This window comes from Palaemon carinicauda, chromosome 11 (genome assembly GCF_036898095.1).
Source record: "Palaemon carinicauda isolate YSFRI2023 chromosome 11, ASM3689809v2, whole genome shotgun sequence".
NCBI lineage: Eukaryota > Metazoa > Arthropoda > Malacostraca > Decapoda > Palaemonidae > Palaemon > Palaemon carinicauda.
Genome location: NC_090735.1, coordinates 9,805,789 through 9,877,877, shown reverse-complemented (window position 1 = coordinate 9,877,877; position 72,089 = coordinate 9,805,789). Strand labels below are relative to the sequence as shown.

At 38.6% G+C, this 72,089-nt stretch overlaps 2 protein-coding genes across 3 annotated transcripts; one reads left to right on the top strand and one right to left on the bottom strand.

Moving 5' to 3' along the window:
- The first annotated feature begins 25,523 nt into the window (after window positions 1-25,523).
- RpL30 (ribosomal protein L30) lies at window positions 25,524-39,529 on the top strand. Of its 2 annotated transcripts, none has more exons than XM_068382943.1 (5): window positions 25,524-25,630; window positions 28,916-28,968; window positions 29,367-29,512; window positions 39,094-39,265; window positions 39,476-39,529. In XM_068382943.1, exons 2-4 carry the CDS (start codon window positions 28,948-28,950, stop codon window positions 39,260-39,262), a joined length of 336 nt encoding a protein of 111 aa, XP_068239044.1. In that variant the 5' UTR covers window positions 25,524-25,630; window positions 28,916-28,947; the 3' UTR covers window positions 39,263-39,265; window positions 39,476-39,529. The 2 variants fall into 2 exon arrangements, with proteins under 2 accessions (XP_068239044.1, XP_068239045.1); XM_068382944.1 differs by having other exon boundaries at window positions 25,574-25,641.
- Window positions 39,530-47,403: 7,874 nt separating this feature from the next.
- On the bottom strand, window positions 47,404-54,755 carry LOC137649961 (uncharacterized). The gene is made up of 5 exons (XM_068382942.1): window positions 54,650-54,755; window positions 54,156-54,200; window positions 51,119-51,295; window positions 49,411-49,498; window positions 47,404-48,773 (listed from the first exon to the last, which is right to left on the bottom strand). The coding sequence occupies exons 2-5, from the start codon at window positions 54,179-54,181 to the stop codon at window positions 47,628-47,630; spliced, it is 1,437 nt and encodes a 478-aa protein (XP_068239043.1). The 5' UTR covers window positions 54,182-54,200; window positions 54,650-54,755; the 3' UTR covers window positions 47,404-47,627.
- Window positions 54,756-72,089: the final 17,334 nt, after the last annotated feature.

Genomic DNA, 72,089 nt, shown 5'->3' with positions numbered 1-72,089 from the left:
CTTTTCGGATTAAAGTCTTGGCTTAATTGCCTGGTCTAGAGAAGCTTGGCTTAATTGTCTGGCTTCATGCTTTTTGGATTAAAGGTTTGGCATAATTGCCTGGTCTAGAGAAGCTTGGCTTAATTGTCTGGCTTAATGCTTTTCGGATTAAAGTCTTGGCTTAATTGCCTGGCCTAAAGAAGCTTGGCTTAATTGTCTGGCTTCTTGCTGCTTGGATTAAAGGCTTGGCTTAATTGTCTGGCCTACAGAAGCTTGGCTTAATTGTCTGGCCTAGAGAAGCTTGGCTTAATTGTCGGGCTTCTTGCTGCTTGGATTAAAGGCTTGGCTTAATTGCCTGGCCTAAAGAAGCTTGGCTTAATTGTCTGGCTTCATGCTTTTCGGATTAAAGGCTTGGCTTAATTGCCTGGCCTAAAGAAGCTTGGCTTAATTGTCTGGCTTCTTGCTGCTTGGATTAAAGGCTTGGCTTAATTGCCTGGCCTAGAGAAGCTTGGCTTAATTGCCTGGCCTAGAGAAGCTTGGCTTAATTGTCTGGCTTCTTGCTGCTTGGATTAAAGGCTTGGCTTAATTGTCTGGCCTAAAGAAACCTGGCTTAATTGTCTGGCTTCTTGCTGCTTGGATTGAATGAGGTAGTGGTGAGGAGGGTCGTGGGAACCTTGCTGGCTTCTATCTTCCTCAAAAGTGGAAGTTGGCAGAAGTCACCTGATGAGCCCTTTGGTAAGGGTGAAACCCTTATATGGTGTGTTTTAATTCAAAATATTGTATATGAACATATATATATATATATATATATATATATATATATATATATATATATATATATATATTAAGTCAAAATCCCGCTTCGAGATTTGAACTCTGAGAAGAGCAACACAAGCCTTCGCTTATTGGAGTCGTGAATCGAGTTCTCGAAGAAATGTAAACAAGCAGATCATAGGAAAAGAACTATAGAAGATACGATTTATGAATGCACCACTCCATGAAGTAAAACAAAGTAATAAATTCATAAATAAGTCATTATCATGATTAATATTACTCAACCAAAAGCATTTATCATAAATGAATTTCTATAGGATATACACTCCAAGGAGTAGAATTCGGTATTGAATACCATTAGGGGTGTTTATTATCATTATTTCTATTATCTAAGCTACAACCCTTAGAATATTTTGTATATTTGTAATAAAATCATTAGAACAATCTTATCTTTTCTCTTTCAACAGGAAAAGCGAACTGTCACAGCTTCAGACTCCTGACATTGGGTGGTGAGTACAGGACAAGTAATATTTTGGTGTTTTGTAATAACTCTTACCTGAAGACCTTTTATTGAACACTTTCTTTTTATTCTTCTTAGCGTAGGTAGTAGTAGAATATGAGTCGTTGTATTTAAAGTGCCGAAAATAAGAGAGAGAGAGAGAGAGAGAGAGAGAGAGAGAGAGAGAGAGAGAGAGAGAGAGAGAGAGAGAGAGAGAGAGAGAGAGAAGTACCATTTGCAAGAAGCAGATAAGGTTTGAAGTAAAGACAAAATGGTTTAATTGGTTAAAAGGCATATGCCACATTAAACAAACTTAAGGAAGCAACCTTATTGCTCCTTATTATAAGGACCATTATACCTTGGAGATTGAAACGTACTACACTCGTCTTTTCATATTTATTTTGGTATCATAAATATCACATCAAGCAATCTACTGAGGCTTTGATTCTCTCTCTCTCTCTCTCTCTCTCTCTCTCTCTCTCTCTCTCTCTCTCTCTCTCTCTCTTCCCCCAAGATATACAGTATTCTTGTTGACATATGCTGTTATGAATATGTATCACTAACGCGAGTGATTTCCTTATTTCCTTTCCTCACTGGGCTATTTTTTCCTGTTGGAGCCCTTGGTCTTATAGCATCTTGCTTTTTCAACTAGGGTTGTAGCTTAGCTAGTAATAATAATAATAATAATAATAATGATAATAATAATAATAATAATAATAATAATAATAATAATAATAATAATAATAATAATGTCCTAATTTATAAGTTACTCATAAACACTACGTATCAGGACTACAGTATCCTTGGACAGTTTATGACCAATCTGTACATAATACAATTCCCAAAATGCTAATATCCGAACATCTGAAACCTAGTCTACTGACCTAAACCTCATGATCAAATCTGTGGAAATTAGTTGGCCTTTCAGGGAGATACTTAAGGCAGGCACTGGGGCTTAGGAGGCCGTTCAATAGCTCTGTGAAACTGGAGGAAACTCTGCAGTTGTTGTATGAAATGAAGTCAAATGATTGGACAGCAAGGTGTAAGAAATGAAATGGAGACTGAAGTATAAATCAAGGTTAAAATCTAGGTACAGAAAGGGGTCGAAAGGACATTGCAAACACATTTAGGTAATGCCTACATTGCTTCTGCTTTAGGTTTATTGATGGCATTATTCCTCCATGTGAAGGTTGCATTAAAATGGCTTTAATTAGAGTACTTTATAAATGCTGATTCGGCTTTCACCCTTCATAGCTTATGGAGATGAGCAAGAGAATACAAGTTTGATGAGGAAGTAAAATCTCGAGTCCCTTCATAATAACAGCCAGGACATTCACGCTCACAGCCTGTTCACATCCTTCTGTAGGGACTTAAAAATGTGAACTGGGAAGACCCTAAGGTACTAGTATAACAGATGTAGAAAAGGCGACTATAGCGTTCAGTATCTTATCCAGTTCAGGAGTTTTGGGAATTTATCGGAGGGAAACTTTAAACAGAATACCTGTTCGACTGCATTATTATTTATTATTATTGTTATTGTTCCAAGTTAAGCTACCCCCTAGTTGGAAAAGCAGGATGCTAAAAGCCCAAGGCTTCCAAAAGGGAAAAAATAGACTAGTGAGGAAAGGAAATAAGGAAACAGATAGAATAGCGTGCCTTAGTGTAATCTTAAACAAAATAAGGGGTATTAGTTCAGTTTCAAACTAAGAAAACAGAGCTAGTTTACATGCAATCTCTCTCACTTTGGTATAAGCATATCTCATAAAACAATTACTTGCTAGCAGAGTTGGGAGATTTTGTCTATGAAATTTATGATAAAATTGTTATTGGTACTTTCCATAAGTGTCTTCAAACCTAATGCATCTTATAGAATCAATCATAAATCAACTTCAACAATTTCTGAAAAGTCAGTACAATCAAAAGTTCTCTAATTCAGTTGTCCAAATTCTGATGGCGAGGCTATGAAGCCTACTTGAGCCCTGTGTAGCCAGATAGTAACAGAGACATAAAGTAAGTCACCATCAATAAACAGTGAGGTCCTCCCGTATGACATAGCAAATCGTACTTCCATTTCTGTGACCAGCCTCTTATGATATATTGGGCAGATGGGCAATTGAAACTGAGATATGGCAGAAGAAATGTATAACTCAGGTATGGAGAAAGGGACAAGGGCAGCTTATCAGGTTATATTGATATGTGATCTAATCAAGAAACCAAAGCAATGAGGATAACATTTATTATTAAGTTTAGGTTAAAAAAAAAAAAAAAAAAAAACACTTTATTTCCAGAATACTAAACATGTTGCATGCTGTCTCATTTTTACATCAATTATCCCTTTATATGTCTTGGGTAGAGCCATAGCCTCTGTACCATGGCATTCCACTGTATTGGGTTAGAGTTCTCTTGCTTGAGGGTACACTCGGGTGCACTATTCTATATAATTTCACTTCATCTTGTTTTGTTAAAGTTTTTACAGTTTATTTAGGAAATATTTATTCTTATGTTGTGATTGTTCTTAAAATATTCAATTTTTTCTTGTTTCCTTTCCTCACTGGGTTATTTTCCCTGTTGGGACCCCTGGGCTTATAGCCTCCTGCTTTTTCAACTAGAGTTGTAGCTAAACAAGTAATGATAATAATAATAATAATAATAATAATAATAATAATGTCTCATAAGAGATAGGACAGACACACGTTGCACCACAAAATTAAACCTGGCTCTATACTCTCTTATGTTTTAGAATCCTGTTACTGCTGTGATTAATATGAAAAGAAGATAACAATTCATATAATAGTTAATTTTTCTACTGATCATTCAGACACCTTTGGGAGAATTGGGCAAACAAATTGATTTTAAAATTTAGGTGTCATAAAGGTATCAGTAAAATAGTGTCCTAGTTCAACCAAGTAACTATATTCTGGCTACTTATGTTCTATCTCATGATCTAATCACCCTTTCTCTCTTTCCTGAAACCAGCCATTGTTCTCTAGTCTTGGGTAGTGTCGTAGTCTCTGCACCATGGTCTTCCACTGTCTTGGATTAGAGTTTTCTTGCTTGAGGGTAACCTACACTTGGACACACCATTCTGTCTTATTTCTCTCTCTCTCTCTCTTATTTTACTTTTTGACGCTTTTATTGTTTATATAGGAAAGGTCTATTTCAATGTTGTTAATGTGTTTAAAATGTCTTATTTAAATTGTTCATTTCTTCTCTTGTATTTTATTTCCATGTTTCATTTCCTTACTGGGCTACTTTCCCTTGCTGGAGCCCTTGGGCTCAAACCATCCTGTTTTTTCCAACTAAGGTTTTAGCTTAGCTAATAATAATAATAATAATAATAATAATAACATTGAATCTGCATATTTGCCTGAAGTCTTCAAATCAATATTGCCTGAGATTAACAGGTTACTTAGGCTATAAATCTAGTACTTTTTCATTCACGATGATTTTCTGACAGAATCCATATTGTGTAAAAGAACCAGACATAAATACAGGTATTCCAAAATCATATTAATTTTCTTCTGCCTTCTTCAAGTTAAGTCAAAATCCCGCTCCAGATTTGAACTCTGAGAAGAGCAACACAAGCCTTCGCTTGGAGTCGTGAATCGAGTTCTCGAAGAAATGTAAACAAGCAGATCATAGGAAAAGAACTATAGAAGATACGATTTATGAATGCACCACTCCATGAAGTAAAACAAAGTAATAAATGCATAAATAAGTCATTATCATGATTAATATTATTGATATTAGTAGTATTATTATGATAATTAGAGCATCATAATAAAAACTAAACGAAACAATCTACGAGTATTATAACGTTTTCAAAGCTTACAAGTTTCAGCTCTCTGACCAAGTTTTGGTGTTGAATGACATGCATCTCTTTCTTCAATTCTTCAATTTCGTGTCACACTTCGGTTTCCAAAGATATATATATATATATATATATATATATATATATATATATATATATATATATATATATATATATATATATATATTATTTTTATTATTATTATTACTATTATTATTACTGTATTATTATTATTACTGTATTATTATTATTATTATTATTATTATTATTATTATTATTAAATTTTAGGGTATTATTAAATATTTAGACTAAATTTTAGGACATATACACACAAATATATCTATACATATATATACATATATATATGTATATATATATATATATATGTATATATATATATACATATATATATATATATATATATATATATATATATATATATATATATATATATATATAGAGAGAGAGAGAGAGAGAGAGAGAGAGAGAGAGAGAGAGAGAGAGAGAGAGAGAGAGAGAGAGAGAGAGAGAGAGAGAATGCTATAAGATACATTTTATTATTTCACATAAACTGAGACAAAATAAAATGACCAAATTCTTTTGGATAAACCTAGCCTTACTACACATCAAAATGGACAAAATTGAAATAAGCATTTCCTTCAGCTATACTCATGCTTTACATCCAAACAGACAAAATAAAAACGTTACTTTCCTTCAGATGTATCCATACACAATATATCAATGGAAAATAAATGGTTTCTTAATAGGTTTTTACAACATAAATTGTATTTTTTTTACAGAATTTAATAGCATAGTATTAATACTCTTCATCATCTAGTACTTTTTTAAACAAAAGTTTGCTATTTCTAATGTCACTTAAATTTTAAGTTCAAATTCTCCACAATCTCCCTCGTCTTTTATACATTCAGTTGTTATGATAGCTCAATTTATTATTGAAGTATTCACCCAGTTTTATGTTTTCGAACAAATCTACTTCAGTGAAAGGCCAGGTCTCGTTCATCAAATAAGCTAATGGTAATCGGTAAAGAAAGATTGCCTACGGCAATGCCCTAAGTAACCCTCCCTCATATCTCGCTCTCTTTCCACAGTAATATTGTCCCTTGGGATTTTTACTTTTTTTTTCTTTTGTTTTATCAGTAAAAGACAAATAATTAATAAATTTATATATAGTGCCAGAGACATAGTGAAATTATCGTACAAAACCGTACCATAACAGACTTGCTATCGTACATCGTACAAAAGGGTCAAATTATCGTACGTGTGCGATATATATCGTACATATGGCAACACTGTACCAAACACACACTTGTTTCTATTCCGTGACTCTTCTATTATCTTGCCATCATCGGACATGTTTACTTCAAGATTCTTGTACGAATCAGATACCATGTAAACAGTTTTGGTATTGTCTGTTATTCTAAAAATCTATTATATTTATAGTTTTAAAATTGTACAAGTGTTGATATAATTTGCTTACCATTTGTAAATAAAAGTTTAAAAACTGGAGACTAATGTTGTATCTCTAATTTATTAAATGTAAGAAGGTGAATCCTTATTCTTATAATGTAGACCTATAGTATATCATTTATACATGTATATTTCCCTCTTTAGAATTATGACTACGTAGATCATTTTTACATGTATATTTCCCTCTTTAGAATTATGACTACTGTAGAAACAAAATTCTTGCTAAGTATGTAAATGTGTCAGGGCAAAGTCTAATCATGCTGTTGTGAAGAAGATATTAGGTATAAAAATAAGATTTCTTTAATTTCATGGTCTTGATTTATGATGTGATATATGATATATGAGAATAAAAGATATATATATATATATATTCTTTCTTTTCATCTTAGGAGTGACAATAAAGATTTCAAGAACAAGTTTCCTTTTTTAGCAAAATGGTCTCTTCCTTCCTCACACTTATATATATATATATATATATATATATATATATATATATATATATATATATATATATATATATATATATATATATATATATATATATATATACATATAAATATATATATATATATATATATATATATATATATATATATATATATATATATATATATCTATCTATCTATCTATCTATATATATATATATATATATATATATATATATATATATATATATATATATAAAACATGGAAAATAAAATCCAGTTAACCATCTTGTTTTTAATAAAACATTAGTAGTTCGCTATAGAACTTATAGCCAAATTAGAATAAATTTGATAGCACAGTACACATACTGGATAGAGTTCCCTTGCTTGAGGGTACACTCGGGTACACTCTTCTATCTTATTTTTTGGGCTCAAGCCATGTCGTCCTGATGGAAGTTCCTATAGGGTAGCTTCCTAGGGTATATTACAACTACGGCGATATTCCCAGAGAATTTACCTTAAAGTACCAGAATTCTAACTCCTGGAGCGAGTATCCCTCGTGAAAGGGATATCGCGACATATCAGAGGACGTATTCTAGACACGTCACATGGCAATCTACATCCTGGACAGAGATTTCGTCTCGTAGGAGGTGATTGGCGAGATACGAATTCGGGAAAGAAAAAGGGGAGCCGCTCCCAAGGCTTCCCTATCCCCCGATTCGTATGCGTGCCTGGCGCCAATCCTGGCGCCATCTGCATTCCTTTTTGCGTAGCTTAACAACTCGGTGTTTTTTCCTGTTTTTCTCGCAAATCTTGGATTTATTCGACTTTTCATGGCTTCTCCGTCTTCGTCGGCCTCTGATAAGTTGAGTATAGTGTCTTTTATGTATAAATGTAGGCTCTTGGTAAAATTTTGAGTGATTAATAGGATTAATCTTTGATACAAGAGCTGTAGCCTACCAGAGGCGTCTTGGACGCTGTCGCTCGCTAGGTATAAATTAGTTAGTCAGAGTGACATTCCTGGTTGTTTTGCTTTAATAAATTTTAGCTATTTAGCATTACATAGGATTTCCTTTCGTGCTTAGTATTATTTGGCGAAGTATTCGCCATTCTGGCCTACGCTAGGCCATGTAGCCTAGTCGTTTGGTCCTAGTACTTCATGCATGATTATGGTTTTTCCGAGTGTAATTAAAATTTTATTGAAGCTTTAGGCTATATTTTATACATTTTAGACTGTGTGGAATATTTCCAAGATAGTATACGAGTGAGTTTCGGTGAATTAGGTAATCGATTCTCTTGGTGCCTAGGCTAGTTGCTTATGGAGACTTAGTATACTTTATCATACTCCCCGGTTGCTTTCTTTTCTTCGGAGAAGGTATGCAATCCCTTTCCCTCTGTTTAAGCCTTGGGCTTATCCCTAAGTGGTTTTTTCCGAATTTATTTTCGATAAAACTATACTAGGGTGTTACTGTACCTTCCTGTTCCTGTAGTTATGGTTCAAGAGGGACAGAACAACAGAGTTTTTAGTCTGAGTCTGTGTTGTCTGGCTTGGGGCTGAGTCCCCCTCGCTGACCTAACACATACAAAGGGAGCTTAGCTCCCTTAGGTCACTACCGAAGGTTTCTGTGGATATGATTCCTTCTTTTGTGATCTACCAGACTAGTCCTGTTGCTGTTCTCGGGGGAGGATAAGTTCTTCCCTTGGGAGTAGCAACGCCTTCCTTGCTTTGGTGCTCTGGAAGCTGGCAAGTATTGCTGGCCTTTCCCCTTAGATCTCCCTTAGGCTAAGATAAGTTTCTTGGCTGCGGGTGATCTGTCACTAAAGCAAGGTTGGCAGGACCCTCTTGTCCCTTCCCCCTCTTTCTTCGTAATGGCCGTGCCATTACTGTACTGTACGTCGTTCTACATCTGGACCTAGTATAGGTTAGGATGTGGAATTGACTCAGCCCCTTGCCGGCCGGCAGAGCTGGCCGGCAGGGGTCTTACTGTACTGTACGTCGTTCTACTTCTGGACCTAGTATAGGTTAGGATGTGGAATTGACTCAGCCCCTTGCCGGCCGGCAGAGCTGCTGGCCGGCAAGGGTCTTATGTTTTCGAGTGCTGCCCGGACCTCTCTTGGTCCCTCATCCATGCCTGCCTGTAGAGCCAGATGGCATTGGTCAGGAAGCCTGAATTAGTTTCTCCCCTTCCTTATATGCACTCTTTCGGTTGCCGGGCTTGGAGGTTGTGTACACTCTTATCCCGGCATCCATTCTATTTTTCTTCTAGTGCTGTACCTGACCCGGCTGCCGGCCTATGAGGCCGGCAGCCGGGCAGGTGTAGTCCTCTGGTTCTTTTGCTGCCGGCTGGCATCGGTCTTGTACCTTTGCCGGCCGGCTTATGTCAGCCCTTGTCTGCCGGTCACCAAGAGTGTGGCCGGCAGCTGGGTACTACCTTGTGTAGTTGCTGGCCGGCAGCCATTGCCGGCCAACACTGGCTGTTACCGGCCGGCAGTTGCTGCCGACCGGCACAGGCATTTGAACCAGAGTGCTGCCGCCCTATAGCTGTTAAGTAGTATACTTTAAAGCTAGTTGTGGTGTGTGCTGGCTGGCAAAGGCAGGCCGGCACACATCCCCCTATACTGTACTAGTATTCTTCTGTATAGCATATACAGTAAGAAGAAAACTATAGTAAGGGTTTTGGTACAGCACTGTATCTTCTAACACTATTGTGTTTTCTTGCACATCCCTTTGCTGTTGCCCTCAGATAGGAAGCTGAGTTCTTCCCTGTCTATTATCCAGGATTTTAAAATCATTGCTTAGGTGTGAGCTCCACCTGTTTCCTCTGGAAACCTTGCATTGGTTACTCTAGAAGAGATAAACCATTTTGATTTTATTATCTGGAAGGCTGCAACAATGGGTTGTGAAGGAAACACAAGTGTGTGTCTTTCCTTTATGAATTGTTATGCTATACTATGCATATCCAGTGATACATAGTTCACTTGATACTCATGGAAATTTCTTCTCTTTACAGAAGGACACTCCGAAGTGGGGAAGTGCTTTCTGCAATGTCAGCAGCAAGAACCTCTGCGGACATGAGTTTTGTAGGAGACACGCAGCATACGCTGTCTCCAAGGATGATCTACGGTATTGGGACCCTCAGGTATATACTGTGTGCACTAACCTGATTACTGAGACATTTAAATAGCTAGGAAGAAGCTTCGTACCTGTGTAAGGGGCTTCCAAAAGAACACTTCTGGCCCTTATCTTCCAAGTGAGAAGATGAGGGCGTATCCTTTCCCTAAGGCATCAGCTGATGCAGTGATTCCCCAGCCTCAAGAGGAGATCCCCTAAGTTCAGATCCAGGTGGATGCTGAAGTCGCGGTCGCGATGCAAGACATCCAGCTAGATGACAGGATGTCTGATGTGGACGGGTGTCAGGAGGAAGACCTCCTGGCAGAAGCCCAGGATGAAGTTCAAGCCCCTCTACATCGGCCGGTCTCCCAGTAGAGCTGGGACAGGCCCTCTCTTCTATTGTTGGAATGATCCAACAAATGCAGAAGGAGAATCAGGAGAAGGCGGCTGCAATGGAACTGCGAATGCAGTGCCTTGCAGAATCACATGGGCCCCAGAAAAAGCTCAATGTGAAAGACCTTCCCTTGTGCTCAGATGCTAACCCATGGAGGTATGCTGAGCACATGCCGATGACGACTGGAAAGATCGTCATCTCGGATAAGCTGGGCTCAGTTCCCCTGGAGGGTGGAATTCTGGCCCAGCAAGGCATCATATCCGGACTGTTATGTCCGGCTGAGGAAGGAACCAGCTTCAAAGGAGGAGACAGAGCCGAAGGAGGTCATAGTGATGGACCATGCTAAGGCTCAAGCTCTACTTTCATCCTCGATGAAAGAGAGGGGCTTCTCTAACTCAAAGGTAGCCGCATTGAATAGGAAGCTCCCTTCCTTTGTGTCCTCGCCTACTAGAGCCTTCCCCTTTTTACAGAAAGGGTTTCTGGCTGTACTAAAAGCAATCGAGGCCGGCAAGTCTTGCCCCTCCCTAGAGGAGTGTAAACCCTTGTCGCTGGCCCTGCCTATGGACCACAAAGACTGGAAGGACGTCCATCTTACGTTCTCAGTGGGAAAGTTGGAGGCTGATATTGCCGGACGTCAGTTCGGCAAGGACCTCCCTAAGCTGTCTGACTTTCTTTTGCGAAGTGAGTTCGATACAAAAGAAAGACTGACTGCCTCAATGTCTCTTCAGACTACTCTCGAGACGATGGCAAGTGACCCCAAGGTCCATGAAATGTTCATGGTAGTGGCCAAGCCTCATCTGGCCACAGTGACGAAGGACCTTTATGGCTTCGTCAAGGCAAGGAGAGCTTGTAGGGAGTTCGTGTTTACCTCGGCTACGGTGAGGCACGAGCCAAAGAAACTAATCTCCTCCAACATTTGGGGAAAAGACCTTTTCCCTACCGACTTGGTCAAAGAAGTTGTTGATAAGGCCGCCTTGGAGAATAGAAACCTTCTCCAGAAGTGGGGCCTGGCTATCAAAAGAAAGTCTTCCCCGGATGAGGGTCCTCAACCAAAGAGGAAGACTATGAGGACTAGGCTACCGTCTCGGCCAGCCAAGCCTCTTAGACAGCAACAGCAACTGCAATTGCCATTGCCCCCAGTGCCCCAGATCGTGGCACAAACCCCGACCACCTTTCAGTGGGTACCCCAGGCCTTGTCGACACAGTCCACGGCATTCACCCCAGCGTTCGAAGGGCAGTCTACTTCCTTTCGAGCAAAGCCTAGAGGAGCAGCCAGAGGCTCGTCTAGACGCCCCTCAAGGGGAAGGGGATTCAGGGGTGGTCGTGGTCAGGAAGGCAAGACCTCAGGACGGCAGTCCAAGTGAGGTGATACCGGTAGGAGGGAGACTTCTGAAATTTCGGGATCGGTGGACCTTCGATCCCTGGGCCCACAGCCTACTCAAGAATGGACTGGGCGGGAGCTGGTACAGCACTCCACCCCCGTGCCTTCGGTTTTTCCAACACTCCACCCCCGTTATGGAGGAGTACGTTCAAGAACTGTTGGAGAAAAAAGGTGATCCGAAGGGTGAAGCCCATCAATTTCTAAGGGAGGCTGTTTTGTGTTCCCAAGAAAGACTCGGAAAAGCTCAGAGTCATTCTGGACTTGTCGCCACTCAACAAGTTCATAGTGAATTGCAAATTCAAAATGCTAACACTGCAACACATAAGGACCTTACTGCCCAAGAGGGCATATTCCGTCTCTATAGACTTGTCAGACGCCTATTGGCACATCCCAATTAGCCATCGAATCTCCCCCTACCTAGGGTTCAGGCTACAACGAAGACTATACGCCTTCGGAGCCATGCCATTCGCGCTAAACATAGCCCCAAGGATTTTTACGAAGCTTGCGAGCGTAGCTCTCAAACAATTACGCCTAAAGGGAATTCAGGTAGTAGCCTACCTGGACGACTGGTTGGTGTGGGCAGCATCCGAGACAGAATGCTTGCAAGCTTCCAGTCAAGTGATCCAGTTCCTAGAGTACCTAGGCTTCAAGATCAACAGAAAAAGTCTCGACTTTCTCCATCTCAAAAGTTCCAGTGGCTTGGAATCCACTGGGACCTTTTGTCACACCGTTTCTCCACCCCGGCGAAGAAAAGGAAGGAGATAGCGGGTTCTGTCAAGAGACTTCAAGATTCCGAAAGGATATCAAGACACGAGCAGGAGAGAGTACTGCGCTCTCTCCAGTTTGCTTCGGTGACAGACCCAGTGCTAAGAGCACAGCTAAAGGATGCAATCGGAGTTTGGAGAAGTTATGCATCAAACGCGTGAAGAGATCTGAGAAGACCAGCCGCTTCGGCTAAGTACTCTTCTCAGTCCTTGGTCCCAAGCCAGACATCTAAAGAAGTCGGTTCTTCTTCAGCCACCTCCCCCGTCGGTGACGATTCACTCAGACGCCTCGAAGGAGGGATGGGGAGGTCACTCTCATCGGAAAAAAGTCCAGGGGACTTGGTCCAGGCTATTCAAGACCTTTCACATAAAACTTTCTAGAAGCTAGGGCAGTGCTCCTTACCTTAAAGAAAGTCTCCCCGCGTCACTCGATCCACATAAGGTGGTGATAGACAGCGAGGTAGTTGTGAGATACTTGAATCGACAAGGATCGAGGTCACCACCTCTCAACCAGGTGATGTTGGCCGTCTTCCGATTGGCGGAAAAGAAGAAGTGGTACCTGTCGGCAGTTCACCTTCAAGGAGTCCGCAATGTGACAGCGGACGCTCTATCCAGGTTCACACCGATAGAGTCGGAATGGTCCTTAGACGCAGGATCATTCTCCTTCATTCTGAATCAGTCCCAGAACTGCAGATAGACCTCTTTGCGACGAAAGACAACAAGAAGTTGCCCCTGTACGTGCCCCGTACGAGGACCCCTTAGCGGAAGCAGTGGACGCGATGTCCCTCGACTGGAACAGATGGTCCAAGATTTATCTGTTCCCTCCTCACAACCTTCTGTTGAGGGTCCTCAACAAACTGAGATCCTTCAAAGGGTAGCGGCAATAGTGGCCCACAAGTGGCCGAACAGCGTGTGGTTCCTCCTGGCATTGGAACTGTAGCTGAAGTTTGTACCACTACCAGATCCAGTTCTGACCCAGCGAGTCCAGAAGTCAACTGTCTGCGCTTCATTACAGAAAACCCGGACCCTGCAGCTCATGATTTTCTCTCCCTAGCGGTGAGAAAGCGTTTCGGGATTTCGAAAGCCAGTATAGACTTCCTTGAGGAATATAAGTGCAAATCTACTAGAAGGCAATATCAGCGTGTAAGTCTGCTTTGACAAGACCCATTCTATATGCCTTCCAGGTCGACCTAGGTAACGAGATCTTTAATAAAGTCCCGAAAGCCTGTGCTAGGCTCAGACCTTCAGCACCTCCAAAGCCCATTTCATGGTCTTTAGACAAGTTCTTCATTTCGCTTCTCTGTTGAGCAATGAAGAGTGTGCGTTAAAGGATTTGACACAAAAAGTTATTTTCCTATTTTGCACTCGCGTCCGGGGCCAGGGTTAGTGAGATTGTAGCCTCTCGAGAGAGGCAGGTCGTGTTCAGTTCCTGGATGGGGGAGAACTGAACCTGTTTCCGGATCCTACGTTTCTCGCCAAGAATGAGTTACCCACCAACAGGTGGGGTCCCTGGAGAATCTGCCCTCTGAAAGAAGATGCATCTCTATGTCCAGTAGAATGCCTAAAGGTCTATCTTCATAGAACTTCAGACTTCAAGGGTGGTCAACTATTCAGGGGAGAAACATCAGGCTCAAATTTATCTCTGAATCAACTCAGAGCGAAAATCACATATTTTATTCGCAGAGCGGATCCTGACAATACACCCGCAGGTCACGATCCGAGGAAAGTTGCCTCATTCTTAAATTTCTTTAATTGTATGGATTTTGAACATCTCCGTTCATACACTGGCTGGAAGTCTTCCAGAGTGTTCTTTTGCCACTATGCGAAGCAAGTAGAGGAACTAAAAGAGATCTGTGGTAGCAGTGGGTCGCGGTGTTAACCCTACTGTTTAACTCTGCGAGGAACAGTGGTCTTAATTGGGACGATTAATTCCAGGGTGAGTGTGTAGTTACATACTGTACTACAAACTAAGTGAGGGCACTGTGTTGCCCATCCAGACTGTTCCATTTCCGAAGGTGAACCTAGCATAAGTGCAGACATGTGTGCCGAGCGTTTCTAACGCTAATGTCATTGATTTGTAATACAGGCTTTTATGACTTTGATACCTCGGTATCTTAAAAGTGGCATCTAATGTTTTTTCTTTCAGACAAACAAGCTCTGTTTACTATCATACTTATGCTTAAAGTTTTGGGTTATCCTCTTCTTATGTATATATATATATAATTGTGGTTAACCTGTCTATTTATTGCCTGTCAATAATCTGGTTCTTGAGAACCTTGCGTCTCCTTCACCTGTGTCAATTTATTGGTATAATTGAGCATTCATTCTATGTACCTTATCTGGGATAATTCTAATAGAATTGTTCCTTTATGCAAGCTATGTTGCATTGGTTTTCCTCCTATGCGGATATAAAACCTTTGTCCAATACAAGTATTGTGCGGAGAACTGGTCGATATTTCATATTGACGCAGTGGTTCTTTACAAACTATGCTTTACTTAATATAGGGCGAGACCACTATATTAGCTTGCCTGGTATTCATACATAGATATATGTACTCTTCGAGACTTTTCCAGAGTCTAGGAGTCCTCTTCCCTGTAGGGGGCAGGAAGCTCTAATATAGTTTATAGTTAGTTGAAAAGATGTATAACGGTAACATCTTAGGTCTCTAGGTCTAGTCGACCGGGAAAATATTACCTCCGGGGAGTACGGCACGTTCTGAGAATCCACAGATACAGTAATGCTCTGGTACACTTCCATCAGGACGACATGGCTTGAGCCAAAAAAACGGATTTTGAGCGAAGCAAAAAATCTATTTTTGGGTGAGATGGCCATGTCGTCCTGATGGACCCGCCCTTGCCTTTCTAAGAAAGGGCTGTAGGACCCCTCCCTACATACAGTATCTGTAGCACCTCGTGTACGCTACAAGGAATACAGATGGCGCCAGGATTGGCGCCAGGCACGCATACGAATCGGGGGATAGGGAAGCCTTGGGAGCGGCTCCCCTTTTTCTTTCCCGAATTCGTATCTCGCCAATCACCTCCTACGAGACGAAATCTCTGTCCAGGATGTAGATTGCCATGTGACGTGTCTAGAATACGTCCTCTGATATGTCGCGATATCCCTTTCACGAGGGATACTCGCTCCAGGAGTTAGAATTCTGGTACCTTAAGGTAAATTCTCTGGGAATATCGCCGTAGTTGTAATATACCCTAGGAAGCTACCCTATAGGAACTTCCATCAGGACGACATGGCCATCTCACCCAAAAATAGATTTTTCGCTTCGCTCAAAATCCGTTTCTCTTCATTTTTTTTAAGTTTTAATAGGTTATATATGAAAACTTTATTCTATTGTTTTTACAATTCTTAAAATATTTGAGTTTAATTGTTAACTACTTCTCTTGCAGTTTATTTATTTCCTTGTTTCCTTTCCTCAATGGGCTATTTTCCCTGTTGGACCCTTGGGCTTATAGCATCTTGCTTTTCCAACTAGGGTTGTAGCTTAGAAAGTAATATTATATATATATATATATATATATATATATATATATATATATATATATATGTGTGTGTGTGTGTGTGTGTGTGTGTGTGTGTGTGTGTGTGTGTCATTTAAAAGAACCCAATTATCACCGGTTGAAAGTCATGAAGAATATCTAATTAAGGATTCTGAACCAGGGTCAGAGGTTTAAAGGTCCATCATGAGTAGCAGAGGCAAGGTACCGAACAATTTCATAGACTTGGGGACTAACAATATATACATATGATCAACGGCCATGCCCCATCTCCATTAGGCTTGGACCAGGGAGAGACAGGCAATGGCTGCTGACGACCCTCTAAAACCTCCTATCCCTAGCTCACAAAGGTGAGATTTCAGACACTACTGGAAACTATGGAACTTCGGTTGAGCTCGAACTCCCGTCCAACGGATTGCCAATCATGGACGTTATAACTCCTTATACCTCATACAATAATTCAAACATGTATAGTGACTGGGAATAAGATAGTCCTTTTGTGTTTTTCTTAAGGAAATTGCTAAGATATACCCAAATAGAATGAATTAGGTGTTAAATCTTTTAACGTACTCTGCTGTCTCAAAATATGCAGCAATGGTAGGCAACTATTCTAGGAGGACACTCCAAAATCAAACCATTGTTATCTAGTCTTGGGTAGTGCTATAGCCTCTGTACCATGGTCTTCCACTGTCTTGGGATAGAGTTCTCTTGCTTGAGGGTACGCTCAAAGACTATTCCATCTAATTTCTCTTCCTCTTGTTTTGTTAAAGTTTTTATAGTTTATATAGGAATAATTTATTTTAATGTTGTTACTGTTCTTAAAATATTTTTTTCTTTGTTAGATAGCACCATTTCAGAGTGTGCTTCAGAAGCTGCTAGTATGTATTTCCATTTTGTGATAGATAGCACCATTTCTGAGTGTGCTTCAGAAGCTGCTAGTGTTTTTTTTTTTTTGTGATAGATAGTACCATTTCTGAGTGTGCTTCAGAAGCTGCAAGTGTTTTTTTTTTATTTTGTGATAGATAGTACCATTTCTGAGTGTGCTTCAGAAGCTGCTAGTGTTTTTTGTTTTTGTGATAGATAGTACCATTTCTGAGTGTGCTTCAGAAGCTGCTAGTGTTTTTTTTTTATTTTGTGATAGATAGTACCATTTCTGAGTGTGCTTCAGAAGCTGCTAGTGTTTTTTTTTATTTTGTGATAGATAGTACCATTTCTGAGTGTGCTTCAGAAGCTGCTAGTGTTTTTTTTTGTGATAGATAGTACCATTTCTGAGTGTGCTTCAAAAGCTGCTAGTGTTTTTTTGTGATAGATAGTACCATTTCTGCGTGTGCTTCAGAAGCTGCTAGTGTTTTTTTTTTATTTTGTGATAGATAGTACAATTTCTGAGTGTGCTTCAGAAGCTGCTAGTGTTTTTTTTTGTGATAGATAGTACCATTTCTGCGTGTGCTTCAGAAGCTGCTAGTGTTTTTTTTTTTTGTGATAGATAGTACCATTTCTGAGTGTGCTTCAGAAGCTGCTAGTGTTTTTTTTTATTTTGTGATAGATAGTACCATTTCTGAGTGTGCTTCAGAAGCTGCTAGTGTTTTTTTTTATTTTGTGATAGATAGCACCATTTCTGAGTATGCTTCAGAAGCTGCTAGTTTTTTTTTTATTTTGTGATAGATAGTACCATTTCTGAGTGTGCTTCAGAAGCTGCTAGTATGTATTTTAATTTACTGATAGTAGCACCATTTCTGAATGTGCTTCAGAAGCTGCTAGTGTGTTCTTCAATTTTGTGATAAACTGCACAATTTCTGAGTGTGCTTCGGAAGCTGCTAGTATGTTTTTCAATTTTGTGATAGATAGCACCATTTCTGAGTGTGCTTCAGAAGCTGCTAGTATGTATTTTAATTTACTGATAGATAGCACCATTTCTGAGTGTGCATCAGAAGCTGCTAGTGTGTTTTTCAATTTTGTGATAGATATCACCATTTCTTAGTATGCTTCAGAAGCTGCTAGTATGTTTTTCAATTTTGTGATAGATAGTACCATTTCTGAGTGTGCTTCAGAAGCTGCTAGTGTGTTTTTCAATTTTGTGATAGATATCACTATTTCTTAGTATGCTTCAGAAGCTGCTAGTATGTTTTTCAATTTTGTGATAGATAGCACCATTTCTGAGTGTGCTTCAGAAGCTGCTAGTATGTTTTTTTCAATTTTGTGATAGATAGCACCATTTCTGAGTGTGCTTCAGAAGCTGCTAGTGTGTTTTTCAATTTTGTGATAAATAGCACCATTTCTGAGTGTGCTTCCGAAGCTGCTAGTGTGTTTTTCAATTTTGTGATAGATAGTACCATTTCTGAGTGTGCTTCAGAAGCTGCTAGTGTGTTTTTCAATTTTGTGATAAATAGCACCATTTCTGAGTGTGCTTCCGAAGCTGCTAGTGTGTTTTTCAATTTTGTGATAGATAGTACCATTTCTGAGTGTGCTTCAGAAGCTGCTAGTGTGTTTTTCAATTTTGTGATAGATATCACCATTTCTTAGTGTGCTTCAGAAGCTGCTAGTATGTTTTTCAATTTTGTGATAGATAGCACCATTTCTGAGTGTGCTTCAGAAGCTGCTAGTATGTTTTTCAATTTTGTGATAGATAGCACCATTTCTGGGTGTGCTTCAGAAGCTGCTAGTGTGTTTTTCAATTTTGTGATAGATATCACCATTTCTTAGTATGCTTCAGAAGCTGCTAGTATGTTTTTCAATTTTGTGATAGATAACACCATTTTTTAGTGTGCTTCAGAAGCTGCTAGTATGTTTTTTTCAATTTTGTGATAGATATCACCATTTCTGAGTGTGCTTCAGAAGCTGCTAGTGTGTTTTTCAATTTTGTGATAGATACCACCATTTCTTAGTATGCTTCAGAAGCTGCTAGTATGTTTTTCAATTTTGTGATAGATAGCACCATTTCTGAGTGTGCTTCAGAAGCTGCTAGTATGTTTTTTTTCAATTTTGTGATAGATATCACCATTTCTTAGTATGCTTCAGAAGCTGCTAGTATGTTTTTCAATTTTGTGATAGATACCACCATTTCTGAGTGTGCTTCAGAAGCTGCTAGTATGTTTTTTTTCAATTTTGTGATAGATAGCACCATTTCTGAGTGTGCTTCAGAAGCTGCTAGTATGTTTTTTTCAATTTTGTGATAGATAGCACCATTTCTGAGTGTGCTTCAGAAGCTGCTAGTATGTTTTTTTCAATTTTGTGATAGATAGCACCATTTCTGAGTGTACTTCAGAAGCTGCTAGTATGTTTTTTTCAATTTTGTGATAGATAGCACCATTTCTGAGTGTGCTTCAGAAGCTGCTAGTATGTTTTTTTCAATTTTGTGATAGATAGCACCATTTCTGAGTGTGCTTCAGAAGCTGCTAGTATGTTTTTTTCAATTTTGTGATAGATAGCACCATTTCTGAGTGTGCTTCAGAAGCTGCTAGTATGTTTTTTTCAATTTTGTGATAGATAGCACCATTTCTGAGTGTGCTTCAGAAGCTGCTAGTATGTTTTTTTTCAATTTTGAGATAGATATCACCATTTCTTAGTATGCTTCAGAAGCTGCTAGTATGTTTTTTTCAATTTTGTGATAGATAGCACCATTTCTGAGTGTGCTTCAGAAGCTGCTAGTGTGTATCACCATTTCTTAGTATGCTTCAGAAGTTGCTAGTATGTTTTTCAATTTTGTGATAGATAGCACCATTTCTGAGTGTGCTTCAGAAGCTGCTAGCATGTATTTTAATTTTCTTATAGATAGCACCATTTCTGAGTGTACTTCAGAAGCTGCTAGTGTGTTTTTCAATTTTGTGATAGATATCACCATTTCGTAGTATGCTTCAGAAGCTGCTAGTATGTTTTTCAATTTTGTGATAGATAGTACCATTTCTGAGTGTGCTTCAGAAGCTGCTAGTATGTATTTTAATTTTCTTATAGATAGCACCATTTCTGAGTGTGCTTCAGAAGCTGCTAGTATGTTTTTTTCAATTTTGTGATAGATAGCACCATTTCTGAGTGTGCTTCAGAAGCTGCTAGTATGTTTTTTTTCAATTTTGTGATAGATAGCACCATTTCTGAGGGTGCTTCAGAAGCTGCTAGTGTGTTTTTCAATTTTGTGGTAGATAGCACCATTTCTGAGTGTGCTTCAGAAGCTGCTAGTATGTATTTTAATTTTCTTATATATAGCACCATTTCTGAGTGTGCTTCAGAAGCTGCTAGTATGTTTTTTTCAATTTTGTGATAGATAGCACCATTTCTGAGTGTGTTTCAGAAGCTGCTAGTATGTTTTTTTCAATTTTGTGATAGATAGCACCATTTCTGAGTGTGCTTCAGAAGCTGCTAGTATGTATTTTAATTTTCTTATAGATAGCACCATTTCTGAGTGTGCTTCAGAAGCTGCTAGTATGTTTTTTTCAATTTTGTGATAGATAGCACCATTTCTGAGTGTGCTTCCGAAGCTGCTAGTATGTTTTTCAATTTTGTGATAGATATCACCATTTCTTAGTATGCTTCAGAAGCTGCTAGCATGTTTTTCAATTTTGTGATAGATAGCACCATTTCTGAGTGTGCTTCAGAAGCTGCTATTATGTTTTTTTTCAATTTTGTGATAGATAGCACCATTTCTGAGTGTACTTCAGAAGCTGCTAGTATGTTTTTCAATTTTGTGATAGATAACACCATTTTTTAGTGTGCTTCAGAAGCTGCTAGTATGTTTTTTTTCAATTTTGTGATAGATAGCACCATTTCTGAGTGTGCTTCAGAAGCTGCTACTGTGTTTTTCAATTTTGTGATAGATAACACAATTTTTTAGTGTGCTTCAGAAGCTGCTAGTATGTTTTTTTTTTTCAATTTTGTGATAGATAGTACCATTTCTGAGTGTGCTTCAGAAGCTGCTAGTATGTTTTTTTTCAATTTTGTGATAGATAGCACCATTTCTGAGTGTACTTCAGAAGCTGCTAGTATGTTTTTCAATTTTGTGATAGATAACACCATTTTTTAGTGTGCTTCAGAAGCTGCTAGTATGTTTTTTTTTTTTCAATTTTGTGATAGATAGTACCATTTCTGAGTGTGCTTCAGAAGCTGCTAGTATGTTTTTCAATTTTGTGATAGATAGCACCATTTCTGAGTGTGCTTCAGAAGCTGCTAGTATGTTTTTCAATTTTGTGATAGATAGCACCATTTCTGAGTGTGCTTCAGAAGCTGCTAGTATGTTTTTTTTTCAATTTTGTGATAGATAGCACCATTTCTGAGTGTACTTCAGAAGCTGCTAGTATGTTTTTCAATTTTGTGATAGATAGCACCATTTCTGAGTGTGCTTCAGAAGCTGCTAGTATGTTTTTATTCAATTTTGTGATAGATAGCACCATTTCTGAGTGTGCTTCAGAAGCTGCTAGTATGTTTTTCAATTTTGTGATAGATAACACCATTTCTGAGTGTGCTTCCGAAGCTGCTAGTATGTTTTTCAATTTTGTGATAGATAGCACCATTTCTGAGTGTGCTTCAGAAGCTGCTAGTATGTATTTTAATTTACTGATAGATAGCACCATTTCTGAGTGTGCATCAGAAGCTGCTAGTGTGTTTTTCAATTTTGTGATAGATAGCACCCTTTCTTAGTGTGCTTCAGAAGCTGCTAGTATGTTTTTCAATTTTGTGATAGATAGCACCATTTCTGGGTGTGCTTCAGAAGCTGCTAGTATGTTTTTCAATTTTGTGATAGATAGCACCATTTCTGAGTGTGCTTCAGAAGCTGCTAGTATGTTTTTCAATTTTGTGATAGATAGTACCATTTTTGAGTGTGCTTCAGAAGCTGCTATTATGTTTTTCAATTTTGTGATAGATAGTACCATTTTTGAGTGTGCTTCAGAAGCTGCTATTATGTTTTTCAATTTTGAGATAGATAGCACCATTTCTGAGTGTGCTTCAGAAGCTGCTAGTATGTTTTTCAATTTTGTGATACATAGCACCATTTCTGAGTGTGCTTCAGAACCTTCTAGTATGTTTTTCCATTTTGTGATAGATAGCACCATTTCTGAGTGTGCTTCAGAAACTGCCAGTATGTTTCCCATTTTTTTTCATGAAAGAGAATTTTCAACCTGAGACTTCATTAGAGACATGTCTGATGTTCAGAGGTACGGTTTAATTTGTGCTTCCATATTAGGTTTCTTGATCATTACAAAATCTCAGAAGTGGTGAATCAGATGTCTGGTAGGACTTTCTTCGATACCACGTAGCCTTGTTATTTATCATTCTTCAGTAAATCCTCATAACTCATGTATTTCAAACATGCTTGAGGGTACACTCGGGTGCACTATTCTATCTTATTTCTCTTCCTCTTGTTTTGTCAAAGTTTATATAGTTTATATAAAAGATAATTTATTTTAATATTACTCTTAGTAAAATATTTTATTTTCCCTGGTTTCCTTTCCTCACTGGGCTATTTTCTCTGTGGGAGCACCTGGGCTTATAGCATCCTGCTTTTCCAACTAGGGTTGTAGCTTAGCAAGTAATAATAATAATAATAATAATAATAATAATAATAATAATAATAATAATAATAATAATAACAACTTTGGATTCTTGTCGAATGCTCAATAGAAAAGCAGCTAATCAAACAAAACAAAAACACTTGTCAATAACAGGTGGAACTAGAGACTGCCATGGGCCTCCAATCATTATAAGAAGAACATTGTTTCAAAACAAGCATGTCTAAGAATGTTGAAATACAAAGTCTTGGGTGAATGCTGTTATTGTTCTTGAAATATTTTATTCTGATGGTTTATTACTTTTCTTGTAGTTTATTGATTTCGTTGTTTCCTTTCCTCACTGGGCTATTTTCTATCTTGGAGCCTTTGGGCTTATAGCAACTTGCTTTTCCAACTAGGGTTATAGATTAGCTCGTAATAAAAATAATAACTACAATAATAATAATAATAATAATAATAATAATAATAATAACAAGTGAGCAAGTCCTGAACGCGGACATGGTCCTCGTAGAGGACATACCTCCGCCAAGGTGACCTAGAGCGCCATATGTCCTAGAATCATGAATTGATGTGACTTCGACTTTCAAGTAACGTTTGACCTTCAAGTGATCTTTGTTCATTTGCCACTGATACTTAATATGACATTGATATAATGCACCAATATGACCTTGACCTTTGACCTTTATAAATTTGAACATCACCCATGGGTTGCGCCTGGACTAGGACTTCCCTGTTGGCTTATGCAAAAGTCAGTGCTTTATTTCTGTCTCTTGATATGGCCACTTATGTCATAGTGACACCAGTGACCCCTGTGACCTTGACCTTGGGGTGACCTTGACCAAAATTTAATCAGTTCTTCCATACACATTGGGGAACTACTTGGCCAAGTTTGAAGTGATTCCGTGTAGAAATGTGGCCTCTACGTTGTCCACAGACAGACAGACAAACAGAGAAACAAACAAACAAACAAACAAACAAACCGAACCGAAAACATAACCTCCGCCGCTTGGCGGAGGTAATAATATTTAATTTTGTGGATAGGCGCTGAAGGTAAATTTCCTTAGTTCTTCCAAACTGCGGCAGTTCCTTATAGCTCTTTTTACGGTTTATTTTATATTCATTGCTGCTCGGAAACATAGTATCATATTTACGAAAATCAGGGCTTCTATTCTAATATTTTTAATCAGGGTCATCGTCTTCTCTCTTATGATATTAACTTTGCATGTGACAACTGAACATAGTTTTGGTCCAAACAATTTTCCATTCCTTACATTTCCTTCTATGCTAATTTCTTCTACATATCCGACAGGAATCTTAATTACCACTTTAGCTATCTCGTTAGATTTATATATAATCTTAGCATCATATTTCCCTACCATATTACACAACTCGTTAATACAGTACCCTAGTTATTTGTTTATAACTGTTCACTCCGCAAAATAAGTTTGCGGGTACTCTAGTATATGTTAGATAGGTGCAAAGCTTCTAATCATATACATATAATTGTAATTAAGCTTCTTTACCTGTACCATAAACAACATTAATAATGGTGATCCTAATCTGTAATTTTATCCCATTCTACCTTAAAATCAATGGGGATAACACTACATCTTATACCTACCTAAGCAATTTTAGGTTCAGGCAGAGGGTAAAGGCATAGTCTCTATTACGGCGCCACTGATAATCTAGCGATTTGAGTTCATCTTTCATTTATATTATTTTGTCTTTTTTCTACCCAACATGTGTTTTTTTCTTCTTTTACTAAGTAAAATTATCTTAATATTTTGTTTAAGTCTTCTTCATAAGGTTGTTGTAGCGCAATTAATTCATTTCTTTCTTTTCTATATTCCTGGCAAAATAAAAACGGCTAAAATCTTCTTCCTTATTTTCACAAAAGTTACAGTGAACAGTTTTCCTTTGGACCCCTTTGTATCTATTTAGTATAATATTTTTTAACGTATTTGTTCTTGCTCCAACGTATATTATTGATGCAAATGTATTGCCATATATTTGTTTTCTAAAATTTCTTCCACTTTCTGTATAGGCCTACTTATAAGCCCACGGTGTACTTCTTTCCATTTTTCAGTATCCAACTTTCTGGTTTCTAATTTCATTTCTTTCTCGGTAATTCTTCATAATTGCCTTATGTCCAGGTTTTAATCCTTACCAAATCAGTGTTTCAATAATCAGATCAGTGTTCCGGATGTATTGAACCTATGGAGCAATGCTCAACAGATGGACCACTTCACTATGTGTTGTTGCAGAAAAGCAATGAAAACTATTCATGCCGATTAGTTAGATCATATAAATGACAATTTGTTAACGAGTGATCATATCATAAGAAATACGCTGTGTATGCTATTCAGTTGATGCATGGTCTCATCGTGATTCTTATTTTTGGTTTATTTTTAATGGAATCGAAATTGTGTAAACATAAATAAATCTATAAATATAATGTTTTGCATGGTTCAATTATGTTAGGACACCAGAATTACTTTTCTTTTAGGAACAAATGAAGAAATATAGAGGACTGACTAGCCTAATGGGGAGAGGCATGATTGCTTTTAGACTAAAAGCACATTTTAATAAAGGACAAAGGATGTTGCAATGGGAGATTATTGAAATGAAAAAGAATAAAATATACATAATTGAAAACCTCGAAGTGTGCTGTCAATATTCATATTGAAATGAATCAAACATTCATTCCCACTTTTTACCTATAACGTCCACTTATTCGATAGTCAGGTTATCATCATCATATACTTATTTATACATATACATTTAGAGCACCGTGAAAGTTCTATATTTGCATAGTTACTGTAATTTTAATCAACTCACACTTAATAGAAATTATTTTCAAGATGGCGGAGTACTCGGGTAGTCAAGACTCCGTCTAGTTAGAGGTGACATATCTATTATGAATTCAGTCACGCTTTGCCCCTGTGCCTGTGTTCGCCGACCTCCATCTTTCTATTTGTTGAAACCCGACTGCTGAGGTGTGTGCTCCGTAAGCGTGTGAAGTTTTGTTTCTGTTCAATACTATAACTATTATATTGAGTCAAGAATAACAGAAATGCAAATGTTATAGTTGTAACTCAGTGGTGCAAGTGATATTTCTTTGGTATTTTAGGTAAATTACTAAATTTACTTGGATCAAATTGGACATTGTCGTGTGTACGAGACCAAGTGCTGGAATTTTATTTACTAGTAATTTTCTCATTCGTTATAGATATATTTCTGTTAAGTGCATTTATTGAACCCATTTATCATCTAGCAAAGTTACCTGAATTGTGCATTGGCCATCTTATACTAGAGCGATCTTCCCCATTTCGCAACCGTAGACCACATGTCACTATACCCTAATGTGTTGCAATAATACCATGGCACAATTTGAATTTTATCCCTATATTTTTTAATTGTATTACTTTTTATTCAGTATTTTTCCAATAAATTACAGCTTGACCAGCAATGTTAGGGTGTGGTTGGCTTGGCGTCCACTTTGTAAACTTTTGCATTGTAATTGTGGGGTTGGGTGCGCCATATTTCATGAATAGGGCGTAATTTTTGGTAAAATTAGGATAGTTCAATCCTTATGTGGTTTATGTATGGTGGTGGCCATGACCCCCATTTACAACCCTGTCGCTGAGAATACGGCAGTCTAATAAGAAGTTGCATGATCGTTAACTCTGTTAATTAAGTAGGGGCCTTATAGTTACGGACGGAAAAAATTTTTCTACTTTAAACCCCTCTCTCATAGAAAAACGTTCGTTTTCTTCGAAAAAGACACTTTCACCGGAATTAAAAACAAGTAGTAATGGGGTTAGCGTGCGCAGCTCATTATATACGTCTTGCGACTACACAGAAACTTGATGTATTTTGTTTTCCGCTAGCAAAGCAAGGAAACAGTTGAGCTGAAAATATCAAATTAAAAAAGAAAAAATGCGTTAGACGGTTTAATGGTTTTTTGGTTTACTTGCGGATAAAATGAAGGTTAAATTCAGTGAAAGCACATTATTTACTTTGGAAAATCCTTTTTGGATTCTTTTGTATATCAGCACCCAGTTCCTTACGCATTGATTAAAAGTGGACATTAACTAACCTAAACTTTCCGACCTAACCTAACCTACAAGCCGTGTCCTTACCTACTTAATTGACAAGGAGGCTGATGCCCCTCTGTGACCTCCCTTACACTGCCATATTTTAAGATATAATAATTACAGGTGGCTGCCATCGTACATATACCCCTCCTTTTTTTCAGTTCACACATGTTCTGTCCGTATCTAATTTTATCCATATGTAGGTTAGGGCAGCTGGTGAAGTTTAGGTTATATGGCATTTTGTGCACAGAGGCTACGGGATGTATGTATGATGGTGGCCATGCCTCATAACCACCCATTCACAAGGCTGTTGCTAAGAATACTTTTATTGAAGTTTGGTTGCATATCTGCACGTGTTCCTATCTGTCGTTCTACAAAGGCTACGTGGTGCATGATGACGGCTATGCCCTGTAACTCCGCCTTATACAACCTTATTAAGAATACCGGTAGGGGTGTATGTATGGAAGAGGCCGCTTGTATGTATTGTGTCCAACTTAGAATACGGCAGTGTAAGGGGGGGGGGTCGCAGTGGCCATTACCCCCCACCCCCGTAAGTTAAGGACACTGCTTGTAGATTAGGTTAGGGGGGAAAGTTTAGGTTAGTTGATGTCCATTTTCGATGAACGTGTGAGGAAGTGGCCGCTGATATACAAAGGCTCCGGTCGAATGTGTGAATGGGGTGTTTGGTTGTCAAAAAAGTCGAAGAATGGTTCGATGAAAGGCTTGGGGGTGTGTATGAAAGCGGCCACCTGCAGGTATGATTAGAATACGGCAGTGTAAGGGGGTCGCAGGGGCGGCACCCCCCATTTTAGGTAAGTAGGTAAGGCCAGGGCTTGTAGGTTGGGTTAGGGGGAAAGGAAGTTTAGGTTAGTTGATGTCCACACGTAAGGAACTGGCCGCTGATATACAAAGGCTCCAAAATCTGTTCTCGCCTGACTTGTGGGCGGGCTTCATTGTCCAGAAACCTTAAGCGTTTGTGACTGGCTACACCTTCTTGAACCATTTTACAATCGGGTTCGACCGTATAAACCCCGCTTAACAGGTCTCAAGGGCTGTAAACTCCCCGTTAGCTAAGTAGGTAATGACACTGTATTTAGGTTATGATAAATGGTAAAGTATAGGTCAGGTGGTGGTCAATGAACGTGTTCCTGTTTGTCGTTCTACAAAGGCTCCCTGTACAAAAAGTGCACTGCTTGAAACACTAAATTTGAGGAAAGTACTCTGGTCTAGAAATTTCCTTGTTTGTGTTCAGTAATGGTGTCTTGTGGCTGGGCTAAATTAACAAATTTTCATTTGTAATTAAGCTTTATCAGATTACCGCTAATGGGATACCTTAGCTATTTTTTCTGAACTTTTTTTTAGTGCTCTAGAATAAACAGGATTTTATTATTGAAAATCAAATGCTGAAGTGCATTGTTTAACAAATTTTAAGAAAAATAATCCAAAAGTGATTACAAAACTAGATAATGAATGGCCAATTCAAAATAGAGATCAGGCCAGATGGTAGATCATCGTTAAGAATTAGCAGAGGCGTTGACATGCACAAACTAATTATCTGGTTCACAGCGCAAGTATCGCCTCTGCTAAGTCAAGGCATTAATGAACTGGTCACCTTATTCTAAAGGACTTAAGATTGCATTTCTATAGGAACAAATAACATTTTACTCAAACTTATTTGTAGCATTACAAAAATCTAAGGGGGGGGGGATGTGGGTTCCTCCGCCTAACTACTTGTGAACAATTCAACATTGTTCTGTCGCAGATGTTTCTATTTGACGAGGCTGAGTGAACTGGAAAAAAAATTTTAGGTGTGAAAATTTAGTGCATAGAAGAAATAATTTTATTGGTAATTATTTTACCATTATACTCGTCCAATGTATGTTCTACAATTTTTGACGTGGTGTCCTAGGTTAGGGCTAGGTTAAGGAAGGTATGTTAGGTATCTACCATTGGTGCTGTAGGGGTTAGATTTAGTATATAGTGATGGACCAAATACAGTACAGTAATGGATTTATAGACCTTGCCAACCTTTGCTTAATCTCGAGGCATTTGATATTCCTTTAGGATAATATCCACTTCCTTGTTCTAATTCTTAGGCAAACATTGAGGTAGCTTTACATACAAGTAGTATTTTAGTACGGTAATGTTGCTTTGCTATCATTTAGCCATTGTTTATCTTTCCAGAAAGTGACGCATAGTCTTCCCACTCTGCAGCCATGGCACCTATCAAGAAATCTGTAAGTATTTACCAGGAATTGTGAATTTGATAGATAGAAATTTTGCTTTATGATAGATAGAAATTTTGCCTTATGATAGAAATTTTTCCCAATAGTTTCCAAAGTCTGAGTTGATTATAAACAAAGTATACAGAACTATAAACTTTATCTGTATCCATATTTACTTTTTTTTTTTTTTAAATTTTACTTAATTGATGATATTATTTTAGTTGTATTATTGCCCGAAGAGCTCTGCTTCACATGGGCTTGGACCGAGTTTTTTTTATAAATCTTTTGTATGTAAATATTTTTGTCCAATAAACATTATTAACTTAATTTCAGCACTGCATCATTGCTCTGTATAAAATCTCAAAGTTCTCGGACATATCTCATTAAATGTCATTTGTTTTCCGTTTCAGAAAAAAGCTATTGAAAGTATCAACTCCCGTTTGGCCCTTGTCATTAAATCTGGCAAGTACATGTTGGGACTCCGCCAGACCTTGAAATGTCTCCGCGCTGGAAAAGCCAAGCTGGTCATCATTGCCAACAACACCCCATCTCTCAGGTGAGACCGAGAAGTAGACCGTCACAGAGCAATCTGTTTTTCTGGAATGAGTTGCATATACAAGCAACGCAGAAAAACTGGTGAGCTGTAACTTGTCTGGGCAAGCATTTATAGAGTATGCTAAATTAGCCTCTAGATGCTTTGACAGAAGTGTTACTGCCTTTGCGATGGTTTATGGAGTCTCAGGGCCCTTTGGTCGAGGCTTCTGTCTTGATGTAAGTCTATTGTGTAGACGAATTACCTTACCGGTGTTGTCAGTATCATAATATGACTGGTTTTTTTTTGAAGTTGAAAAATTACTTGATTAACGTGCATATTACTTTACAGTAAGTACACACATTACTGTATAGTATGGACTGTATTATAACTTGGAAGTTGTTGGTCTTGAATTTGAAATATACTTCATTTCTTGCACGTTACAGTAAGTACACACATTACTGTACACTAAGGATTGTATTACAACCAGTAATTTATTGATTTGCTTGCTTTCCTTGAATTATATACTTGCCCTGAAGAGTGTAAAATTGTTAGGGAATGGGTATTCATTAGTACAGTATTTCATTGCAATGTATTTAGTGTAATATTTTTGTGGTAGGCATACATTAGTAGTATGGTATTTGAAAGACTACTGGGCTTTGTGTGGTTTCTAGCCCTCCGCTTGGGTTGGAATTTGTAAGAATTCGTTAAAATTGTTCTATCGACTTTCAACTGCATAACAAATCAGTAAGCATGTATGCCTTTCAATATGTTGCTTAGGCTTTTTAACTTTTTAACAGGTAAATCAATATGCGTACATAACATAAAAAATAAGTTGCCAAAGCTCCATTAGCAGAAATCTAAAAAATGTAACTAATATATACTGCATATAATAGCATTTGAAAAGCGCACTGATATCATAGCCTGTTACTGATTTGTCTTGTGGATTTGCAAATTGTCAGCAGTCTAGAGTATAGCTCTAGACTTTTCAATATTAAACTTACCCGATAATCATGTAGCTGTCAACTCCGTTGCCCGACAGAATTCTATGGAGGGATACGCCAGCTATCACAATACTAGAAGGGGGTGTATTTACCAGCGCCACCTGTGGCCAGGTACTCAAGTACTTCTTGTTGACACCTCCTCAATTATTCCTCTGTCGTGCTTCCGGCAAGACGTTCTAGGATACGCTTATGTTCTTGGAGTATTTTCACGACTTTGGTGAAGTATTTCTCTTTGATTTCGGCTGTCGCTTTACTGGAAAACTTCTATATTAGCTTAGTTAGCTTTTGGAATTAATTTGATTAATTTTGATTATTTTTGGTGACGAGAGAGTATGAACTCTCGTTCACCTTTCAATGGCCGACCCTTCCCTTAGACGGAAGTGTTGGTGTCTAAGAGAGTATAGACTCTCTTTCTTAATTTTGCTTAACAAAGTTATAGATTTATTTTATATCTCTCCGCCTCTTATAGGCCTCTTCGATTAACTTCCTTTTATTATAAACTCATTAAAATTAATTTTTATTTTTGTTTATATTCGACCTTCCTAATAATAGGCGGTCTTTTACCGAAGTTAATAAACTTTGAGCCCGTCATTTCGGTTTTACCTGTTAACATATTATGATATTTCCGCCACAGAGTTTGAAAGATTTTCTTTGACAGTCTCGTACTGTTTTCAAAGCTGAACTAACGTTTTGTTTTGTCTCTGCAGTTGTTGACGTTCAGAACGTTCAACTTGCACTCTATCGTTACGATAGAGAAAGAATGTTCACGGTTTCACGTTGCAGTAAGAGTAACCGTGTCTAGCGTTTTGTTCATTCTTTCTTAACTTAATGGTTTTGATCCTAATAAAGGAACTTTTCAGTTTTTTCCTTTAACAATAATATGTTTTAACGATATATATGATTGGGCTCTTCTCTCAGGTTCTAAGTCAAGAGAGAGAGAGAGAGAGAGATAGAGACGGAGGGAGAAAGAGGATAAACGTTTCATTCAAGCCTGCCAGGCGTACGAGTAACGTCATTATCGATTTTTGCTCTTCTCCCTAGTCTCTTTAGGGGAAGAAACTAAACGTTTCTAGAGTGATCTAGTGTTTAGTCTCTTTCCAACCACTGATTTATCTTTCATTAGATTTTTCTGTTACATTGTAATTCTGTTTTCGCAATTACTAACTTTGAGAAAGGATAGAATTGCGTATTTCAGGTACAAACCACTTAAGTTTCGAGTTCAGTGAAATAAGTGCAAACAGAAATCAAAGTGATAAATGATTAGTGCGTGAGGGTACTTTTGTGCGCGCCAGTCGTCCTCCCAGTCCGGGACCTCTTGCAAGCTCCCAAGCCCAGGGGAGAAGCAATGTCGAAGGGCATAAGGGTTCAGCAGGCCTTGATCGGCGCACAGAAGTATTCTCGGTGGTTGTGGGCGTGTCTTACCGAGACCGTCACTCCCACCCGCAGACGATTGAGCCCTTATTTTGCTCGTCTGCAGAAGAGATTAGGGGAGAAAATAAAGGCAGAGTAACGCTGGTCTCAGGTCTCAAGACTTCTTAAACGTTAAGTCCAGACCTATGCCAGACGTACGAAGTTAAAGTTCACAACCCGAATGCAGTCGTTGGGTTAGCTCTGACTCTCCTAAGTCATCAGTTGATTACACTCCGACTTAGAGGAGTAAGGTTCTGCCACAACAGATCTCTGCTGTTAAGGCTTTACCTCAGCAGAACTTAGTGTCTACCGACCCCAAGTTAACTCTACTGCAGTCCATACAGTCACAACTTTCGGTCTTGATGCGTGAGTGTCGGGCTGAGAGTGTTGCACCGCCTGCACTCCCTCCACCTGTTCTCGCTGCACCTGTGCTCGCCCAGCCTGCACCTGCTCCGCCTGGTCGCAGCACCATCTGCCAGGCGTACGATGTTGTGAACTCTACTACAGTCCATGCAAGCACAGTTTTCGGACTTGATGAGTGAGTGTCGGGCTGAGAGTGTTGCTCCACCGCCTCCGCCTACACTCCCTCCTCCTACACTCGCTCCGCCTGATCACAGTACCATCTGCCAGGCGTATGATGTTGTGGACTCTACTACAGTCCATGCAAGCACAGCTTTCGGACTTGATGCGTGAGTGTCGTGCTGAGAGTGTTGCACCTCCTGCACCTGTGGTGCACCAACCTCCTGCACCCGTTCAGCCTGTGCTGCACCCGCCTGCACCGGTGGTGCACCAACCTCCTGCACCCGTTCAGCCTGTGCTGCACCCGCCTGCACCGGTGGTGCACCAACCTCCTGCACCCGTTCAGCCTATGCTGCACCCGCCTGCACCGGTGGTGCACCAACCTCCTGTACCCGCCTGCACTCGCTGCACCCAGTCGCAGCTCCATCTGCCAGGCGTACGATGTTGAACCACTTTCGGAGTTTGCTGTTCACAGTGTTGTTCAGCCTCAGCCTTCTTTAAGGCAACCCTTGCTTTGGGATCAGGAGAGTTACACTCTTCCTCCTCCTCCCCTTGCTGCTCCTCCAGTGGTGCAACTCTCGGTTGGGGTACAACAACCTCTCCCCTCCGTGAGTCTGTCTGCTCAACCAGCGCTGCACCGAGTTCAACCCTCATCTAGGCAAGCTCGTCTACACCATGCACTTGCGCCTCAGGAGCCTCAGCTTGCTAGAACTTTACCTTGTTCTGCGCAGCCTCAACCTTCTCATGCTCCACTCATCTCTCAGGAACAGGAACGGACTACTCCGCCTCCGTCCTCCGCTCAGCTGGTACAATCCTTGGGTGCAACTCTTGCTAGGAGTCAACCTCCTTCACCCTTGCACCTGCCTTCTGCTCCGTCTGTTGTTCAGCCTATGCAGTCTGAACCTCAGGTTTTCCCTCAAGTTGAGGAAACCTCTGTTGTTGTTCCAGCTCGTTCTGACTCTGCTGTTCAGCATACCATGGTTTAAACCCCATGCAAGCATGCATTAAGCACTCTAGCACTGGTCATGGAATTTCTGAGAAATGTTAAACGCCATGCACACGCTCTGCTTTCCTTTCAGCAGGCTCTGCTTACAGCAGGCTCTACTTCCTACATGCTCAGCATTCAGCATGCTCTGCATTCAGCATGCTCTGCATACAACATGCTCTGCATACAGCATGCTCTGCATTCAGCATGCTCTGCATACAGCATACTCTGCATACATCATGCTCTGCATACCTTACCGCATGCTTCTCAACACATCTTGGGTTGTTGCCAACTCACTAGACTGTCAAGCAGTTTCATAACGTTGCCTTCTAGTCTGCTGCTTTGCACCAGTGAACCCTCACTCAGAGAACTTAGCTTTTCTAGGATAAGGTCCCTGTAGATGAGAAAGTTCTTTTCTCCCTCCTTCTGATATTCCCTTGAGGACTCTGTCATTTGGAGGGAGCCTTTAGCTGCATAACCTCTTATGGACTTTTATTTAAGCATAACATGCTTACAGGGAAGGTAATGGTTACACTTCAGCCGCTAATCCCGTCTGTTACCACACCTGCTCCCATAGACCTTGAGCTGTGTTGCATGACATGCAGTCCAAGCTTAGTCCTTGTTAGAGGATTTTTTGTTTACGGAGTCAATGTGTCACAGGGAAGACGTTCAACAACCAACAGAAGGGACTTGTTGTGACGCAGTGGGCAACCTCAGCAACCCGTTAAGGAGTTGTCTGTACGACCCAGACAGTCTAGACAGATTCGGGTTGTCACTGTACTTCCTCGCTTGCCCATGATTGACAGTTTACAGACTGTGCAGCAGTATCATGATCTTGTGTCCGGCTCCGTCAGACGACTGGCTTTTAAGAGCTCCCTCAAGTCGTCGCTGTCTGGAGATTTTCAAATGGACTATGGATCTGACCAAGGAACTGGGCCTCCTGGTCAATTTTGAGGAGTCTCAGCTCGTTCCATCCCAGACCATTGTCTCCTTGGGTATGGATCTTCAGAGTCGAGCTTTTCGGACTTGTCCGTCGACCCCAAGGATCTTCCAAGCCCTAGAATGCATCCAGAGCATGCTGAGAAGGAACCGATGCTTAGTCAGGCAGTGGATGAGTCTAACAGGGACACTTTCATCGCTGGCCCTGTTCATCGAGTTAGGGAGACTCCACCTCCGCCCCCTTCAGTATCATCTAGCTGCTCACTGGATAAAGGACATGACGCTAGAGACGGGCTCAGTTCCTGTTTCCGAAGAGATGAGGTCTACTCTAACGTGGTGGAAGAACAGCATTCTTCTCAAGGAAGGTCTACCATTAGCTGTTCAGTCCTCCACCACCGTCTCTTCTCGGACGCATCGGACACGGGCTGGGGTGCGACACTGGACGGACAGGAATGCTCGGGAACATGGAATCAGGAGCAAAGGACACTTCACATCTATTGCAAGGAGTTGTTGGCAGTTCATTTGGCCTTGATAAACTTCAAGTCCCTCCAGCTTAACAAGGTGGTGGAGGTGAACTCCGACTACACCACAGCCTTGGCTTACATCTCCAAGCAGGGAGGGACTCATTCGAGGAAGTTGTTCGAGATCGCAAGGGACCTCCTCATTTGGTCAAAAGATCGAAAGCTCACGCTGGTAACGAGGCTCATTCAGGGCGATATGAATGTCATGGCAGATCGCCTCAGCCGGAAGGGTCAGGTCTTCCCCACAGAGTGGACCCTTCACAAGAATGTTTGCAGCAGACTTTGGGCCCTGTGGGATCAGCCAACCATAGATCTATTCGCTACCTCGATGACCAAGAGGCTCCTCTTGTATTGTTCTCCGATTCCAGACCCAGCAGCAGTTCGCGTGGATGCCTTTCTGCTGGATTGGTCCCATCTCAACCTGTATGCATTCCCGCCGTTCAAGATTGTCAACAGGGTACTTCAGAAGTTCGCCTCTCACAAAGGGACACGGCTGACGTTGGTTGCTCCCCTCTGGCCCGCGAGAGAATGTTTCACTGAGGTACTGCAATGGCTGGTCGACGTTCCCAGGACTCTTCCTCCTAGAGTGGACCTTCTGCGTCAACCTCACGTAAAGAAGGTACTCCCAACCTCCACGCTCTTCGTCTGACTGCCTTCAGACTATCGAAAGACTCTCAAGAGCTAGAGGCTTTTCGAAGGAGGCAGCCAGAGCGATTGCCAGAGCAAGGACGACATCCACTCTCAGAGTCTATCAGTCTTTATGGGATGTCTTCCGAAGCTGGTGCAAGGCCAATGCAGTTTTCCTCAACCAGTACCAATGTAACCCAGATTGCTGACTTCCTGTTACATCTAAGGAACGTAAGCTCCCTATCAGCTCCTACGATCAAGGGTTACAGAAGTTTGTTGGCAGCGGTTTTCCGCCACAGAGGCTTGGATCTTTCCTCCAACAAAGATCTACAGGACCTCCTTAGGTCTTTTGAGACCTCAAAGGAACGTCGGTTGTCCACTCCAGGCTGGAATCTAGACGTGGTCCTAAGGTTCCTAATGTCATCAGGATTTGAACCGCTCCAATCAGCCTCTTTTAAGGACCTCACATTAAAAAACTCTTTTCCTCGTGTGCTTAGCAACAGGTAAAAGAGTAAGTGAGATCCACGCCTTCAGCAGGAACATAGGTTTCACATCTGAAACGGCTACATGTTCCTTACAGCTCGGTTTTTTGGCTAAAAACGAGCTTCCTTCCCGTCCTTGGCCTAAGTCGTTCGAGATCCCAAGCCTGTCCAACATGGTGGGGAACGAACTGGAGAGAGTACTTTGCCCAGTTAGAGCTCTTAAGTACTATCTAAAGGTCAAAACCATTACGAGGACAATCAGAAGCCTTATGGTGTGCTATCAAGAAGCCTTCTCTACCAATGTCTAAGAACTCAGTTTCTTACTACATCAGGCTTCTGATTAGAGAAGCAAATTCTCATCTGAAGGAAGAAGACCTTGCTTTGCTGAAGGTAAGGACACATGAAGTGAGAGCTGTGGCTACTTCAGTGGCCTTCAAACAGAACCGTTCTCTGCAGAGTGTTATGGATGCAACCTATTGGAGAAACAAGTCAGTGTTCGCATCATTCTATCTCAAAGATGTCCAGTCTCTTTACGAGTACTGCTACACCCTGGGTCTATTCGTAGCAACGAATGCAGTAGTAGGCGAGGGCTCAGCCACTACATTCCCATAATCCCATAACTTTTTAACCTTTCTCTTGAATACTTTTTATGGGTTGTACGGTCGGCTAAGAAGCCTTCCACATCCTTGTTGATTTGGCGGGTGGTCAATTCTTTCTTGAGAAGCGCCAAGGTTAAAGGTTGTGATGAGGTCCTTTAGTATGGGTTGCAGCCCTGTATACTTTAGCACCTTTGAGTTGATTCAGCCTCCCAAGAGGAACGCTGCGCTCAGTAAGGAAGACGATCTTATTAAAGGCAGAGTAACGGTTCAAGTCGACTTCCTTACCAGGTACTTATTATTTCATTGTTATTGTGGATAACTGATTATATGAAATATGGGATACTTAGCTATCCTTTAATCTTGTACACTGGTTTTCACCCACCCCCCTGGGTGTGAATCAGCTACATGATTATCGGGTAAGTTTAATATTGAAAAATGTTATTTTTATTAATAAAATAAATTTTTGAATATACTTACCCGATAATCATGATTTAATCGACCCTCCCTTCCTCCCCATAGAGAACCAGTGGACCGAGGAATAATTGAGGAGGTGTCAACAAGAAGTACTTGAGTACCTGGCCACAGGTGGCGCTGGTAAATACACCCCCTTCTAGTATTGTGATAGCTGGCGTATCCCTCCATAGAATTCTGTCGGGCAACGGAGTTGACAGCTACATGATTATCGGGTAAGTATATTCAAAAATTTATTTTATTAATAAAAATAACATTTTAAAATTTTTGTCATTGCCTTCCATTTTTACGCATTATTTAAATATTCCCTACTACTGACACCCAGAAACCAATACACCAGTTTACCCAATGGCTATACAACTAACCCCTCTACTGACATGCAATACACCACTTTCCCCAATGGCTATACAACTAACCCTTCTACTGATATCCTTAAACTAATACTCCACTTTCCCCAATGGCTACACAACTAACCTTGACCAACTTCTTTAAACCAATACTCCACTTTCCCCAATGGCTATACTGTACAGTTAACCCCTCTACTGACATCCTTAAACCAATACTCCACTTTCCCCAATGGCTATACAACTAACCCCTCTACTGACATCCTTAAACCAATACTCCACTTTCCCCAATGGCTATACAACTAACCCCTCTACTGACATCCTTAAACCAATACTCCACTTTCCCCTATGGCTACACAACTAACCTCTCTACTGACATCCTTAAACCAATACTCCACTTTCCCCAATGGCTATACAACTAACCCCTCTACTGACATCCTTAAACCAATACTCCACTTTCCCCAATGGCTATACAACTAACCCCTCTACTGAGATCCTTAAACCAATACTCCACTTTCCCCAATGGCTATACAACTAACCCCTCTACTGACATCCTTAAACCAATACTCCACTTTCCCCAATGGCTACACAACTAACCTCTCTACTGACATCCTTAAACCAATACTCCACTTTCCCCAATGGCTATACAACTAACCCCTCTACTGACATCCTTAAACCAATACTCCACTTTCCCCTATGGCTACACAACTAACCTCTCTACTGACATCCTTAAACCAATACTCCACTTTCCCCAATGGCTATACAACTAACCCCTCTACTGACATCCTTAAACCAATACTCCACTTTCCCCTATGGCTACACAACTAACCTCTCTACTGACATCCTTAAACCAATACTCCACTTTCCCCAATGGCTATACAACTAACCCCTCTACTGACATCCTTAAACCAATACTCCACTTTCCCCAATGGCTATACAACTAACCCCTCTACTGACATCCTTAAACCAATACTCCACTTTCCCCAATGGCTATACAACTAACCCCTCTACTGACATCCTTAAACCAATACTCCACTTTCCCCAATGGCTACACAACTAACCTCTCTACTGACATCCTTAAACCAATACTCCACTTTCCCCAATGGCTATACAACTAACCCCTCTACTGACATCCTTAAACCAATACTCCACTTTCCCCAATGGCTACACAACTAACCTCTCTACTGACATCCTTAAACCAATACTCCACTTTCCCCAATGGCTATACAACTAACCCCTCTACTGACATCCTTAAACCAATACTCCACTTTCCCCTATGGCTACACAACTAACCTCTCTACTGACATCCTTAAACCAATACTCCACTTTCCCCAATGGCTATACAACTAACCCCTCTACTGACATCCTTAAACCAATACTCCACTTTCCCCAATGGCTATACAACTAACCCCTCTACTGACATCCTTAAACCAATACTCCACTTTCCCCTATGGCTACACAACTAACCTCTCTACTGACATCCTTAAACCAATACTCCACTTTCCCCAATGGCTATACAACTAACCCCTCTACTGACATCCTTAAACCAATACTCCACTTTCCCCTATGGCTACATAACTAACCCCACTATTGACATCCAGAAACCAATACACTCCCCCTATGGCTAAACTACTTAACAAATTTTAATATCTCTTCCTTCTAACCATCCCCTAGGTGTGTTTATACTTTTTTTATTGTTTTCAGAAAATCCGAGATTGAGTACTATGCTATGCTTGCAAAGACTGGTGTCCACCACTACTCTGGCAACAACATTGAATTGGGTACAGCCTGTGGTAAATACTTCAGAGTGTGCTCTTTGGCTATCACAGATCCTGGTGATTCTGACATCATCCGTACCATGCCAACTGATTGAGAGGTTAATATTTTAATGTTTTCCTGTTTTCTTTGGTAAAATATTTCAAAGATTTTGTGCATTTTGATTTCAAGTGTCATTGTACTGCAATTGTGCAAGTTGAGCATGTATTTGAGTGTGTATATTGCAAATTTATAAAGATTTATTCAGCTACATAGCAAATTTTCTAGATTTTAAAATTGGTTTTACTAATTTTTTTATTTTTTTTTCCAGGTGGTGACTCATTTCAAATAAAAAAAGGACGTACAAATAAAAGTCCAACCAAAACCCTAGTGTTATTGCCCTAAGAAACTTTCTATTAATAGTAGTCCGTCCCATTACATCGTAGGTAAACCTGTGAAACTAGAAACGGAAATAAAACAAGATCCTAGAATAACATTTACAGTAGGTTAGTTTGAGCTTACTTGTAATTAAGATATGTTTTCTATGATACCATTTGTTGATAGCCAGTAAACATGCTGAAATTAAGGCTAGAGAGAGATGCATTCTTAACTCAGATTGCAACTCTTTAGCCGAGTGATCCTAGATTTGTAAGGTAATTTGACTTACTGACTTTAAACTACAGATAACTAGAACCTTACATAAAACTGCATTTAGTAAATGTCTAGTAAGGTGATTTATGGAGTATTAAGGTTTGGTAGTATTGCATACGAAAGCAGAATTGGAGGTGAAAAAGAATCTGCTAAAATTGAATGAACAATTGTATTTTATTCCTATGCATTTACAAACTTTCTAGTCATGGTTTTACTCCTGTTGATTTTCTACGACCAGACTGAAGAAAAGGGTTACTAGCAACTATAAAAAAAAAAAATTTGCACGCTAGTACACTAACTTAATCTTCTGATTGTCCTGTTTAGAGGATCACTTCTCTTGCTGCTCTATAATCACCTTTACATTTTTTTATTATAAAGTTTTATGAGCACTTCGCCCTCCCATGGTAGTATCCCTTTAGCACTTTGAGTCTGGACAAAGTTGGTCTGCATCCTTATCTCTTTGGCTGTGGTAAGCTATATTCCATTGAATCTCCAGGCCATTATTGTAAGTAGCTGTCCTTCCAGTGGGAGAAACTGTTCCCATCGCAAGAACAGCTAAAAAGAAGTGTTCGCTCCATCCTTGTCTTCTGGTAGCAATAAGAAACGGTCATTTCTGTGACGACCAATATTTCCCACTTCCATTTTCTCTTAAAGACCTTCGGGCTTCCTATAACTGAATATGATGGCTGTGATTTAAGTTTCATTACCATATATGCAAGTTTTCTAGACATTGAAACTAAATTCAAGGGTTTGCAACATACACCAGATAAAAAATTAGCATACTGTATGCACTTTTGGACTAGGCAACGGTATATTGTTAAAACTGTCCATTTCCTGTGGTAAAATATTGCATCTTTGAAATTAACCTATTTTTTATGAAATGTTTCTCAATTGTATCCACTTATAATGCATGTAGTTTTGACATATTCTAATTGTAAATAAATACATACACAAGTTATAATTTATTCCATAGTTTGTAAGTTGATCGACTCTTATATGCTTTCCAAATCAGCTGACTGAAGCAAAGTACCGAAGGATATTTCGGGTTTTTTAAACTCATTTTGTTCCAACACAGAGTACTTACCTCGAACTACTTTCTTAGGAGAGTCTGGGATCTCAAAATCACGACCAAGAATTTTGTATAGGTACCCCCCCTCTCCGCTGCCTCTCAACGGCGTTCCAGGCCGTAAGGATACTCGCCCAGGTGCGACCCAGGTCACACGTGTGGCCTTGCTTGATAGCCAGTAAGCTTCTGGTCGCTGCGTAGATAACATCTCGCCGCTCTCTCTCTCTCTCTCGTTTATCCTGGCCGTTCACCTTGTGTTTCCATGTGTTACTTTGTGTTCTCATCCCCACGTGTTCCTCACCTTTCCCTTGTGGCGTTTGTTTTTGCTTTTGCCATGGAACCTCAGCGTCGCTGTCCCTGGCCTCAAGCTGTATTTGGTTTTCAGACAACATGATCTTCTGAGTCTGGCCTTTACAATTTGATATGCTATTTGCACATTCACAGGTTTCCACTAAGTTTGTTTGTTTCTGACATCATTCCCTGATTCCAAACTTCTTATTTTATATTTGGCATTATAGTTTCTTGAAATTTTTACCTTAGTCAATAGGGATACAAAATAAACATGTCATATGCTACTTTGTCTACTGTTGTATGATTGAAATGTAAGCAAAACAGCTGCTCTGTATTTAATTGTTCATATAGTAATTTTTGTTTGTTTGTTTAATGTGACGGTATACATTTACGCAGGGATTTCAACCTTACTAATGATACTTATAATTTGCTACCCCATTTAGGTGGAAGATGTGACAAAGAAATTGAGTAAAGAGGTTAGTCTCTTGTAATTTGTTTACTCAGAAGTACCTAACGTGACACATTAGGTATATGAAGTCATATTTTATGGGTTGAAATTTCTCAATATGTGAGACTGGTTGTTACAATAGTGTATATGGTATTGATAATTTTGTGAATGTGTCACCACCCCATGGACTGAGTGATCAGAAGTCCCTTCCAGAGAAGGATCTGGCTATGGCCTGTGCTTGATCCAGTCCCAGTATGTCTGGGGCCTAATCCAATGCTCCCAATAGTTTATACTTACGGGCAAGATCTTGGTAGAATTTTTGCGGGATGGCATAACGCTTATCGAGGCTCCACCTGTGAAAGTATTTCCATTAGGTTCAAGGTTGCCATGTCCCCACTTACTGAATTGGCACTGTTGGAACTTAGGAGTTCCCTATCTTTCACTCATTCATTTATTTGAGGCTACCCTGCCCCATAACGCTCGGGGTACTTGTCATCGCTGTCCTTGAGAATTTTCTGGACTCATCTCAGAATTCTCCCACTTCTGTTGTGTCTTTGGTAGTGTCCGTCTACAACTCCAATTTAGGTTGGAATGTGTTATTAGAGTACTGTACCATTGCTTCCTCTTTGTTGAGTTTGTTTGGAAGGCCTAAGTATTGACTGTCTTCTCGACTGTATCTGGTTCCACTGCATACTCGGCCTAATATGTCTACGTTCTGCCATCCCAGTGAATGCTGACGTATTAGAGCATGCTGACATTACAACGCGTGAGCGAATTCCTCCATGCAACAATTCTGATGCCATTGCACATCATAGAGATTCACTCCCTGAGCATGTTATCTCTACCCAACCACGTAATCATTTGCACTACCAGTCAGCCTCTACAAGGTCCTACTCCTTAAATGGGTCAAGTTTTGAGAAAGTGCTGATACAGGTACAGCTCCTTATCAAAGGAGTGAATAATGAATCTTCCCAATCTTTGTATGGTATCATCGTTCACGCTATGATCTACGAGACACTAAGGATGCTCAGGGAAGAATAAAATCTGCTTGCGCTGCTCTTAAACGTTGGTTGTGCCATTGATGCAATTTTCCCTTAATCGTGGAGTGCAAGAGATTTGTTTCTCAAAACAAAGTTAACACTTTATCCTCGGAAGTTGCCTCCTTTCGCGCTATCTCGCTAGAAGAAAGTTGTTTATATTAATTCCGAGACTCAACCGAACCCTCTGCTTATCAAAAGGTTAAAGGTGTCTGGTTTCAGTTCCAGTTCCATCAGAATAGATGCTCACCAGAACGTCAGCCGGGCAAGCCCAACCCACCACTGTGGTGCCCTACCACAGCAGTAGCCTCCCCAGTAAACAGCTTAAACTCACGGCCCTGGGCGGGGATCGATCTCTTGCCACGCGAATGCGAGGCAAACACGTTACCACTACTAGCCAGGAGGCTAACCCGGTACCTAGTGTGCCAAGCGATTAGTTGATTAACTTCCCCTCCACTTTCTTGATATCCGAAATGCAAAATATAAGGGTGACAGTAATATCGGCCATTCAGGCCTGCTGCTGGTTCGATCACTACTGGTTATAATGAACTTGCGAAGTGAAGAACTCTAGCAGTTTGCAGATCTTTCTTCTACACCGGAGTTTCCCTGTGGGGTAGTTGCAATTCAGAGGCGTCCCCCGCCTCGGATGTTATTTTTTTGACGGGAGACCGAAGTGAATAGCCTGGACCGGGACCTTTTTTACACACCCTGTCCAGTTAGTTGAGAACTGAAATCCCACCTTTGGGATGTGAACCCATGGTCCCCACCCATGTGTGCCATGTGGCTGGAACCTGGTGTTCTTCCTGTGCCACGTGGCTGGGACTGGTGTTCCTCCTGTGCCACATGGCTGGACCCGGTATTTCACCTGTGCTTCGTGGCCGGGACTCGGTGTTCAAATCCTGTGCCATGGATCCCAGGACTGGAATCTGGCTACCACAGTGGCCACACCGGTGACTGACCAGGAAACAAGTGAGAGCTATCCCTGTGGTCCGTTCTTTTCAGTGAGCCGTACCTGCATTATTAGCTTCAAGACCTGGAGTCTGTGACTTTCAGGTTGGAGACTGTCCAGCATCTCTGAGTGAAAGGCTTTATGTCAGACATGTGGAAGATGTCCGCATGTTTCCAGAGGTCCTCTACAGCTGTTCTACAAGGCAAAGAGGACTAATTTCCTGCAACTGCTGTTTTAGAAGGGATATTTTATTGGAGTAGTTTTTACTCAGTTTGCAGACTTTTTGTTGAGAACTCTCGATCACAGCTGTCAAAGGCTACAGATCGGTCGGACTTGAGTATGACCTCTCGATGGAAGGGTACAGGTCTCTATGCTTCTAGGTGTTGTTTAGGCTTGTTAGGAGCTACAAGCAGGCTGTTCCACCCTAGATGGAATGTGACAGTGGCCCACAAGGCTCTTGCAAATTCCTGTCTTAGCCTTTGTGGAGGTCACCGGAAAGGAGTTATGGCTCGCAAGTGTGTTCTTATGCTAGCATCAGAGAAGAGGGGTGTGCAAGTTACACATGCTTTTTCATTAAACGGGGTTGGAAGGTCTTCAGGTTTGTGCCGGACTATGCTGCCCAAACCTAGTGGCCTATGGCCCCCCTGTTCTAGTCCTCTATCTCGTCTTTCTTTGGGAGAAGTCTGGTGTTGATCATGAGCAAGGCGATGAGGTGCTATCTGAAGGGTACCAGACACCTCAGGCTAGAGACAAGTTTTTTTTTTTTTTTTTGTTAGCTCTGTCAGGTGCAAGAAAGAGATATTGGGTAACAGGCTTTCTGGTTTTGTTTGTAGAGCATACTACTTGACTGCTCAATGTGTTGGGACACCAGCTATGGGCTTTGACCCCACCCTAGCATTTAGAAGAAACCTGTCAGTGGACCAATGTTTGGATTCAAGACCACCTTTACAGCTTTTTGCTTGCTAAAGTACCCACATCCTTTGACACCTTAATGCTTGGACTTTAGGTGGCTGCTCAACCTCAATTAGTTCTGCAACCAGTCCACCTCCCTCACGGAACAAGGCTGCATCTTGTCTGTTAACGCGTAGATGCAAGTCTGGAATGAAAGATGGTAATGGTCCTCACTTTGCTTCTCTTTAGATCAAGCGTTGATCACCTACAGGGAAGAAATTGAATCTTCTAGGTTGGGTTACATGGGACCCACCAAGCAGCATGTCTCCCTAATGGAAAGATGAGGGGTTTGTATGTCGTGTTATAACAAATTTTTAAATTATCATTTTTTCTAGCCATACAAACATGAATGCTTTAATCCAACTTCCTTCTCCAGTTCTTGGGTCAAAGATGAATGATCTCCGACTGGACGGGCTGAGGCTCCTCGCCCCACACCCTCACCAGTTGGCCAACTACTTTTGTCCAAGTTTAACAACTGATTCCAGCTCGCACCAATGTAATTTCAGTAGTTAAAGGACTCGTTTGTATGACTTGAAAAAAATACAAATTACATTGAAAATTTTTCCTTAAGTAGTCAGATCATCGAAGTGTTTTCAAATTAAACTGATTATGAAAGACCTTTTCCTTTGGGAAAAAAAATCAGGAAATCAAACTTTTCATTTGTTCCTCCCTTAGTCATAACCATGCATGGTGGCAATTCCATAGCTGCACAAGATTTTAGCATTATGACTACCTCTTGCTTCATTTTCCTTCTATCTTGCTGTCTAAACCTTTATTTTTACTTCATATTACAACTAAAACTTTTTCCAATCACACCTTGGTCTTGGCACCAGGACATGGCCTAAATTCTATTAATTCAAATCAACCCAGACCCCCAGAGTCCTTAGAAATATCCCTACTCTTAAAATCAAAGGAAAAACTTCCAAGGATGATAAATTTACATGCCGTTAGTTGCTGCTTTGTCATGGAACATGTTTAACTTGTGAAAGCCATGAATGCTTTTGAACTAGAGAAACTTGAACCACCTACTCATTGTTTATATTTTTCCCTTTAGCTTCCACCCATATTGTTATCCAACTTTACAGTGGTGATATTTATTTTTAGCTAATATCTGTAAATGTTTCGAAATCACTGCTTCCATGAATAGGAGAAGGCTTATTGTAGGCATTACATTTATAAATATGAAGAGAGAAGGCATAAATAGTAAGGAAGTTATTAAGGCCTTGTCAGGAAGAGGATGTTTCGAAGAAGGCTGATCATTTTTACAAATACGTTAATGATTTTTGTATATGAAATGTTAGCAACTCTAGTAAATCATATTCATATAGAAGATTTACACTCCAACACCCGTTCTTAAAATTTAATGACAAATTAGTACATCTATAGTACTGTATACAGTACAAAAATACAAACAACAATTAACCCTTTTACCTCCAAAGGACGTACTGGTACGTTTCACAAAAGCCATCCCTTTACCCCCATGGACGTACCGGTATGTCCTTGCAAAAAAATGCTATAAAAATTTTTTCTCATATTTTTGATAATTTTTTTTAAAAATTCAGGCATTTTCCAAGAGAATGAGACCAACCTGACCTCTCTATGACAAAAATTAAGGCTGTTAGAGCAATTTAAAAAAATATATACTGCAAAATGTGCTGGGAAAAAAATAACCCTTTGTGGGTTAAGGGTTGGAAATTTCCAAAGAGCCCGGGGGTAAAAGGGTTAAGTGTTTTATTTACATATACTCCATATGTATCTCCAAGGATTGAAATAATAAAATTAGTAAAATACATGAATACCACATACAGTGTACTACACTGAATATCGGAATAAAAAAAAAAAACCAAAGCTTAATCTCATCCATGACCATTATAAATAACACATCAGAGTGTTCTGATGGAGCGTACTTCAGCTTTAAAACTCCTTTCTGTACTTTAATCTTGTAAAATTGTATTTTGTATCAACATATTTGAACCTATGATGTCGATTGTAAAGGATTGTGGCCAAGTGCCAGAACACACTGCTTATCATAGAGTAAGTACTGAGTAAGTCCCTATCATACTGTTCAACAATATAAAACTCAAGGCATCCTGTTTCTGCCCTTGCCATATTGTCAGCTGCACATGTAGACGAAGTAACAGTCTTGCATTTAACACTGTAAACATATCCAATAACTATTTTCAGACACCCCGAAACATATCAGAATTACCCAAATGGGCATCCATAAAATATATAATTTCCTAAAAGCAAAACTATGCTTTATGTTATCCTTCAGCTATTTTTGTATATACGTTGCTATGCTTAAATGAAAATAAAAAGTAGGTTTGCCATTTATTGTGGAAACCTATTTTATACTTTATACCTAGAAAACTGAGAATATCTCCAAAATTTTCATTCTAAATTAAGATTCAAACCTTTCTTTATAGCAGCAAGAGTAGATATAGTTTGAAACAATCAAAATGATAACCCACTTAATACTATACAGTATACCTTTCATATCCATTGTTTCTTGTATGTACACAAGGATCATAGTGACAGGAAAACACCAGCTCAATCAGATATCACAGTAAGCTATGACTTTAATTGATTACTGTACTAATTTTTTTTTCTATCTTTATCATTAGCCATGATTCGTCACTACAGACAGGCCCCCATAAGGTACTTTTAAAAGATCTTCGTAACGGAATTTCAAATTACGACCTTTAGCGTGTTGATATAAACTACCTGTTGTCATGGAGAACAACTAACACTGCAGAGTATGCTTTATGTGTCACTTTAGCATTAGTTTGCCATCATTATTCATGATACTCAATTGGGATTTTGGTGCTACCCATTTTTGGATACTTTTGTATTTTTTTTCTCACTGCTTGTCCTTACTGCAGTGTGCAGGCCAACCACAGGAATAATGGTAAGGAATTGTTATATGTATTGCTGATTGTCTGCTAGTACTGTGTAAGTGTTGGTACACTATTGTACAGTATAGGGTACGGTAATTTATGACATTTCTACGCTCTCGAATACGCATGATATGCTAGACAAGAAATTGAATACTGTATTTACTTGACGGTAGGTGAATACGTTCTCTGCGCTCTACTCCAAAATGTTGAGCAAATGCTTGACTATCTGGGAACAGAACTTCTCAGCAATATCTTTTCGTACAGCAGCAGTATTGTAGTCAAACATCATGGTGAATTTTCCTCTGAAGGTATGAAAATTGATCACAACTGGGTTTTCAATCAAATGGATTGTTGTTGATCGAATGACATGGCTGATTTTGACGTGTTCTCCTCCCTCTGTCACTAGTGGAGTCACATTTCCTAAGTTTGAGGTCACAAAATCTCCCTCATATACTTTGTCGGACAAAAGGAACTCCTCTGAATATGGTAATTCATCAGTATCCAGCAAGCGAAGTGCGTTATCCATAAGCACTTTCCCACTTTCAATACCCTCTTTAATATCTTGATGCAGCGAACGAACATAATCCCAAAACTGATCACCAAGGTTTCTAGGTGTTTCTGTATACAATTTCAAAGGCCCTCCGATATGGCAGCCTAAGGAAATAGGTGGTTTACTTTCCCAGTATCTTCTCAGGTTAACTAAGTGGAAATTCTGAACACAGTAGGAATCTTTCACAATGCCAAATTCTACTAAGGTGTCAATCATTGCTAAGCCAGCAAGAGCCGAGAAAGCGGAGTTCACAGTGACTTTCTCTTGTCGACATTTTTGTATAAGCTTCAAAGTTACATTCGTATTCAGAATCCTCAATAAAGTTACTGTTCTCTGTTCTGTTGATGTCATGGCAGAAGCTTGTGTAATGTTTACCTTATGTTTTTTTTGGACCTCTTTTTCATTAAATAATTTGTCTCGAAGACAGGAATCTGCTTCAATCATTTCTTTCCTATTCAAAATTGCCTTTACTGTTGCATCCTCTGGTAAATATTCACCTAATGGTTCATCATCATTTATAGGCTTATTAGAAATGATATCATTTAACATGGAAATGAAGAAACCCATTGTGTACATGTTTGATGTACCATCCACAACACCATGATGGAAACCAAAGAACATGAAGCAGCTGTGTTTCATGTCAGGGTCTAGGTCCTCTGGGTCTGTGTCCGAGATTTTGTCTGGAGAATCCTTCAGCAGATAGGTACAGAATAAAGGACCAGTTTCAGTTTTGTAGCGATAAGTGCGGAGGATGTCCCTTGCTTCTTCAACTGTCTTACCTCTAAGAACCTGTTTGTAGGAAAATAAAGAAAACTAAGTTGACTGTCATACAGTATTTTTATAGATAGTACATCTAGAATGAAAAAAAAACAATGCAATGGAAGGATGAAAATTGTTTTGCATGAGTGATCAAGATTTGAATAGATAGAAAAGTCTGACTGACTGACTGATTTGAGTCATTGGGCATCATAGCGGGCAATCACTGATTCATTCAGTTACTGCTGATCTTATTATCATTTTGGTTTAGCAATGCATTGATTGTTATTGTATATTCTAGGCAATATTTGGTTCCTTCATGTCTTGCCTTCATTTCTTGATTACAGAGGAGCCCAAAGAGAACCCCAAAAATTGGTGTTCACCGGTAAATTTCTTTATTCTGAATGTTTTCAACTGTATTGTTAACTATTTTTTCAATGATAGTTCAGTAGAAATTACATCTGGGATGGTACAGCAATAAATGAATGGAAGCAAAATTAATGGTTTTGGTAGATTGAATACTTTCCTCATTATTATGAAGTATTTATTTATTCAAGGCCATTTATTAACCTTACGTTGTTAACTATCATTAACTAAATTACAAGATATTTCACTAACATACTGTATCATATGTGGATGTAAAGATGAAAAAGGTTATGGTTTCACTTACCTGAAAGTCCACATTAGGATTGGTGGCTCGCTTTACCCACGCAGTCCCGTTGCGTGAAGCAAGTGCCACTCCGAGATTTGGCACTCGTCTGAAAATATGTTTTATTATTAATGTTTATCAACTTATTTACTATACTAAAACCATTTTAGGAGTGGTCTTCAAGACCATTTGCAGCGTTGCTGATTCTCCTTAATACATCTCTCTTTACTCCACTAAATGAAGGGGAAAAAAATGACAAACTTGGAGATCTGGCACTCACATTATACCACACTATGGAGAGTTCCCTGTGTCATATCCTTCGTCCTGATGAACGAGAAATGGCGTACAGCTTCTACCAGTTTTATTAAATGGGAAAAGGAAAAGGTAATTGTTAAGTTTGGAATCAATCAAGCAGTAAAACGTGTCTCATATGCATCAGATATGTCAACGAAAGGGCAAACTCATCTTTTGAAAGTCAGATAACTGGCAAATAACCCTCGGACTGCCAAAATTGAGAGCCTGTTCTAGCAAAGGGTTAGCTAAGTTAAAACCACCAGATATGAAAATACTCTAACCCATACAAATTGAGGAAATTAATTTATTCGGTATCTAAATTCAGATTCTTTCCTTTTGCATGATCATTTTTCTAGAGCAGATAACTTTGTTGTTTGTTATAGCTACAGGATTTCAAGTTGATAGACAAAACTAAGGAAACAATTTAAAGGGAGTACCAGATTAAAGGATTATATACTTTCACTATTCAAATCTGGCTTAATGACTTGTTAGCCAACCTTTTTCTCCTATTCTTGGCCTGCCCATATATTACAGAGATCGAACCAGCTAGTGTGCTTTTGAAAGATCAGAAGGAAGAGGCAATCGCCGCAAATGGGCTGTACTCTCACTCATAGATTGATGATAATTTTTTTTTTTAAGAATACAATTGGTGCAGCAATACAAGGATGTGCAGCACACGCCAAGCACTTAAGGAAGTGTTTTGACTGTCTGATTAAAGAGGCATTGGAGTGTTGATCAGACCCCCATTTAATCTCAGCATCCGTTTATATTCTCTTAAGTTATTTGTAAATGGATATCAAACACTGGCTTTCCTTCGGGTAACAAAACTGTGCTGAAGCTGTAAATAAATTTAATGAGGGAAACATTTTGTTCCCAGGATGGCTAGAAACATCAGAAAGACAACTGATCCTTGTTAATGACAGACAAAAAACCAATGTGCTGAAATCCCAATATGAATTATCATCATTTTACTTATTAACCATTGTTGCGGTTAATAAGTACAAAGTAAATGGTAGTTATCAAGGAATTATAAAATACAATTGTGGTCAATTACCACCTCTTAGATGGCAATAGTACATCCTACATCAGACCTGGTACAGAGACAATTGTGTCATTGTACTTTGTTTTATGTGTTTGGTAGAAACTTAGGTGCTCTCCATGTATTGCTTCTTAAGAAAGATCCTTTGCTAGATGAGGCTGATAAATTTTTTAAGCTAGTAGTATTACACAGGAATTTCCTCTTTCAATCATTTATTATATACTGTACTGTACCATTCCATCTTATTGAAGAAATTCTGTTGCTAAGGTCTTGCAACAGGCTAACACAGCATTTAGAAAGCCTGGGCTGCTACAAATGGCGGTTGAACTTGCTAGAAATAAGCTTTCCACGTTATGTCTATCAGGAAGAAGAGAATAATTTAAATTTATTAGTTACCTGTAGACGTGGGTGACAGCTCTTTTGACATGTTCATCCTGCAGAGGAGCCTTGCTCTTAAGATTGAGTTGATACCATATCAAGAAATTTCCGTGTTTGTGTCCGGTATCCATCACTTGCTCCCATAACGAGGCCTTTCTCATCCATTGCCCGTTGAAATAATTGTCATCATTTGGTCTGGAAAAAAATGTCTTGAGAATTATTGCATTTAAAACAATTGTATCTACATTTTTGCATTGCTACAATTACTTATCCTAATCTTTTAGTTTACAAGGTTAATCTGCTTTTAATTCACCTTTTTATGTATGATACAGCATTGTTAGAATAATTTTTGAAGCCTGTCCAACTTCATGTTAGTCTAAGTTTGAATAAACCTTGCAATGTTAAATTCATGATTGGTACATATGATATAAAAGTTTAACAAGGTAACTTGAGGTCTAAATGATGATTTAGAAAGAGAAAGTACTTAGATGCCTTGAATTGGAATATGAACTGAACCTATGTTTCTTAAATTATTAAATATGATAAAAATGAATGAATGTTATCCTGTAAAGTTATAAAATTGTGGATAAATATCAAAGAGATGAAAACTGATACATTCCATTGATATGAATTACCCTTTTGATAGATAAGTTTATTTTCAAACTTGAAAAGAACGGTGTAGGTTGTACTTTTCTTAACATCATTATAGAATATGTAAGTCATGGATTCCAGAGAGTGGTTGTTGATGGACACCACTGTGACTATAGGATTGTAATATCTGGTGTTTCCTCAGGCCCATTACTTTTCGTACTACTGTATATATGTATGATGTGTGCCTTGTACTAGAATATAAGCTTGCTGAATATTTTATATTAATGTAAACTAAGGGTGATGTAGAATCCCTCATTAAAGATATAGTTAAGATTAGTACACGGTGTAAATTATAGGGCATGAAGTTAAACCCTAACAAAACATGATTGCTAATAAATCAAGTCCCTTTAACTATTATATAAAATCAATTTAGATTTTAGTTGTGATTTATGATTGCAAATTTACTTTTGAGAAGCTCATTTGATGTTTCTTCTTCAATTGCACCAAAAATTGGCTTATTCAGAAAGCCTTTTAAATTGATTTTCAGCGATCAATGTGTTCTAAAGAAATTTTTTATTTCTTTCATTCTACCTTGTTTCGAGCATTATTCTCTTGTTTGGCCTTCAGTTGCCAACTCATAATTTGTTGGATAGACTCTTACGGTTTATTAAATTCCATATTTCTGATCTGGATATTAATATCTGGCACCATCGTTAAGTTAGTACTGTATGCATGCTGCATAAGATTTTTCATTATTCAAATCATACATTGCATTGAAATCTTCCCAGTCTGTACCATCTTGTACATCGTAATAGGTATGCAGTTAATTCTAACAGTCATGGTTTCTCCATCATAAGGCCTAATACTGGACAGTATTCTAGAAGTTTTATTCTAGCTGCAGGTAGGTAGGTTTGTTGATCAGGGCACCAGTCACCTGTTGAGATACTACCACTAAGTAGATATTGGGTCCTTTGACTAGCCATACAGTACTACATTGGATCCTTCTCTCTGGTTAAGGCTAATTTTCTCTTTGCCTACACATACACTGAATAGTCTGACCTATTCTTTACATATTCTCCTCTGTCCAAATACAGCTGAACATTGAGATTCACAAACTATTCTTCTTCGCTCAAGGGATTAACAAATGCACTATGATGGTTCAGTGGCTAATTTCCTCTTGATAAGGGTAGAAGAGACTTTAGCTATTTAAAACAGCTCATCTTGGAGAGGGACACTCCAAAATCAAACCATTGTTCTCTTGTCTTGGGTAGTGCCATAGCCTCTGTACCATGGTCTTCTGCTGTCTTGAGTTAGAGTTCTCTTGCTTGAGGGTACACTCGGGCACACTATTGCATCTTATTTTTCTTCCTCTTGTTTTTTTTAGTTTTTTTATGATTCATATATAAAATTTTTATTTTAATGTTTTTACTGTCCTTAAAATATCTGATATTAATTGTTTATTAATTCTCTTGTAGTTTGTTTATTTCCTTTCCTCACTGGGCTCTTGTCCCTGTTGGAGCTCTTGGGCTTATAGCATCCTGCTATTCCAACTTGGGTTGTAACTTAGCAAGTGATAATAATAATAATACTACTACTACTACTACTACTACTAATAATAATAATAATAATAATAATAATAATAATAATAATAATAATAATAATAATGAGGATAATGATGATAATAATAACTAAATTGTTTATTGATCTTTCTAATTGAGAGGTGTAATCAATAAAATTTAGAAGTTCAAACTTTTTATAAATTCTATTTTGTTAAACAAATTGACATAAGACTCATTCTTTAGTTTATATTATTATTATTATTATTATTATTATTATTATTATTATTATTATTATTATTATTATTATTATTATCTAAGCTACAACTTTAGTTGGAAAAGCCTGATGCGATAAGTCTAAGAGGCCCAACAAGGAAAAATAGCCGAGTGAGGAAAAGAAATAAATAGACTACAAGAGAAGTAATGAACAATTGAAATAAAATATTTTTTAGAACAGTAACAACATTAAAATAGATCATTCATATATAAACTATAAGAACTTCAAGAGACAGAGAATAAGATAGAATAGTGTGCCCAAGTGTGAGTGTACCCTCAAGCAGAGAACTCTACCCCACGATAGTGGAAAACCATGGTACAGAGGCTATGGTACTACATAAGTCTAGAGTCCAATGATTTGATTTTGGAGTGTCTTCCTATCTTAGCATTGTTGCTGATTTTAGAATATTTTGTATTTTTTATTCATTACTTCCATATTGTAGTTTAATTATTATTTTCTTTTTTCTTTTTTTCACTGGTCTGCTGTTGGAGCCTTTGGGCTTGTAGCATTCTGTTTCTCCAACTATTGTTGTAACTTATCTAGTAATGATAATAATATAAAGAATTTAAATGACAATGAAGAGAAAGATATAGCATTGCTGAACAAACAGTTTAAAACAAATTTGACTTACTTGATGGGGCTCGCTGGTTGAGACATCACAGGGGCAGATCTAAATCTGAGAAAAAGAAGTAAAAAGATATAAATAGAGAAAAAACACGAGGGTTTTATATTCTTCTCTGATAAAACAGCAAAACTTTAAGATATTTTCCTTGATTTTTTTGTAGGTGGGTGGAAAGAAATGGGGTGAAAATCATAATTTTATATATTTTTTATGCAGCTATAAAAAGAAAAAATCATCCATTATTAAATGAAATTTCTACACGGCTGTAAAAGGGGGAAATTATGAAACCTTTGAATTAGCTTTCCAAGCACTTATAAAAGGAGGAAATTATCAAACATTTCGGTGTCACCAAGTCCTTTGATAGCAAAATTAATATAAGAATAATTCCTTATCTATCTAAAATGTCTTTGAAATTAATTTCAAAGGCATTCAGAGAAAAATGAAATAAAAGAACAAACGTGTTAATTACTGCTAATATAAGTAAAAAGTCTGTATATACTCACCAAACTCTGTCTAGTTATTGTTCTATCCTGTGGGAAGAACAAGCTTACAATGCTTGAAATGGCATTCAACCTCACACTACTTCTGGAGATAAATAAGATAACAGAAATCTCATTTTATACATCGTTGATTTTCTTGGATAAGTTGACATATTGATACTAACAGACTATGCATGACTACAAGATAAGATAGGAGTTGCCCGATTTATCGTATGTGGATATTTTTTTATCAAATTTCATTTCATGTGGTAATTATTTGTTCAATTAACATGATTCTATTGAGGAAAATATTGATTTTTAATTGTGACATACAGTAACATGTTAATGTATTTATGGAGAGAGAGAGAGAGAGAGAGAGAGAGAGAGAGAGAGAGAGAGAGAGAGAGAGAGAGAGAGAGAGAGACTAATAATTATTATTAACCATTACCATTTTATCAATGCCTATTTTTCTTTTGTTATTTTAGAGCTTTATTTAAAATGTAACATTTACTTCTGTATCTATAATATTGCCGTGGAGTTATGTGATAAGTCTTAAATATTTTATCATAGATGCATATCAGAGGTTAAAAAAAAAATTAAATTATTGTAAAAAGTGTACAATATACAAGTTTCATATGTTTTATTTGCAAACATTTCATTGTTATTTGATACATATTTTTTACGGTGTACAATAGTTTTTTTTTTCTTTTTTTTTTTTGTAATAGCATTTCTGATGAGCCATAATCAAACATTCAACATTTCTTTTCATGTCAAGATATAAAATTTAAAATAAGAGTGCACTTATCATGTGTATACAGTAACTATTTTAATTAATGTATTGTCCTTAAATTATGCTGATTGTAGGCCATGTCAGCACATTCTCCTTTTCAATGATCAGCCAGTTTGATATCACCCATATCTGAAGATAAATCTACTTTAATTCGTGCAGTACATTGATTATGCTTTGTAATGCTGACGAAGGTTTAGGTTCACTCACGTCAGTTTTCTTCTCCATTTCAGTTCATTTTAGCTCCTTTTTTCTGCAGCAATAAAAACAACCTTTCTAAGTTTAACAGAATTTTTGGTTGAAATTTTATATTCTGTAAAAGTGGACTAAAGAATCTTGATAGCATGCAAATAATAGTTGACTTTTGATATAACACAAAATAACCCTAATGAAAATAATGCAAAGATTCGTCATTAAAGATGATTGAAATTAAGGCCAAATTCCTTCTAATAACATTTTTAAGACAAGTTTGAAAATGATGTTAACCAAACTCTATAAACATGGTTAAAAAACTTACGTCAAAATTTGAAGGGATATTTTCCTGTGCTTTTGGCTACTATGTCAGATGTGTGTGTGATTGTTTGTGAACTATAATAACCGGAGAGAACCGCCAATTACAGGTGAGGAAGATTTGACCAATCAGAGGACAGGAATTTACCGGCAAAAAGAGTTTCTTATGATTTGCTGTACGAAAAGCCTGCCAGAATTTCCGTAAAATTTCTTTTAAACGCTCTAGCTGTGGGGGGGGGGACGGAGCTGATGAATTTTTAAGGTACTACAGAACACTTATTTTCATGCCCAAAATTAGGACAATTAATGAAACAAGACATAGACGTAGGTATGTTGCAAAATCCGTGCAGGGATCTGGTTGCATACATAGGGCAGTGCATATGAAAGAATTTAAAAAGTCCAGACTGACCACAATAGGTTGCCAAAACTGATGATAGCAAGGTGTTATCCCAACTGATTTCAATGTAGAATGAGATAAAAGTGAAGACTAAGAATTTCATTATTAGTTTAGTTGTTGTATATGTAAAATAAGCTTAATTATAATAATAAATATAAGCTTAAAAGCTTTGCAGTTATCTATAATGTGATAGAGTAGCCGCAAACTTATTTGCGGGGCGGCCAGTTGGCAAGAGGCACCTGTCATTCCTCCCTAGGTCAGCTCTTGATGGTAAATCTAAAAATGTTAAGATTATGTTAGAACCGGTGACTATTATTATGTAGAGCGTAATAGTAAAGTAACAACGTAACTTTAATTCGTATTTTGTTATATTTCATGTTTAAAGTAATTGAACAAAATCATGTTTTTAAAGGAAAGATAGTGTAAGATACCAGCAGTATACATATTTCAGATAAAAACAGCAAATTTTATAGAAAAAAATTCAAGACTAAATATAATTTAGTGATAGAATATTATTACCTTTAAAATAGAAGAACGATAGTAAACTTATAGATGGAGATGAGACAGAAAAAGTCCCTTTTAACGAAATTATTGCGTGTGACTCATTATATTTGACGTCACGCAATCTCATATTTTATGAATGAATTCAACTGGGTATAGGTAAAATATCTATACTTATTGTAGATAGATTAAGACTTAAAAATTGATTTTTTTATAAATACAAACTCAAAATATTATATATTTTTTTTTTATTACAATAGATCATAGCTCTTGTTCAAACGGGTAAGCAAAATAAATACGTCCTTTTTGAAGGAATAAGTAATTTGGTTCTGGCTACGATGTTAGATGTATCTGTGTGAAATTGTTTTAAAAGGCAACCACCAATCACAGCTGAAATGATACAGCCAATCAGAGGACTGGACTATCCCGCCAAGAGTGAGTTACGGGGAACGTAAGAGTTGCTGTTCGAAAAACTTGCCGCATTTCCATAAAATATCTTTCAACATGAGGACGGACCTGAAGATTTTTTGTTTTTGTTTTTAAGAGAATTTAAGATATATTTTATTCATAACACATGGGAACGGTCTATTATAAGTGTTTTAGTAACATATTTTATCAGAGGGATACATAAGAAAAATGCGTCTTTGTGACGTCATAAGGAGTAGGATGAACTCTAAAGCTTGATTTAATGACCGATTTAATCTCTCTGCTGGTTTGAGTGAGCTATAGAGGAACATTTGGCCAATATTCGATGTTAAAGTAAATACTTATATTTTATCGATCTTATATAATGAATAAACTACAAATCATGGCTTTAATTCGCACTTTGTTACATTTCAAGTATATAATGTAAATTATTCGAAGGAATAATAGAATGTTTTGGGCCGGCCCTAGCTATAGGCTCCCCCAAAATCCCAATCCTTAGCTCACAAGGATGGTGAGGTTGCAGACACTACAAGAAACTATCGAGCTTGAACAAAACTCGAACCACAGTCTGACAGATCCCAAGGCAAGGATGTTTCTAATGGACCGCCATCAAGGTAAATGGAATTCAATTTGCTCTTTTACAATTTAGTTTCAGCAAAGTACACTGTGTTGCTAATGAAATTTTAGTCTGCAGAATTTCAATTTCGATATTTGAACAAACAACGTGGAACCGACTCCGGAAGTAATTCGGGTGTTTCGATTTAACGTCCTCATTATTATTATTATTATTATTATTATTATTATTATTATTATTATTATTATTATTATTTTAAGCTAGGCTATAACCCTGGTTGGAAAAAGAAAGATGCTATAAGCCCAAGGGCCCCAACAGGGAAAAATAGTCCAGTTAGGAAAGGACTGCATCTAATTTTGTAAGATCTAGTTTTATCTAGTCGGACAACACATTGTTCTGGTTCTTTATCATAAGATAAACTCGCATAAAAAGTCACATTATCATAAAGACAGCGCTCAGGAAATTGAAATAAACAGAGTTCCCGTCCCCCCCCCCCGAATGGTTTCAAGGTTTTTATAGAATATAAATATTTGATAATTTTTCTTTGCATGTTCATGAGGCGAACTTTGATATGATTTTTTTACCACAGAGAGAGAGAGAGAGAGAGAGAGAGAGAGAGAGAGAGAGAGAGAGAGAGAGAGAGAGAGAGAGATTCAGTCATCGATGTCATAACAATATTAACTTTGCATACAGAATTAAAATCACTATTATTACATAGGAAAGCCTTATGAATTGCTGGTAATAAAGTATAAATTGCAAAAATCATCTATTACGAAAGAATTAATTTCTCGAAAGCAGAGGAGCAATTCCTAATTCATATCCAAATTCAATGAAGTCCATTCATTTGTCGGAAAAAAAATATTCATAATAGTTTTTCGAAATTTGTCAAAAACATGAAATATCTGTTTTGATGTTACTGTTTGTTAAAATGTTATTCTAATAGTTCATTATTTCTCAGATCGTTTATTAATTTCCTTATATCCTCTCCTCACTGGGCTACTTTTCCCTGTTGGAGCCTTTGGGCTTGTAGCATCTTGCTTTTCCAATTAGGGTTGTAGCTTAGCTAGTAATAATAATAAGTTGAATTTGTTAGTGTACTTCTTTAGTAAATTTCAAGAAAGCAAAATAAACTCCAGAAATACTTTGGGTAATTGCTCTGAGGTCAAATATGAGAGACGAACTCATAATCGGGTACTGAAGAATTAATTAACATAATTAACACTGGATCTTCATCCTCATCGGGTGACTTATAATGACTAAATCGAACTGTTTTAATGAGGTCATCCAAGATACCCTGTTGTTTGTTAGCTTGTTGCAAGCAGTGTTGCCAGATGGATTAGTGTAAAAATCTCCAAAACTCATAATAAAAATTCATCAAAACAACCCAAAAATCCCCTTTTCCACAAATATATTTATTTCTGATCATGTAGGCTTTACTCAGAAATTATTAATTATAATTCATATAAGCGCAAGCAAACTAATTGCAACAATATAAAGGTTTACTCATCTTTGTTTCTTCTTCATAGAAATTTGTACGGAATATCCCCATGAGAAACTATCCAGGAATAAATCTCAAAATCTAGGGATAAATCCCCATATCTGGCAACACTGGTTGCAAGAGAAAGAAAACGCAATGGGCTAGGGTAAGAATTATCTGTGAACTCGAAACCGTTCAGTTTTTAAACTTGAATAGAGATCGATCTTCCTTTGTTTTAGTGTATGATGTCAACCTCTTGTTAGAAATACAAAAAAAAACATAAAAAAGGATCAAGACTAGATAAATCGAAGGAAAAATTTTACCGATCTAGTAGGTTGTTTAAGTCTCGATTCATATTTTATAGTATAGTTATTAATTTTACTTCAACACTTTTCGTAATTTGTTTTGTTTTCTTATACAACTTTTATATTTTTACCTCTCGGTTTCTTTTCCGTAATGAGGAGTAGGAACATCTTTTTCCAACTAGGATTGCAGCTTAGATTTCAATAATAATAATAATAATAATAATAATAATAATAATAATAATAATAATAATAATAATAATAATAAAATAGTGGCAAGACAAAATACTTAGCTACATTTCAGGAAAAAATGAAGATATGATCACAAGGAACAGTTCGTGGCTGATAAAGACAGCAATCCAATCAGGGTAAATGCTGGGTGGGACCACGACGAAACATCTTTATCGAAGACAGGTTTAAAGGAAAAGCAGAAGCGGTGACAAGTTCCAAAGCGTTATACCGTAGATTTTATCTTACATGAGAGACAAATGGCAATTAATATTAGATTTACCATTTGATTTTTGTAAAATACTGAATCTGGTCTTGCAAGAAATGTATGTATATTTGGATTCAAAGTCACTCATTACGCATTATTATTATTATTATTATTATTATTATTATTATTATTATTATTATTATTATTATTATTTGCTAAGCTACAACCCTAGTTGGAAAAGCAGGATTCTATAATCCCGGGGGCCCCAACAGGGAAAATAACATAGTGAGGAAAGGAAAAGGGGAAAAATAAAATATTTTAATGACAGTAACAACATTAGAATAAATATTTCCTTTATAAACTATAAACACTTTAACAAAATAAGAGGAAGAGAAATTAGATAGAATAATGTGCCCGAGTGTACCCTCAAGCAGGAGAACTCTAACCCAAGACAATGGAAGACCATGGTACAGAATGTTGACATCCACAAGTATAATAATCGAAAGAGAAATGGCATTTTTATTCTTTTTTTGTAGATCTTAACCATTAATTGTACTCTAACTTAAACTCAAGTATTTGAGTAAAAGTTCCTATTATGCGAAATCACAACTAAGTTCTGTTTTTCTTATCATTATTAGGGATTATGATGACTTTTTTTTTTTTGCTTATACCTGTGACACTGGGACAGTAAACGATGGCGTCTTTGGATTGCAAGGATTGCAAGAAGATTTATGTGGAGATGCAGATACACTTCTCAGATTACGAACTAATGTATTCATATTGGTGTTCTTATGCAGATGAAGATCCATTGTACATCCGTGAACACAAGTTTTCCTCTTGTACATCCCTGTTGTGCATAATTCAGGAATATTTTTCTATCGTATCTTTAGAAAACTAGGAGAGAGATCGTTTTATTGATTGTTCACGGTGTGTATGTGTAAATTCTATCGAGCTTCTGAGTTGACCGTTCATCTCTTGTCTTGTTATCTGTAACCTGTTTTCTCAAAAGCAATGTTTTGTCTAAGCAAGAATCCCTTGTCAAAGGATATTTTAGGCTATTTTAGACTGTCTTGAGCATTCGTGAGAAAATGATAATGGGATTTATAATAATTTGTCGAATTAGGGACTTGTAATGATATTGGAATGAAATACTGGGTCATCAGCAACATAATATTACAGTATTCCAAGTTAGAACAAAGACCTAACCAGGTACCAGATATTGTTTGGCATTTGTTGCCTCAAGAACAAGCTAAATTATCTTTACATCTAAAGGTCGCTCGTTAATGGGATAGGCTAGGAACAGTAACAATACCGCAGAGACAGGACAATGCATAAAAACTAACCATATATACATACTCCAGCACCCAATTCCACTACACCCAAGCTAGGACCAGGTACTGGTTCATGGCTGCTGATGACTCAGCTGGTTGAACTATATATGCTCCCCCAAACACCCCATTCATATCTTCACATAACAATTTAAAGGACAAACACTCAAGGTGTTAAGGCCTATTTCATTTTAGAAGATTAGCAACCACACACACACACACACACACACACACACACACACACACTCACACACACTCTCTCTCTCTCTCTCTCTCTCTCTCTCTCTCTCTCTCTCTCTCTCGTTGATAGGGGACATACCGGGGGTCATCATTACTTTTGATAAGTTATTTTAGGATCCTACAAAACTTTGAGCCGAGACATATTGGCTACTGATATACAGCAAGGATATATTATTCCGAAGGCTATACTCTCTCTCTCTCTCTCTCTCTCTCTCTCTCTCTCTCTCTCTCTCTCTCTCTCTCTCTCTCTCTCCTGGGACTATAAGTAGCAGTAGTGAAATTGATAATAGTACAATGAATTATTACTGAAAGATATATATAGTTCGAAAGAGAGAGAGAGAGAGAGAGAGAGAGAGAGAGAGAGAGAGAGAGAGAGAGAGAGAGAGAGAGAGAGAGAGAGAGAATGGGTTTCTCGTATACAGTAAGGCCTATATAGAAAGCAGAGTATCAGGATAGTTCTAATTTTTCATATTTAGTCAACCTATAGAAAATGGGATGAAATACATTATAGTGAAGATGCTAATAAATCCAGTATTAAGTTATATTTTCAAAACGAATAGTATAATTTTCATTAATTTTGAAGAGGTTTAGTTGTGGTCTACTTAAAAGTAGATTATAATTCTGTACTTTTATGTATAAATGAAGCTCCTTTCTCTTTCGAAATCTTTTTATATATCTTTCAAGAATAATGTTTTAGTTTATTACTATCAACCTCACTAACGCTAGTTCTATAATTCCAGTTTATACCAGCAATTCAGTGCAGATTTTAATGTATCGGGACTCGGGAGGGCCAAGATCACTAAGAGTGTAGAATAAGTAAGTGAAAAGGCTTTGAAATATGATGGAACCTTTCATTTTATGGAACGTGAACCCTTGTTACGCTCCCATGTCCAGTGTTACCAGATATGGGAATTTATCCCTAGATTTGGGGATTTAAGATGTCTGATGGGGATATGCTGTTCAAATTTCTATGAAGAAGAAATGAAGATGAGTAAACCTTTATATTGTTGCAGTTAGTTTACTTGCACTTGTATGAAGTATAGCGAGTAATTTCTATATTAGTAAAGCCTGTAGGGTCAGAAGAAAATTTATTTGCGGAAATGGGAAGTTTTGTGGATTTTTTTATCATGAGTCTTGTGGATTTTTAGACTAACCCATCTGGCAACGCTGCCCATGACAACAGGAAAAGTTTGTATACATTGAACTGTTCTGTGCATTTCTTGTTTCTTTCACTGTGAAGGTAATGTGTAATAACTTCATTGAAATTCAAATGATTTAACAGTTAAAGTCGTCCTCTTTCTTAATGTTAAACTAGCTTGATAGAAGTGTATTTTATAGCCTAGTCTTATATTTTTCGAGTTCTGGTAATTTATGCTAGTTAATAGGGTTTTATTATAGTTATGGACGGGACAAGCTTTTCTAATGAAGGTCAAATTCGGTTAAAACGTGTTATTTACTACGGGAAAATATATTTTTTGGTCGAAATGTCGTCCCGTCCGTAACTATAATTTTACAGATTATAGACCTACCCCCAGAGTAACCTTAGCAGTACAGAATGGCTTTAGGGGTAACTTGGAATTTTCCAAAATGTGATTAAAAGTAAACATTGCTGTTGAGGAAATGTCTCTCCTGACTTAGGGAAAATTTGAGGTTAAAACTTATCAATCTCATTTAATTCCACCTCTTTCAATCTCTCATATGATTAGTACAATTCTTATATAGCTTTTCACATGCTCTTTCCATGTAGGTGATTATTATTATTAATATCGAGGGTGGCATGCTTCTGAAGTTTTACCACCTTACCCAACCTCACTTCACCTACTTTTACCTTACCTAACTTCACATTACATGGCCTTACCTTACCTGATCTCACTTTAAGGTATCTAATCTCACGTAATTTAGCTCTCATTATCACTTTAAGGTATCTAATCTCACATTAACTTACCTAATCTCATTTTACAGTACCTAATCTCACATTATCATACCCTATCTCATTTTACATTCCCTTACCTTACTAAGGCTACTTTCACGCAATGTTTTGCCAATGCAACAACGACTTGTACATCTTTTAGAGTCATTCCCACTTTGCGCGTGCAGGATTTCGCTGCTGCATTTCTGCAAAAAGAGCTTGGGACCGCTAGGCATATGCATTGACGCAGATGGATGCGGTGTCCAGTGGACCATCATATTCAATACACACTTTTGCACCTTGAGTGTATCACACGCACTTAGGGCGTGGTAACCTAATATACTAAGGTAATTTAGTATAGGTCCACGCTTCAAGGTCTGAACGTCTTTATGATTGAATGTGAAATCGTTATAGAACTCCTTATATCTTTAGTGGCGACGAAACCGGTGTTGTAGGATAAAAGTCTTGAAGACAAACTCAAAATTTGTTCACAACATTTTTTTTTAATTAAAGCATGTAAAATCATGTAGATTATCAAGTTACATATTTGTATTATTAAATATCTTGTTAACTTTTTGTGTACAATAATATCACTCTTATTATTATATGAAATATATATACAGTACAGTGGAACCTCTACATCCGAATTTTCCAACATCCGAAGTAAAATTCGAGCAAATTTTTACTCTACACCCGAATTTTATTTCGACACGAAGTAAGCAATTTTTGTCGTACCGGTTGTATCCGAATTTTTCGACACGCGAAGTACAATTTGAACACGTTCCTACTCTACACCCGAATTTTTTTTTCGACACCCGAAGTAAACAATACTCGTACGCGTAGTCGGTGCTCATAGCGCCTGAAGTGTTTTTTATTTCCGCCGATAGAAGGCAGCACTTCGACCTCGGAGGGACCCTCAATTAGCGCGGCTTGGGTCAGTCTTCTGTTCTCGTCGGCTTCTTGCGGTTGTGCCCTGTGTGTTCTGCTATTAACTGTGTTTTAATCGTGATTTTTTACGTGCATCCTTTTACGGTAATTTACGTAAAGTATGGGTCCTAAAAGGCTTAGTTTTGCAAGTGGTAATGGTAGTGGTGAGAAAAGGAAGAAGGAAATGCTTTCTTTAGACGTAAAGCAGGAAATTATTGAAAAACATGAGCGTGGCGTCCGCGTGAGTGAACTTGCTGAACAGTATGGCCGTAATATGTTGACGATCTCGACAATTCTTAAACAGAAGGAAGCTATTAAAGCAGTGAAACCTTCTAAGGGGATCACCATTATTTCAAAATGCCGTAGCCCTATCATAGAAGAGATGGAACGACTTTTGTTAGTGTGGATCAAGGACAGAGAGATCGTTGGCGACACCATCACCGAAACCGTCATCTGCGAGAAGGCGCACGCCATCTTTACGGACTTGAAGGAGGAGAGCTCTGGGGGTGATGCTGGGGAGAGTTCAGACGATTTCAAGGCATCTCGTGGCTGGTTTGAGAAATTTAAGAAACGGTCCGGGATTCATTCAGTTGTTCGCCACGGAGAGGCTGCTAGTGCGGACACAAAGGCTGCAGCTGACTTTGTCAAGAACTTCGAAAGGATCGTGCTGGAAGAAGGCTGCGTAGAGCAGCAAGTGTTTAATTGTGATGAAACCGGGCTGTTTTGGAAGAAGATGCCCAGTCGAACCTACATCACCGCCGAAGAGAAGAAATTGCCTGGGCATAAGCCAATGAAGGATCGGTTGACTCTTGCCCTATGTGCCAACGCTAGCGGGGACTTTAAAGTCAAGCCCTTACTGGTTTACCATTCCGAGAACCCTAGGGCCTTTAAGGCACACAACGTCGATAAGGACCAGCTTCATGTTTTCTGGCGATCCAACTCGAAGGCCTGGGTCACTAGGCAGTTCTTTGTGCAATGGGTTAACCAAGTTTTCGGCCCTTCTGTGAAGAAGTACAGTGAACCCTCGTTTATCGCGGTAGATAGGTTCCAGACGCGGGCGCGATAGGTGAAAATCCGCGAAGTAGTGACAGCATATTTACCTATTTATTTAACATGTATATTCGGACTTTTAAAACCTTCCCTTGTACGTAGTACTGTTAACAAACCACCCTTTAATGTACAGAACACTTAATGCATGTACTACAGCACCCTAAACTAAAACAGGCACAAATATTAAAGGCGATTTTATATCATGTGTTTCCTAAACACCTAAAAAGCACGATAAAAAATGGCAACCAATGTTTTGTTTACGTTCATCTCTGATCATAATGAAGAAACAAACTCATTTAGTGTACACATATATGTATAGGTTAGTTTTTGCATCGATTATATTGATTATACAGTACTGTATGTTGATTTTTTTATTACCAATGTTTTAGTTTACGTATTTTTCTTAGGACTTCCAAATGAAATCTTTTTCTTTATGACGCCGCCTGAAACGACGGCGTGTACGCTCAGTAAACAACCACGCTCAGAACAAACAAGGCATTTAACGCGCATGATGATAGTGATAAATAATGATACAGTACATACAGTATTTACAGTAAAAGCATTTACAAAATATGTTACCTTACAAATATAAATTATACAGTATTGTACGTAGCAAAGCAGGAAAACAATTTACGAGAGAGAGAGAGAGAGAGAGAGAGAGAGAGAGAGAGAGAGAGAGAGAGAGAGAGAGAGATTGTTTTACGTACGAATGTAAATTTTAAACAAAAAAAATATGATAGGTTACAACATGTAGACTTTTAAAACCTTCCCTTTAACTTAATGCATACAGTACGTACATTACTAAACTATAAAACAGGTTAAAGTAAAAAATAAAGATTGTTACTGTACTCACCACGAAAGAAGTTCAAGAAAAACTTGAATGACGATGGCGATGAATTTGCTGCACAGTAGAAATGATGATGATGAAGCTGATGATGTGTTCTACTGTGCAGTCAATGATAGTATTTTACGTCTCTTCAGACGGAGGTGTCTTTTCCTGGGACACCTCTTCAACTTCTTCCTGGTAAACTTCTTCAATTTCTTCCGAAGGCGTACTAGCAGGAGGAACTGGCTCTTTTTTGCGAGGCTGGAAGAACATTGTGATCGGAAGTTGTTGCCGCTGCTTCTTTTTTCGATCCAAGAGCATCCTGTAGGGAGTCATGATGTCATCGACCTTATTTGAGAATTGCATCGAGCGAACCATATCCTCGTCCCACTCTTGTAACATTTCTTTCGCCTCCTTCATATGGTTGCAGAACTTGGCAAGCCGTTCTAATGTTAAGCCCGTTTCTTCGACATTTTCTTGGGTCTCTTCCTGGGTACCCTCACTCTCTTCCTCACTTGCCGATTTCGTCAGGTCTTCGAGGTCTGCGTCAGTTAGGGGCTGGGAATGGCAGTCCAACAACTCGTCGACGTCTTCAGTCGTCATGTCGCCAAACCCGTCACCTCCAATTATGGCAGCCAACTGCACAGATTTCCGTATTGCAGAGTGTTGGATTTCCGACGGAGTAAATCCCTTGTCGTCGTAAACAATATCGGGCCACAGCTTCTTCCAGCTCGCATTCACGGTTGCAGGTTTCATCTCTTGAAGTGCCTTTTGAATATTCTGCAGGCACGTGGCTATGGTGTACTGCCGCCAGTACGCCTTCAAGTTGAAATCTTCATCCTCGTCATCTTGGGCAGCATCCACACACGCAACGAGGTCCGCCAAGGTATTCTTCGTGTAGAGGGCCTTGAACGCCCTGATAACCCCCTGGTCCATCGGTTGAATTAATGACGTGGTGTTGGGTGGCAGGAACTCAACCTGAACGCCCTCACGCGACAGGTCAGTTGCGTGTCCACCAGCGTTATCCATAAGGAGAAGGATCTTGAATGGCAAGCCCTTCTCTAAGAGATATTCATGGACTTGCGGGATGAAACACTGGTGGAACCAGTTGGAGGTCAGCATCTTCGTAATCCATGCTTTTTGATTATGCATCCAGTACACGGGAAGGAGATTCTTATTTTTATTTTTCAAAGCGCGAGGATTTTTCGACTTATAAATAAGCCCCGGCTTTAACAAAAATCCAGCAGCATTGCCACACATCACGAGGGTAACGCGATCCTTGAATGCCTTAAAGCCAGAGGCTTTGGCTTCCTCTTTGAACAGGAAAGTTCGCGACGGCATTCTCTTCCAAAACAAGCCGGTTTCATCCATATTAAAGACTTGTTCCGGCTTGTATCCACCTTCAGCGATAATGTTCTTGAAAGTCTGGTTCACGTAAGTTTCAGCAGCGGCAGTGTCAGCGGAAGCAGACTCCCCATGCAGGGAAACGCTTTTCAGGGCGAAGCGTTTCTGAAACTTCGCGAACCATCCTTTGCTTGCGGAAAAACGTTTCTGAGGCTGGGAATCAGTGGATGTCCCTGGTTGAGGATCATCTGCATCATCATCATCTTCAGCATGGTTGCCGTCGTCGTCTTTAGGTTCCTTTGCAGCAAAATTCTCATATAAGCTCAAAGCCTTTGTTTGGATGGTGTTCGTATCCAACGCTATGTTCTTCTTCCGGCAGTCGGCAATCCACACAGCTAAAGCACCTTCCATGCGTACGATCGTTTTATTACGCGTTGTAACGACTCGCTTCGCTGATCTGCTAAAGGTGATTGCAGCAGTCTTTCTAATGTTCGCCTCGTCCTTTTTGATATAGCGAACGGTGGATTCGTTGATGCCAAAATGGCGGCCGGCGGCCGCGTAACTTCTACCATCTTTTAACATGTCGAGAAGCGTAACCTTCTCAGCTATCGTCATCATCCTTCGGTGGCGTTTAGGCTCACTACCAGCCTTACTAGAAGCAGAACGCTTGGGAGGCATTGTACAGTAGGATTTAACAGAAAGTTCAACAAAAAGTTCAACTTAAAACAGTCGCACACAGCACAGATTAAACTTCACAAACTTAAGAACGTCTACTCAGCAATACGCGGAAAGAGAAAGTGAACGATCCAGCCCCGCGAGAACTTTGATGCTGCGGGTAGAAGATGCGGGCAAAACACCAATCACAGGCTAGATAACAAAACTTGAGTTTTGATTCGTCATCTATCAGCGCTTGAACCAATCACAACCCGTCTTACAGTACTATGGTGCGTTGGTTACTCATAGAAGATGCCCCGCGCATAATGAACGTACGTAGATTAAGTACAATACCGTAATAATAATAAATAATGATAATAATACTGTACAGTAATAATAATAATAATAATGATTAATAATAATAACAATAATAATTTTATTAACAACAACAACAATAATAATAATAATAACAATAATAATAAAAATTTACGTACGCTATTTTACGCCTCTCTCTCTCTCTCTCTCTCTCTCTCTCTCTCTCTCTCTCTCTCTCTCTCTCTCTCTCTCTCTCTCTCGTACGCTTACAGTATTCGAAATGTGATTTTTGCAACAAAGAATATTATTGGATGCAGTACTGTACTACGTACGTATACATACAAAAGATTCATGGAAAAGAAGCACATCCATTACAGTACACACCATTCTAATATGGTATGACTGCATCTGATTTGCGTTTCATGTTCGATTTAATTTTACTACGTACTGAATTATCGTATGATCACATTCTCTTTTCGTGTTTTATTTCTTTCTGTGCTGAATTATATATCATATGTAATGCAATGAACAATCAGTAAGAGCAGATATTACTAATTACAGTATTAATGGAATTACAGGTAACAAAATATCGTATTTGGTTGTCTTCAGATTTCGCGGTATTTTCGAATTTTCCGGAAAATCCGCGATATGTATATATATATATGGGTTATGGGAAAACCCCGCGAAGTGGTGAATCCGCGATTGTCGAACCGCGAAGTAGCGAGGGTTCACTGTATCTTCATGAACAGAAATTGCCTTTAAAGTGCCTGCTATGCCTTGAAAATGCACCCGCTCACCCCTCCCCCCCCCGCATTTGAAGATGATATCTTCGATGAATTTAAGTTCATAAAGGTGCTGTATCTTCCACCGAATACCACCTCTATCCTCCAGCCCATGGACCAGCAAGTCATCTCTAATTTTAAGAAGCTGTACACCAAGCACTTATTTAAGCAGTGCTTTAATGTCACGCAAAGCACCAACTTAACTTTGCGAGAATTTTGGAGGAGCCACTTCAACATCGTGCACTGCTTGAAGATCATAGATCAGGCTTGGGTGGGATTAACTCGACGGACCCTCAATTCTGCCAGGAAGAAGCTGTGGCCTGATGCAGTTTCTCCCCGAAATTTCGAAGGTTTTGACCCCGAACCTGATCCCGTGGTGGGTGCAGCGGAAGACGTAGAGGAAATCGTCTCCCTTGGCAAGTCCATGGGTCTGGAGGTCGACGCAGATGACGTTACGGAACTCGTCGCCGAACATACAACGAACTTACCACATAGGAGCTCAAGGAACTCCATGCTATGTCTGAGCACATGAGTGATGACGAGGAATGGAGCGAGGAGGTAGAACATGTGTTAGGTTCAGCGCATATAAAAGAGGTGTTAGGAAAATATCAAAACGTGGTCGACTTCATCGACAAATACCACCCAAAGAAATTGCAGGTTTGTCGTGTAGTTGCGCAGTTCGATGATGTTTGCCTAACTCACTTTCGTAACATTCTGAAAAGCCGAACCAAGCAACTATCTATCGATAATTTCTTTAAAAAAACTACGAAGCGAACTCGTGATGAAGAGTATGTAAGTGATTCAAAGAAAACGGCAAAGAGTGAAGCGGAAGAAAGTGAAACAAAGAAAATGGCAAAGAGTGAAGCGAAAGAAATTCAATCAATTTTAAGTGTAGAGAGTGAAAGTGATTAAAATTAATCATCAAAAAGAAAAAAAGAAAATGTAAAAAAAAATATAAAATATAAAAATAAAAAATAAAATAAGCTAAGTTATGTTAAAGTTCACTTAGTGTAAGTTAGAATAAGTTACGGTAGTGTACGTTTATGGTAGTTAACCGCTCTACCTCCTCGCCGCCCTTCCGTCTCCTCTCTGCATAGCAAGACCAACAACACCTGCGCTGGAGTTTCTAAGGTAAAGTGACGCTAAACACCCGTTTCTTATTTATCATCTTTTGCTAATTCTTCTTTTTTACATGTCTATTATCTAATTTAGTGTGCATTATTCTCATGGGAAATTATGTGTAGTAGTTTATTAAGAAGTTATCATAGGTTTTTGGGCTCAACCACGGATTAATCCTATTTCAATGTATTCTTATGGGAAAATTTGTTTCGACATCCGAACATTTTCTACATCCGAAGTTGGTTCTGGAACGGATTAAATTCGTATGTAGAGGTACCCCTGTATATATAACTATGTAAGGTAATATCTCTTCAACACTAAAAACTTCTTTTTTTTTTTAAGATACGAAGAATACGCGTCTTTTTCCATTTTTGACTCGTAGAGAGATACTATTTAACAAGTTTATTGTGTTCAGTATCATACATACGTCCAATATGCAGTATGCACATGGAGGCTACATAACAATATATTTTACATTATTAATGTCCATAAAAAAAATACCACTAATTCAACAGGATATGAGGCAAGAACAGCTCCACTACTTCGTGCTGGAAGTAACTACATTATACCTTCACCTAAGAGTAGAAAGTGAACTGCAATTAATATTCCCCTTACTTGTAGAAAGACCAAAGTCTTTGACCTTCTAGACTTGGGTAAGGAACAGTTCAAATTTATATGGGCCAATGTTTTAATTATAAGTTTGTATGTTAAACTGTTTTGGAATTGGATGGGCTATTCAATGTAGTTGAAACCCATTGGAATAATTGGTTAGGTAATGTGAGTGTGGTTATGCTAGCCAAAGTTTCATTATTTTCCTCATTTGGGAGACCATGGTTTCCCAGGAAACAATTTATGACCTATGTATTTTCAAATTAGTTTAGGTGTGATTCATTTATATCTGCTCTTAGTGCAGGGTTTATTACACTAGTTTCTTTTGCCCCACCTGACCCCAAAACTACAGTAAGTCTCCCATTGGAATCGTCAATAATTATTTTGTATTTGAAAAACATGAAACAGCAGAGTTAATGTATGCAGATGACGCGGTGATTACCGCTGAAAATGAGGAAGACTTACAGAGAAGTGTTGTAGAATGGCAGGAAACTTTGGAGAGGTGGCTTGAGAGTAAATGGTGGTAAGACTAAGGTTATGGTAAGCAGTAAGGAAAATAGGGACAGGATAGCCGTACATGAAAGTAGTGGATTGGTTATAAAACAGGTGAAAAAATTTAGTTGTGCTGCTGGCACTACATACAAACCATTTCGCTCTCTACAGTGGGGATATATTTCGGCAACAGCTGAAACTAGCCATAAGACTTATAGCAAGATGTAACTACCCACCGCTAGATAGTGGGTGGGAGTGGGGGTTTGACTGGCCATCCACCTCACACCCGCTCTGGTAACAATATGTCACTTTTCATTTCGGTTTGGTAGAGAATACGAGTGCTGTCGTTCTCTCTCTCATACTGATTAACTCTGTTACGATTAAGAGCAACTGGCCTAAAACTTGAAAACTTAACCTGTCTCTTTCAGAGTGTGTGTACATGAGATCTAGTATGGAGGT

Excerpts from the sequence above, each read along its gene's own strand:
- RpL30 (XM_068382943.1), top strand. The coding sequence starts at position 28,948 with ATGGCACCTATCAAGAAATCT. Across the intron at positions 28,969-29,366 it reads TGGCACCTATCAAGAAATCT|AAAAAAGCTATTGAAAGTAT; the intron begins GTAAGTATTTAC and ends TTTCCGTTTCAG. Across the intron at positions 29,513-39,093 it reads AACAACACCCCATCTCTCAG|AAAATCCGAGATTGAGTACT; the intron begins GTGAGACCGAGA and ends TATTGTTTTCAG.
- LOC137649961 (XM_068382942.1), bottom strand. The coding sequence starts at position 54,181 with ATGTCTCAACCAGCGAGCCCCATCAA. Across the intron at positions 51,296-54,155 it reads CAACCAGCGAGCCCCATCAA|ACCAAATGATGACAATTATT; the intron begins GTAAGTCAAATT and ends ATTTTTTTCCAG. Across the intron at positions 48,774-49,410 it reads ATCCTAATGTGGACTTTCAG|GTTCTTAGAGGTAAGACAGT; the intron begins GTAAGTGAAACC and ends TCCTACAAACAG.